General features: G+C 37.9%; 3 protein-coding genes across 6 annotated transcripts; 1 reads left to right on the top strand and 2 right to left on the bottom strand.

The window, feature by feature from the left end:
• Positions 1-4,661: 4,661 nt before the first annotated feature.
• On the bottom strand, positions 4,662-11,291 carry srsf3a (serine and arginine rich splicing factor 3a). Its single transcript, XM_080026096.1, has 7 exons — positions 11,202-11,291; positions 9,449-9,487; positions 9,084-9,294; positions 8,853-8,999; positions 6,711-6,749; positions 6,533-6,619; positions 4,662-5,342 (listed from the first exon to the last, which is right to left on the bottom strand). Exons 2-7 carry the CDS (start codon positions 9,453-9,455, stop codon positions 5,315-5,317), a joined length of 519 nt encoding a protein of 172 aa, XP_079882222.1. The 5' UTR covers positions 9,456-9,487; positions 11,202-11,291; the 3' UTR covers positions 4,662-5,314.
• A 5,024-nt stretch (positions 11,292-16,315) lies between these two features.
• fkbp5 (FKBP prolyl isomerase 5) lies at positions 16,316-34,938 on the top strand. Of its 4 annotated transcripts, none has more exons than XM_080026086.1 (12): positions 16,316-16,477; positions 21,979-22,118; positions 22,809-22,915; positions 23,099-23,243; positions 23,945-24,087; positions 26,409-26,523; positions 26,625-26,781; positions 29,404-29,494; positions 29,724-29,807; positions 29,896-30,081; positions 30,230-30,469; positions 32,382-34,938. In XM_080026086.1, exons 3-12 carry the CDS (start codon positions 22,811-22,813, stop codon positions 32,481-32,483), a joined length of 1,368 nt encoding a protein of 455 aa, XP_079882212.1. In that variant the 5' UTR covers positions 16,316-16,477; positions 21,979-22,118; positions 22,809-22,810; the 3' UTR covers positions 32,484-34,938. The 4 variants fall into 4 exon arrangements, with proteins under 4 accessions (XP_079882212.1, XP_079882211.1, XP_079882213.1 ...); XM_080026085.1 differs by having other exon boundaries at positions 22,783-22,915; XM_080026087.1 differs by lacking the exon at positions 21,979-22,118.
• Positions 34,939-41,045: 6,107 nt separating this feature from the next.
• Positions 41,046-61,074, bottom strand: LOC307249703 (sodium- and chloride-dependent GABA transporter 2-like; the record flags this gene model as incomplete). Its single annotated transcript, XM_080026553.1, has 14 exons — positions 41,046-41,159; positions 41,243-41,413; positions 45,952-46,052; positions 46,138-46,240; positions 46,876-47,013; positions 48,583-48,695; positions 48,802-48,926; positions 49,455-49,558; positions 53,330-53,464; positions 54,700-54,832; positions 54,920-55,010; positions 56,730-56,870; positions 58,212-58,346; positions 60,897-61,074. 14 exons carry the CDS (start codon positions 61,072-61,074, stop codon positions 41,046-41,048), a joined length of 1,782 nt encoding a protein of 593 aa, XP_079882679.1.
• Positions 61,075-64,649: the final 3,575 nt, after the last annotated feature.

The following is a 64,649-nucleotide window of genomic DNA, read 5'->3' as shown; positions in this document are numbered from 1 at the left end:
TTGGTCTTTGTGCTTCTGTATTTTTGTCTTCTATTGTGACACCTCCCACGGTTTGTATTGCATCATGTATGTGATGCGTATTAATTTCTTTGTCACTGGATGAGGCAGCTGTGTTATGGACCTGAAAAACGTCTTGCACAAGGGCATCCAAAGGGACATTGTCACCATAATCATCAGTCTGAGCAGTGTCACATTTTTCCATTCCTTCCAGCATGGTTTCCATTGATTTTTCCTGAAGTGCTGTCGATATTTTCAATATCACTTTTGTGTCTTTAAGGGGTTCATCACCGTAGATATTTCCAACAACATGCCCTGCAGGTCTGTAGTATGATTCAGCAACATCAACCTCCAGCTTGGTAGCAGAATCATGAGCACTTCTTTCAGTAATTTCAGATTGATATACGTCACTTATTTCAGATTGGTCAATTAGGTTTCCATTGTTTTTTTCTGACTTTCCTTTAACATCATGCATTGCATTTTCAAAAAAGGCATCCGTTTGACTCATTTCCTGAATTTTTGCTGGTTTAACCTCCTGATCATGCACTTTGTTTACAACGTCCTCTGAATGATGAGCACCTCTGACTTCTTGACTATGAACAGTATCAAATTTGTCCAGACCTTCCAGCGTGGATATCACTGACTTATCAGACACCTCAGCTTTGAAGTCTGTCGCTCCTACTCCATGATCGTTTTGAAGATTTTCACTTTTAGGAATTAAAGTTTCCAGTTTAGCTTCTGGACAATTTCTTCTGGACAAAGTGGGGTTCTTATCCTCAGATGAATGAGCTGGCATAATGGCTGAATAAAAAGAGCTTTCATGTATCACAGGTATGAGAATATCATGTTCACTCCCCTGACCGAATTCTTCCTGACTCGTTCTCTCTTTTGCAAATGACATTTGTGTTGTATCAAGGGCTTCATGAATTGTGGTATTTTCCCAAACTCCCTCTTTGAGTTCATGGTTTGATTCAGCAAAAGCTTCCATAGCCTTCTGTCTTCCTTTATTTCTTCGGCTTGAACCGATTTTTCTTCTGTTTCTAATGGGGTTAAGGTCTGTGTGAGTTTGCTTTTCATTTGTTAAAGAATTGTCCAGAGGTTCGGAGTCTAAAGGAGGATTCATACCTGATTGCAGGATTTCTAAAAAGGATTGGCTCTGCTCAACTTCACGGAGAGTTCCTTCCTTCTCCTGTTTGTCCATTACCTTGACATACGGATTTGAATATTGCTGCTTTGTAGCCGAATCCCCAGTTCGTTTCGCAACCAACTCAAATTGGTATAAGTCAGTGACTTCAGCTTGGTCTTTCTGGTTTTCAGAAATTAATTTAGAATTTTCTGTGGTATCATGCTTTACACTTTTAGAGGAGTAATCAATGTCTTGCATTTGTGCTGGTTTAAGCTCCTGCTCGTGCAATTTATTTACAGCATCCTCTGAATGCTGAGCATCTTTGACTTCAAATATGTTAGAATACTCCTCTTCTGGTGCTGAAAGAATTGCTTGCTCATCGCTACATTCAGATTCTGTATGCTCTCCGGGCCTGCTCTTTTCTGTGGTTATCTCTGTTGTGATAAAAACATCTTCATCTCCTAATTTGTCATTTGACTCATTCACCACATAGTTGTCCTGTACATTTTCATCCTGTCTTGACAATTTGGTGTCTTCATTTCTTCCCCTGTTTTCTTTTTCTGTTTCAGAATACATATTGGGAAGTTTATGTGGCTTCTCCGTGGACTTTGATTGGTTGATACTCTGTACTGTTAAACTAGAATGCTCAGAAATGCCACCATGTGCACTTGCAACTTGATCACAAACTTCTTCAGTCTGAACAGTGTCAAACTTGTCTTCTACTTGGCCTTTATTCTCATATAACTGACAAAGTGCAGTGTCTACTCTTACCGTGTCACTAACTGATGTTTTCTTTTTATCATGAGCATGATAATCCTCCTTTATGTGGCCTAAAGCTTCAAAGTTGTCTGCTTTAGTAGGATTATCATTGTGTTTGCAATCAGGATATGCATCTTCAAGCTTGGTAGCAGATTCATGAGTTATTCTTTCAATAATTTCAGAACTGACTTCAAATTGGTCTATCGGGTTTCCAGAAGGGTTCTCACACTTTCCTGTAGCATAATTTATTGCACTTTTAAAGGAAGGGTCCGTTTGAGCAATTTCCTGAATTTTTGCTGGTTTATCCTCCTGATCATGCAATTTGTTTACAACCCCCACTGAATGATGTCTACCTGTGACTTCTGGACTCTGAAGAAAATCAGATTTGTCTAGTCCTTCCAGTGTGGCTTCTACTGATTTATCAGAAACCTCTTCTTTGAAGTCTGTCTCTACCACTCCATGATCTTTTTGAAGATTTTCACTTTTAGGGATTAAAATGTCCAGTTCAGCCTCTGGGCAGTTTGTTGTAGTGGGGTTCTGAACCTCAGGTGAATTACCTGGCATAATAGCTGAATAAACAGAGCTTTCATGAGTCACAGGCATGACAATATCATGTTCGCTCCCTTGACTTAACTCTTCCTCACTCGTTCTCTCTATTGCCAACAACATTGGTGTTTTTTCAAGGGCTTCATGAACCTTGGTATTTTCTACAACTTCCTCTTTTTGTTTGTGGTGCGTTTCAGAAAAACAATCCATAACCGGCTGTCCTTTACTTCTTCGGCTTGACCCGATTTTCCTTCTGTTTCCAATGGGGTTAAAGTCGTGGGTTTGCTCTTCTGTTGTCAAATAATTGTCCTGAGGTTTGGAGTGTAAAGGAGGATTCATAACCGATTGCAGGGTTTCTAAATAGGATTTGCGATTCTCACCTTTGTCATCAGAATTTGAATCCTCAGTACTTGTGGCAATCAACTCAAATTGGTATATTTCACTGACTTCAGCTTGGTCCTTCGGGTTTCCAGATATTAATTCAGAATTTTCTATGGAATCATATGTCACATTTTCAGAGTTGTCATGAATATTCTGTTCATGTGTTTTATTTACAACATCCTCTGAGTGCTGGTCATCTCTGACTAGTGATTTGTTGAAATTCCTCTTTTGTTCCTCATTTGCAAACAACTGCCCTTTTGACGATGAAAATGTTGCTTGGCCAACATCATATACGTTATGCTCTTCAGGGCTGCCTTTTTCTGTGATGTTCTCTGGTGTGATAGAAAACTCTTCATCTAATGACTTTACATGTGACTCACTCATCAAAAATTTGACCTGTATATTTTCATCCTGCCTTAACAAGTCTGCGTCCTCATCTCTGGTCTTGCTTTCTTTTATTGTTACAGAATACACACTGGGAAATTCATCTCCTGGGTTATCCTTGGAATTCGATTGGTCAATCAGATGTTGATGTACTGTTGGACTTGAAAGGAAACTGAACTCAGAGATGCCAACAATATGTGCACTTTGTTCACCTCTGGCACTGTTTGCCTCAGATTTCATCAATTTACCAGCATCAGATACAACTTCACTGTCTGTCTTATTTTCATTTTGATCTGCTTTCAAATTTGTACTTTTAGAAATTAGGCTTTGCAGGTCAGCCTCTGAACCACTTGTTAAAGTGAAGTTCTGAACCTCAGAAGAGTAATCAGGTTTAGCTGCTGAATACAAAGAGCTGACATGGGTTGCACACACATGAACATTTTCACAATCATGACCCAATTCTTCCTGCTTCTCATGCTGTATTGCTAGTAACGTTTCTGTTGTTTCATCACACTGGGTCGCCTCAACTTCCTCTCTTGGTTCGTGGCCTAATTCAGTTGCTGAGTAGTTGACACGCTGTCCTCTTTTCCGACTAAACCCCAGCTTTCTTCTGTTCCCTCCGAGTTGATGTAAAGGTGGAATTTGTGTTTCAGATTCTGAATGGTCAGGATTAGCTAATGCATTTACTGATTCAACATTTTCCTCTGGTATGTGGCATTGTGCTAATGATGAGCTTTCCGTTATTTGGAACTCAACCACCTCTTTATTTTGGTTTGCAACCCGGCGACGTGAACCATATTTTTTTTTCTTGGCGCCTTGTGCCGACATGACTTCTAATCTTGGCCCCTAAAACGGGAGACATTTATTCATGTAAAATGTCAGCAAATCAAGGTAAATCCACCACCCATAACATCAGACTCCAATCCAATTATGTACAAAAATGATTTAAACAAATTATGTACAACAGATGTTATAAAGTAATTTCTCCACTAACTACTACAAAACATTTAATTCTCCAACAACAAATACAAAACTTCAGGATGCACACTGTAGTTTGATACAAACTGCCTCTACCATATCGCTAAGTGAAAACTGTTGATCATTCAGTTCATTTAAAAAGGATACTGCATCAAAAACAATGATCAGGAAATTAAATGGGAAATACATTTGTTAAATAATTTAAGGCCTACTAAATACTTTAACTGCGCCAGTTACTTACCACCCAAATCTTGCACCTCAGTCGTCTCGCAAAATGAGCTTCTTGGTAATATCAGCCAATGCGAACGTTTGCACATTAGGGGTGTTGTTCCTTCACTGCAACGATGACTGATCGCTTCCTGTGTGGGTTTGACTTGCAGCCTTACAGTGCTTCCTGAATTTTCCATTTATAAAATCTTATTTAATTATTGTACATGTGTAGTTATACAAATGATTTATGGTTACAAAAGAAAAGTAGGACGAGATTATATCACTTTGGAAAAACATTTATTGAACAAGTTGTTTAACTGTGTTAGCACAAATTGTCAGAGCTCAGAGAATCAAGCAAGGTCGAATGGAGTAAATGCCTTCTTTTGCAAAAGTGACACAGGTAAAATACAGAATTACAGATGATGTTGTGGGCTTCAAAGACAGCCTGCAAATAACAGGACTAGTACAACATTGGTTGCTGTCTGCTTTCTGTCACTGGCATAAATATGCTCCTTCAGTGATTTTGGCATCTGATGCAGTAACCCTCCCCCCAAAAGCAAACAAAAACCAATAAAAACATCACACAAACTTTAATTCAACAGTTAAAAGAAAGGATGATAATATAAAACCAAGCCCAGTATTCCATTTCAAAACATGCAGGGTAAGATAGAATTCATTTTATGCATTATAGAGCACATTCAATGACAAAAACTGTCAGTAAAATGGGTAAATCTTACCATGAGAGCTGACAAAAAGAAGAAAAACACTTTAGTCTGTTGCTTACGCAACAGACTGCTATTACACAATATGTAACCTGGCCACCCTAAAGCTGTCTTGAGCTGGCAAACAATCTAAAAAGAAAAAAATGACTATAAAAATTTGTATTTTCACAACCATAGCAGGATCTGGCAGATCAACTGGTTTTTGAAGTCATCACTTCCTCTCGTTAGACTGGGAACGACTGTAAAATAAACAAAACATAGTAAATAAGCGTAAAAGAGTACTCTAGAGTCTAAGATTAAAGTCCTAGAGTCAGGGCTGTACAGTGCGTCAGTTTTGGTCGCATTTGCTACTGAAATTGATCACGTGCGATGATGAATAAAAGTCCACTCGCATTAGTGCGACAGGTTGCTAATACGCAGATGCTGTCTCTTTGAGACACAGAGGAGAGATGCACAACACTGCTTAGAGGGCTCTACATTAACACTCCAAATGCGGTTAAATGTAGTCTTAGGCGAGGAAGTTATTGAGTCCACACGCCACTTTGGCTGGTGAAAGACGTGTGCTCTGGATCTGTGCTCGTGCGGCGATTCTAGCGTCTTATAAACTTCACCAACTGTAATAACCGGAAGGAGACGGCTCTTAACATTATCACGGTTAAGTTAGCGCGTGTGCAAACAGAACATTTCCTGTGCACCTTCACATTAAAAACTTGTTACTAGCCAAACATGAGTTGACTTTTTTATTTTGAAGCCAGTAACAAGAGGAAGGTAGTGCTTTACAGGACTGTAGTGCTCTAGCTTGAAAAGCAATTCATTCAGCTGCAGAGTAATGTCAACAGTAGTCTATTTAAACAAAGTTTGACATAAGCCACTGAGGAACTACTCCAAACACATTCACAACAACCTATTTAATTTATCCTAAATTGTACCAATATGTATATTTATTTATTTACGTATGTTCAATGTTTGGTTTTAATTAACAAAAGGACATTTTCTAAAAATGTGTATTATTATTAATATAAAAATGATATGTATATACAAAAAATATATAGATATAGATATTATTTTTATGGGGAGAAATAATTCTGAATCAGCAAAATTGCAATTGGCAGGTTAGATTATTTTGTCTAAATTGCAATCAGTGCACCCCTATTAATTCTTCTATAATTATTTATTACTGCACACACTAGGAAATAATATTAATTAAGAATCTCAAATGAGACCAATATGACAGGCTCAAAGGTAACAAGAGCGAAATGCAAGGGTTAAGGTTATGCAAGTTTTCGATCATACTTTGTGTGCTACCAAATTTATTTTTGTGCTACTGATTTTTTTTGCTTGCTAGCACCAGTGCTACCACCTAAAAAAAATAAGCGTACAGCCCTGTCTAGAGTACAGTTTGATAATTATCAATGATACTTAAACTGACCTCCTTGACCTCGAGAAGGATCGTGAGCGATTTTGGACCCTGTCCCTGGATGCAGACCGCTGTCTGCGCCTATCTCTTGAAACAGATCTGGTGAACAAAAAGCAACAAAAACATTACACTGCCATTTATTATCAAACGAAAAATGGTTAAGAAATAAATACTGTTGTCACAAGCTTACCTGCTGCGACTTCGGCTAAGGCTCCTCTTCTTTGGTGATCTATAGTGTAGGCAAAGTTGAAAAACGACAGAAAATTAGAAGAGAGAATTTAACGCTTCTGATCAGTAAGGAACCCCTTGGGTTGATCCTTAAAGAGACATCTGTTACACGTGGAAACGTGGTTACACATTTTTCCCTATCTGATAATAGAAGTATCATCTGCATCCATGAACTGCATCAAGATCAACCTATTAATTGGAAACGTTGTCCACTCTGCACCAATCATGGAGACAGATTCTATAAGATAAGACAAAATCACGACCCGACATTAAGGCTTATCTGGGACAAACACCTGTGTAGTGTGATGCTTCGACATAAAATGGTTTGGAACAAAACTTGAGGTATATAGCTTGGGCATCTACACAATGTCCAAAATGAAAGTAAATTTCTCCATTGAGTGAACCTGATCAGAAACAAAGACTGAATGTCTGTTTTAGTTATAAAAAAAAAACTCTGAAAGGACTTGTGACTGACACATCCAAACCATTAGGAACCCTCATGTTGGCAGAAAAGATTGCAACAAATCAACCTAGATGACATTGAAATTTTAAATTAGATTTTTTTTTTTTAAATCAGGAAACTGGTGCAATATAAATATAAGGATATTTTCATGGAATTGGGGGATAGTATTAAAAACATAAAAAACAAATTCCAAAAAATATCATTCAAGGTGGCTTAATGTCGAGCCATGACAATGCATGTGTACATGTTGTGAATATAAAAAGGGACTGGTGGCAATGTCTCTTGACTACAACTTTTGATCTTTAGATTGTTGCAGCTCTGAACTGAAATACAGAACTATTGAGGGAAAACTGTCAAGCAGCTTCAAATGCTAGAGTAAGCGTAGAAACTAATAAAAGAGCAGGATAAAAGAAACTTACTATTTTGGGGGATTTGGACAAGATAGAAATGACGCAAGGAAGCCAGACTGATGGTGAGGGAGGTCGAATTGTAGACAGGATTTGCCACATGATGCAAATGTTGGGAGATATGAAGTTGCTTGGTGGCTGGTTGCTGCCTTTTGGGGGGGAACGATGGGAAGGGATGTAAGCCAAGGGCTGTTCCCGTTGATACAGTAGTTGTGTGGAGAATAGATAGAGAAAAGACGCCGATTGGTTGATAATGTGAAGGCGACCGCTGTCGATTGGGTTAAGGTTGGAGGAAGAAGAGGAGGCTGGGAACTGCATGCGCAGGGACCAAAAGGTTGGTGGAACCTGACGACTGGCGGTGCGCCTGGGTCATGTGACAACACCAACCAAGCTGATTGGGGCCCGCTGGTCAGCAGTCACATGATGCTGAAAGAGGACTAGTTGACTGACTCAGATGGTGAGAAGCGTGGTGGTGACTCTGCAACGGGGTTCAGTTTTATTAATAGATGGCAACTGAACTCAGAAAAAACAAAATTTACACCTGCAGAAAGTAATTCTAGATAGTACCTATAAAAATGTTTGATGGATGATGAGTGCTAGCTCTGCCTCGTAAGATGACGCTGTGAAGCAAGATCACTTAGGTAGGGCTAGGTGTTTTTGCAGGAAAACCTTTTTAAGAGTTCATAAATAGTTGTGTGCTGACATGAGCTGCTTTTGGACTTAACTGTCAAACAAAGAAGAATTGGCTAATTTAAAATACCCTTGAAACGATGAAATAATAAATAAAGTGTATTGAAAACATATCACTGCAGTTAATGTAGGATAGATAAAATAAATAAGGGAAACTGAGTGATATCACTAACAAATCCTGAAGCTGTCAGAGCCACAGATTATCTATTGATGAACTCGTTGTTTATGTGCTTATAATCATTTTATTTTACTAACATGATGTGCATCATTAAAAGCACTAACAATGCATATAGCCCAAAGCAATGACCAATCAGAAATGTTACCTAATACTGGGGATGGACATAAAGGTCTCTCAGGTAGGTCTGAAAGATTTGCCAGTGTTGGAGGATTTTAGATTTAAAAACATTTTTCAAGGAGTCAAAAAGTAATGCTTACAGTCGAATGTGTGAAATATGTAAGTCTGCTTTGTCATTTGTTTTTATGAAAATATAGACACTGGGAGTGTAAATAAAACAGTAGAATGAATCGAGTAGTAAATGCATACCTGCGTCTGACTGGAGGACTACGTCGCCTTGTATCATCACGAGGGCGTCTACTACTACTACTACTCCAGGATGGAGGAGGGCCACGGCTCCTAGAGCGTTTTTCCCCGGTAGATAACTCGACACGCACTCGAGAGCCACACATGTTTCTAAACAAAAGTAATCACATTAATGGGAATCTGCAAAAAAGTACACTAGGAAAAGAAAAATTACCCAAGTGTAAAAGGAGTTACCTTCCATCCAGTTCTCTCACAGCATCAGAGGCATCTCTGGGATCTTCAAACTCGACAAAAGCAAAGCCTGGAGGGTTCCTGGCAACCCAAACACTTCTTAAAGGACCATAGTATCCAAAAGCTCTTTCTAACTCTGTCTTGTTTCCATTGTTTCCTAGATTCCCAACATAAATCTTGCAGTCAAGGGGACAGTCTCTACTCAGAGCCGGGTCTGCAAGAAAGAGACAAAAAAACAAACATGGAGGATATGATGAATGTTGTAAACATAATTTATTCTGCATTCTCCATTTAAGCATTGTATGCTGAATGCTTAAAGACTTAGAAGACAGAGTATAACGGTATAAGTGAAGTATCAACTAACTCACCTCCCATTTCTCCAGGTTCAAATATTCCTTTGGATGTTCCTGAAAGGAATGACAGAAATAGTTACAATCACGTTGTGGTTTCTGCAGGTTTAATTTAAGACTATTAATACCCCTGTAAGAATTTTTAATACAAGACCAATCTCATGTAAATATTAGCAAATGTGTAAGGATATGCAGTCAAATTGGATCACCAGAATTACTTTGTAAAGTAAATTAATGTATTTAACATTCAACATGATTATATGGTTCTTTGTTGGTGTTGCAGTTTTGTAACAGCTAGTCAATATACATTTTTCCCCCAACCCCATATGAAATGGAGACTTAAGTTAACCCAACTTACAAAAGTAACATGAATTTCATAATTCAAACTATTTTTAAGACCTGTGGAATCCTATACATTTTTAAGATTTCAAGGACTTATTTAGATTATTGGATTTAGAGACCAGCTGAAATCCTGTACATACTTGAGCTGTGTTAAAAAAAATTTTTTTTTAACAATTGCCACAATTTAAAACTTCAATATGTCATCAATCTTCGCATTATAGGAGGGCTGTTTATCTTCACTTTCCTAACTGCTTTAACAGAGATTAGAAATCATAACATTAAACGTTTGCAAGAGTTGGCTTACTATGTAATGGATACACAAATATAGGGTTCCTACAACTAAAGGAATGTTAAGATTTAATAAAATTTTAAAGATCAATTTTGCAACAACGAGGAAACTCATTACCTTGGGCTTAGGGACAATTTTGCATAAAACATGATTTTTATGTTCCACTTAAAAGTAACTAACTCAAATGTTAGAGATATGCCTTTACAATTTCGTGTCATTAATTTATTGCAGGTAATTCAAAATACACATTAACTAAAAGCCAAACATAATGTTACATTTATAAATAATTTATAGACGCTACTTATTATTGAGCTTTTAAATGGCAACTTAATTCTTGCACCCCCTTTGGACGAAAGCCGAAGTGTTTTTTCTATGCCAGCTGTATTTCCAGGGTGAGGGGACCCATGACAAAGGCATTAAGAAAACAATATAAATGTAGCATTCTTTGCACTGGTGGTCTCGTTTGCTGTTACATGTTTGTATGATAAGTAAAGGGAAAACTAGACTGTTTAAGAAATAATTAAAATTTCCTCGTAGCACCTTTAAGGGGAAAAAAGATTAATAAAATCCTACACTCCACGCCTTATAATTTTGAAGACTTTTGATATAGATTTTTTGACATTTAAATACCTTCATTTTGGATCGGATAATTCAACACCTTTAAAGACTTTATAAAGATATACAGGAATCATGTGAAAGGTCACCAACATAGGTTTAATCACTCTAAATTGTAAATACTTATGTTGGCTTCACAACAAAGCTCAGGCAAGGAAGCAGCCCAAACAAGTCACGGCTCGTGAGCTCGTGCGTATCAGCGACCCGGTAACGTTTGACTTAAAACGTTACACTTAAAATTCGCGCTACTCGTTAGTCTACAGACGCACACTACGCCGATTTACTCAATCACTAATACAAAATGTCACTTTTGGGTCGAATGTATCACCATATATTTAGTCTGTCAAACAAACATTAATGCTACGTTAGCTACAATCGACTGTAGCACGTTTAAAATCGATCACGTCGAGACGGTTTAAAATAAAATTAACTTCTGAGCCCACCGGCAATACTGATAAACGTTACACGATGTTAAGTGCGAAAAAGAAACAAAGGAAAACTATGTATTCAAATAATTTAACTCACCTTTTTTCCGTTATCGCAGTTCGACAGAAGTATTAGCAACAGCTACTAGCTTCACAGTCTATGGTTGATGGCTGCGGAAGCAAACCGGAAAAGAGTCACGGTCTTTCTTCTTCGTCTATTGGCGGACCACAACCCAGTGATAAATTAATCTACCGCCACCCACTGGGCTGAGTGGACCACTTAATTTAGGCCTACCTAGACTATTATCCCATCTAACTCTGTTTAAACAGAACATTTAATCAAACATTAATCGGGAAATTGTTTCACTTATTTCTTCTTTCCAAACAAGCTTGATTTCTTCAGTTTGTAAAAACGTTGTCAAGTAAAGCAGACCTAGTAGCCTAGACTTAATCAAAGTAGGCTACATGGAACAACTCCCCACTGCAATTATTTAATATTCTCTCTCCCTCAAAGTGAGCCATGCAGCTCAATTTCCCAGGCAATTTTCTCTCATCTCCATTACCATCTGTATCCATTCTACTCTGTAGGAAGGTGGAGAAGTCAAATAGGCCTACTAGTTTTTAAAATGATGAAGGGGTTAGGAAAGAATAAAAACACAGTTCTGCTATAGCCCAAATATTTGATTTTCTCCTCTGGGGATGAAAAGAGGCTAATCTTATTTGATCTTTTAACTCTTCTCCCTCTGGGTACACAAAACAAAACAATGTGAGGAAGTTAGCCTGTAATATGGAGGATAGCTTTTGGAAGTGCTAATAAGTTGTGTTGTTAGCAATCCACCAAAAATAAATCCTGTTTTATTACAGCTCCACTGTGTTTCTCTTCATCAGCGGCAGCGAGGAATAATTTATTTAGGGTCCTTGGCAGACGCAGCGGTGAAGAACTCATGCTTTAGGGGGCAAAAGTTCAGGGATAAAAAGGATCACTCAGGAGATTACTCCCATGTACGTAACACGGGTGCCTAGAACACAAACAAAGAGCATTATGTTGCTCAGCTTTATTTTAGTCGCTGTGTGCCTGTTGTGTGTGAGGGGGCGCGTGTTTCTCTAACCCAATCCTCACCACTTGTCTTTTACATCAACAAAGAACAGAGTTAAGCTGCAGTTTGTTTTCTTTGAACATTTCCTCCTGCTGCCATAGGATTCTCGTTTTAGCTGTTTAAATTAAACATATTTTTTTCTTCGTGCCTCCACTCAAGGCAGTGTTTTTCAATCAGATTAGTACAGCACATTCTGTTCTGTTTCACTTCCTGATGACTGTGCAGCCTGTATCCCTGAATGAACTCACCCGCGTGCTTCTGGTTACACCAAGACACTCATTCAGACAGATGCTTTCTCACACATGCCCGTCAGATTTTAGTACAATATTTAGTAAACGTTCTTCAATTATCAAGAAGTGACTCTAATGGTTTATTCTAATAAATAATACAATACTTCTTGGTGGGTGCTGACATAAAAACATCTGATTTAGAGTAATAACTGGCTTTAAAGCTTGAAAATATGAGCACTACATCCATATGTTCATTATATATAAATGAAAGAGCTACAAATAGTTTTTTTTAACCTTTATCCCTCCACTTTTCCTGTTTCATATAGGTTGAAACTTTCACCAGAACAGAAACAATATGTTAATTATGTTTCAGGAAGGAAGACAACATCTCAGGCAGTGTGTCAATACAAAAATCTATTCATGCATTTGGGTTCAGCTCAGGTCAGCCTAGTCCATTTTTGACCAACTCTTAAGCATACAAGACTGGGGGAAGTGCCAACAGAGCTACCAGGACACCGCAGTTCAGACAAAGTTTTGGGAAAACAAAAAGACGTCCGCCTGAGCAGGAGTAGATGGTGGTGATGATTTAAAAAAAGATCTATGTCTCTATTGTTATAGCTTCAGGTGGGTGCTGGTGCATGGCGAGGGCTGGTTATGTTATCAGATAACGAGGCTCCAGTTGTTGTTTTATAATGTTCTGCTCTCAATGTGAATGACATGTACTAATTTCGAGAGTGTGTGAAACCTACTTTCTTCCGATAGCTGATTGCACAGAAGATTACTCAGCCCCTTGACGACATCCCTGTGGGTTTGCAGAATCAGGTTCACTTGTGTTATGTCACCTTTATAATTAACAGGATCATCATGTTCCCTTCAATAGCTGCCTGGCTGTCTGCCAGCAGTGTGGTCAGACAGTGTCCACACCACCTCTTGACTGTGGGATTCTCCCAACCAGAAACCTGCAGTACAGTACTATCCGAGCCCCTCAGTCCAATAAGAGGCAATAGCGTTTCAACTCCTCCACATGAACAAATGTCCTTCGCTCGCTCATTGCCAAATAAGTGCTCTCACCAAGATGTGGTGCCATATTTGAAAGTTTTTAAACATTTGCAGAAGACATGCTGAACATAAATATAAGCAGCAGCCATAAAACCCGCAAACATGTATTGCAAACATCCTGTATGGACAGAAGCATAAAGCAAAGCCGTACATTATTATTATTATTATTATTATTATTATTTATACTTAAAGTATAGTACTCAAAATCCTTTCTGAATATGAACCTCATAGAACCCAATGAGTGTGATGCAGTTGGATTGTCTTCATAAACTGTAATGAATCTGTATACAGTATATGCATATTTCCAATCATAACACCGACCAATCATTACCATTACCATACAAATTAGGCAACAACTCCAAACTACTGTTCTGTTTCCACTCTCACACATCCCTTTCCGTCATCATTTTGAATTCGGCATATCTGGCCATGAACATGCCAGAGTAGTTAACAGATAAGTAAGTAGCTTATACTGTATACATGAAAAGTAGCCTAATACAAAAAATTGTGAAGGGATACACAGCAGAGTAGATCATTTCAAACCTGTTGTGTGGATACAAACAATGGAAAAGTACAATATTTTATAATGTCGGGATGGAGTGATCTTGTCATTGTCTATTTAGATTTCACAGAATTATGATTACACCTCCATTATATCACGTATTTACTGTAAGACATAAAACAGCAATTGCCTTTCTATGAGACTAGGTTAAAGAAAAACTTATATGACTGGTCACATGGGAAAAGCAGTTAGAAGGTTTTAAAACATATTTACTCACATGCTGTTTTTTAGTATGGGTTGCATAATTGCTTTTGAGTATTTCTATTACATTACATTGCAGATTGATATTTGGCTTTCTAAATAGGAGCTCATAAAAAAGAAGCATTATACCTCCTAACATAATATGAAGTATCACAACACCTGGACTAGGTTAAGAAGGGCAAACGTTAATTTGAAAAATTATCAGGGGTGACTTTTGTTATAGCTCACAGTGAGAACCTTTATGTATAAAACATACAGCTATTTTTATATTATGTCTAACACTCGCTCTGAGCGTCAACTATTGACATGGTTAGTATAAACATAAATAAACATTCGCCAAGCGTTGGGATCTAACCTAGAATTCTAGGTTATGGAATCTCAGCACTATTTGAACTCTGCACCCTTGCCCTATTGTATTATTGTCCACAAGTTAAAGAAAGATTTTGATATCTACGTATATGAAGGCCTAGACATTGTATGTTCTTCTTTTTTGACTTTTTATAGACCTATACATTCATAAAAGCTATAGCATGTAGGCCTATCCTTTACATTCATGTACATTCACCAAGTTGTAGGTAAATAATAGTTCCCTGTTTATTCTTACCAATCCTTATTTGGCTTTGGTGTCCTTGTTAGCTGTGTGTCTATTTCTATCTTCTATTGTTCTGTGTGTAGTGTACGTTGAAAGCAACTTAAAACCGGAGTCTAATGCCTTGTGTGTGTGTGTGTGTGTATGTGTGTGTGTGTGTGTGTGTGTGTGTGTGTGCACATGCTTGTTTAAATAATTAAAGCTGATTCTGATGTTGATATTTACTCAAGTTACAGTTACGACATAATCTACTCACTGTGCTGCCTATATTTTCTTTATATACACGTTCCCAACAAGAACTCATATGACACATGCATTACATGAAAATAAATTATTACATCACACTCAGACCTTTTCCTAATCCTTTCAATCCTAAAATGTATTTTGCCACATATATGGTTACATTTAAGTTAGCCAATAAAATAAATAAAAAGATCAAACGAAATAACATATAGGCCAATTATTTCATTGTTTTGTTGACAAAGTTACTTAATTTATATTAGCCTATTATTTATTTTTTACATTAACAGATATGAATAATGGTTTCACCACTGAAAACTTTGTCTGCTCAGGAGAAGATGAAAAATTATCTCCATCTACTAAAAGACACAATAAAGAGCTATTCAAAATAACCACCATGTAGAGGCTAGCCTAAAGCTTATCATAATAGGCCTATTTCAAAGTAGACGATACATTTATTCGCATTTGACGAAATTCCTACCTTCAATTAGGTTACAGCAAGAAGGCTATAGCCTAGGCTAGGAAGAAAAAAAAAACTCCTGTAAACAAAAATTCAAAATGTGTTTTTATATAGGCCTATTTTAATAAGCTACGTTCTGTTACACACTTAGTAATTCGTCTCACCGCGCGTCTTATCGGTCAGTGTGCTTTTATTTCGGTGCTTAGATGTCGCGTCCGTGCAGCAGGCTTTAGGATCGGCTATTACACAGTTAACACATCAGTGTTGATTCTATGTGTTGTCAGCTGAGAGAAGGGAACAGTCTGCTGCGGTACAGGCTGTTCCCGGCCTGGCTCGGCACGGAACGGGTTACAGGGTCAGGGTGTCTGTTGGAACACAGTGTTCTCATCAGCAGCGGCACAGCTACAGTACAGCCGGAACATTGTGTTACTTTGTGGCTGCTTTCCAAGACCTGCCCCTTCCACAAACTCACTCCCTCTCTCTCTCTCTCTCTCTCTCTCTCTCTCTCTCTCTCTCTCTCTCTCTCTCTCTCTCTCTCTCTCTCTCTCTCTCTCTCTCTCTGTGTCTCTCTCTCTCTGTGTGTTTCTCTCTCTCTCTCTCTCTCTCTCTCTCTCTCTCTCTCTCTCTCTCTCTGTCTCTCTCTCTCCCTCTTGTGTCATTCTGAGATCCATGTGGCTACTTCGTCGGTACGTTTATCGTCACTAGAGGGGAAAGGGATAAAGAGGCGGGGATGAGGTTGAGCAGGGGGGTGGAGGGGAGGGACAAAAACAGCGCTACATAGTAACCACATGGTCAGAACATTTAGTACCCTGGATATGAGAGGGGCGGGTTTGAATGAGGAGGAATAGACGCGGTTATATCTATCGAGTGAAAAATCCAACGGGCCATCTCCGGCTGTCTTGGTGAAAGAAAGAAAAAAAGGGGAGCGCAAGGAAAACGTGAGTCTTTTTTAATGTATTTATTCTGCAGCTGGAAGATTTTATTACTGAGTTAAATGAGACCAACTGTTTACCGGCTTTTTGCTTATGTCTGGACGAGTTAAAGGGACACTTGTCATAGGCCCTCATCATAAAGATTGACCCGAGATTCTGATAAATTCGTTTTTATAAAACTAAAAAACAAAACTAACGAACAGACAAAAAAGAAGCAAGATGTTTTCTAAATGTATAAGATGTTCAAGGATGGATGTTGAATTTGCCAGACGTGTGGGGCCATTTGAGGTTACAGTGGACTCAGGAAATAAGGACTGATAAGACTCCCCGTGAATGTGTGTTTATAGGTGTGTGTGTGTGTGTGTGTGTACACACACACACACACACACACACACACACACACACACACACACACACACACACTGGATGTGGCCCATGGCTGTGGTTCCGACTGGAGGTGGATGAGGTCAACAGTCTACATCCAGAATCCCTTTAGGCTTAGGTGTATCTTTATGAATTACAGGTTGAATCCTGTTTCTGAAATTAAGTAACAAAGTCGGGTTGATTCTTGGTTGATTCTTGTTTATTTGGGGCCATGTTACATTATGCGACGTAATAGTGGCCTCCGAATAACTTAAAAAGAAATGGGTGTTTCGATGAGGTGAGTTAGAAGCAGAGTTGGCTTTGCTGACATGGACACGGTGTGTGGCAAAGTCCCACACATGAATCAGGCAGCCATAGGGAGATATATGATGGAGACAAAGTACTTCTTGTCTTAACACACTGACATGAACATATATGCAACTAAAGGTTGCTACCAGTTCTTTACCATTGTCTTCAAAGTGTAAAGTAGAAAGGTTTGTTTTGTCATTTCACATTTAAAGCAATTAACACACCAGGTTTTTGCTACTGTAGCAGCATTTCCCAAAAAGTGATGTCCCTAGAGAAACAACAACAAGCTATTTTTTTTAACTCTGTGTGATATACCTATATAGGTGAAGAACAGGCTCTCACGTGTCAGACAATGCTTTGCTTCAGGATGTCAGTCTATCGGTCTGTCATGCATACTATGAATCAGCTGCAGAGTACACGGATGTGAGACAGAATGTACAGATACACCGTGTACGTCTGTGGATGTGGTATTTGCCTTATTGTGCTCTGTTCCTGCATTCCTCCGCAGGGTATCTGGGTTTAGGTACATGTAGCCCACATGCCTTTTAATCTGTGCCCTAACTTTTTGCAGTTGTTGCCCCTGTTCAGCGTGTGACATGGATTAAAAATGATAAATTGTAAAATTGATGGAATGAATCACTTTTAATTTCGTGACGTCACTGATGATGATAGTCATCATGCCACTATTACTCCACTCTCTTTAATTGAAATTATCATTGGGTGTTAATGCAAATGTAAAGGTATGTTCAATTACAAGAAACATAATAATTCCTGCTTTTCTTTTTTACAAAGAATTTAAGATGGGTTGTACGTGAGGGGGTATCAGATTGGTGAACACCATCAGGCTTTGCCAGCAGGGGACTGTGAATAGAGGGAACATTGTGTTCAGACGCACACACAGACACACACACACAGACACACACACACAGACAGACACACAGACACAGACACACACAGACACACACACACACACACACACACACACACACACACACACACACACACACACACACACAAACACACACACACACACACACAAACGCACACAAACATGAACACACGCACGTACACGCTCCTGTGCGTACAGCAAGGTACAACCAAAATGAAATCCATGAAATTTAACAGGTACAGGACAAGATGTCGCTACGGCACAGACATTTTGTCCTGGGCATGGATTGAGGAGTTCAGTAAACGAGCACTTGATCTTTGAGAGTGACCGTTACTGGAAAGTGTGGCGATATCAGGCAGGTATGTCGAGGCACATGGTTGGCATCATCATGTATTGAGCTCCTCACCTTTCCTGAGATATTTGTCACTCTTAAAAAATAGTCGAAATCTATGTTCTGACCAATGTCAAATATGAGGAGCTATTTGCCACGTTAATCCGTCTCACGCCAAGCCCTATTGCTTATTTTCCATGCTTATTACAGGCTCTTTAAGAACTGAGTCACCATGGCAGCAGGGTATATCCAAATATTTGTCCGTGGTCATTAACAGCATCTGGGTTGTCCTGATGGCAAAGACAGGACAAGTGAGGGGGCAAAAATCTTCAAAACTGATGCAGGGAATTAGCATTGCCCTTCAGCACAGTTCATAGTTTTAAACCTCTGTGACCACAAGACTGTGGTCTGATCGAGACCCTGCACAAACTACCCCTCATATGTCTGTATTTTGCAGTCAATATGAATATGACTTCCCCTATTTTGTCAAGTTAAATGTGATTTTAATATTGTTATTAGGTGCAGTTTCTGCTTCAGGAGACCAGGGAAAATCTATCTGCGCTTCCTGAACTTGACTCTGTTACATGACATACATGGCAGGGAGTTGTTTGAATGATGGGCGACAGTAACAGTAAGGTGTGTGACATGCGTGAGACTCTTTGAGTTTTGACTGCGACATCAATGACATTACCTCTTATCTTTATATGAGGTAATGTCATACGTATGTATTTCTTCTTAGGAACTCAATATAAAATGAAGTGGAAATGCCAATCTCTTATAACATTTTGAAAAAAATGTATCCTTGACATATACTGTAAAAGGTACTTACTCATAATTGATTTTCTCTTATTTTTTATTTTAAACTAATTTAACCAAGCTTACAGTTTTTTTTGATTGCTAAACCACAGTGGGCACAACTGGAGCGACAAGTGCAAAACTCTAACAACAGTATGCAGAGCAGCGGTTCATTCGGGCCAAACTGTAGCTCATTTTTCATTGATAAAACATAATTTTCAAAACTCTACACACCTATCTCATGGCTTAACCACAACCTGCACCTGTGGATTTCCAGCACTTTTTTTCAAACGCTAACACACTACTGCCACAACTGTAAACCACACATTCAAAACAGAATGAATGCCTAGTGCATTTCAAACACTGCAGATTGCAATTTCAACTGAAACACTAAGAACGTGTCTTGTTTTAGACTTGTTAGTGAACATATACAGTATAAAGGGAAAACTCAAAAATACATACTTTTTTGTAAATGGACCAATGAAGACAGGTTGTTGGAGGGAGAAGAGTGGCAGTGAGAGTGTGGATGTGTGGAGGAAGACCTAGAAGACATAGAGCTGTAATGTCTGATGAAATACAGTAAGGGCTACACTGATAGACCCTGTTGTGAATCATGGTCTCTCATTGAGAGAGGCAGGGTTGAGAGTGCAACCCAATCTGCAAAAATCTAAAGTTGCCTCTGTAATACGAATTTTCCAGCAAACAAACAGCTTAGAGTTGCGTCCTTACAGTAAATGACAACATTACAGGATAGATTTCTGTATTACAATTATAGAATATTTACACAGATAAATACTACATTTGGAAATGTTTTCAATAAAATATACAAAATTTGTAGCTATTGAAGCAAACTTCTGATTTTCATTTCTTTTAGTTTTTCTAAAAAAAATGGTATGTTATAAAATAAACAATTTCATGTGAAAGAATTTCACCCTTTCATCAAAGAAAATATTACGTAATTTGTGTGAAATAACTCAAATTATTCAAACTGTAAAGATTAAAAGTTTGTAATTTATGTATTGGGGTTTGATGCTAGTGTTTGTACTCTGAGCATATTCTGAGTGACAGTGTGTGTTATCTCAGTGAGGACAATTCATAGTGTTTGCTGCACTGAGCCTATTTTGCAGGTGAAGTGAACTGTTCAGCTCCAGTGACTGTTGGTAGTGCAGACTGTAGTTAGAGTTTTGCACATTGAGCTGCAATAGAAAATGAAAAAAATCTCAAAAGGAAAGCACTATTCACTTTGCAGAGAATATATCAAGAAGAATAGAGCTGTACTGCAGAGTCAGTTATTGCACTTTCCGCTTGTACATTCTGGTGATGGGTTCCGCGCTCGTTATTTGTTACAGTGGACGGTATTAACTTCCATCGTGCTGACACTGTAGACCTTTTTTTCACAATAGACTCTTGCCACGGGATGGCCATGGGGATCGGCAAAATGTGCAAGACTGGAGCAGACCTTTGTGTTCAGTATGAATGAAACTACTTTCCCAGTCCGCACTACAACATATCAGTGGGCATTGCAGAAACTATGTTCACTTCATATTTCATACCCAAACCACGTCCATACGTCAGAAGTAGCCCCTCTTTAGCTACAATCTCCTCGCCCTGTTAACCCTGCTCACGCTGTTCACGTCACATATGTTTGTTAGTGTCATCTTGCCTTCACCCTCTGCATCTGGCTTGTGCAGGGGAATGCAAAGTGTTGTCCAAATGACAAAAAGCATATTGCATATAATTAAACAATATGTTTTTATGTTGTCAGACTATATAAAGTTATATCCCGCCTAATCATAGCCTTGACATACATCTCTGTCCCCTGGTGTCTTAGCAGGAAATAATTAGCAATTTAAGAATAATTACAAATATTTTGATGCAATATTTTAATTTAGAAATTAAAATGTTATTATTATTTTTTTCTTTTTTACTTTGTTACATGGAGAAAAGTATAATGAATCATGCCGAAATTGGCTTAATACTTCTGTATCTGATGAAGAGGCAATCTGGGCTCCAAACGATTTCCCAATGAACATAATAAAGTTACTTTTTGGTCAACCCGACATACATTTTCTCATCAAAGATGTTACATTTTCAATTAATTTGTAGTTGTTAATTCACAACTCTGGATAGAAGTGCTTGCACTGTTAACATCCTGACACAGAACAGCTGTGAGCTGATGCTTTTCGATCAAGTGTAGTGTTAACATCTCAGCTGTTGCAATTGTGATAGTAGGCTATATCGTCAAACATGCTTAACATAACTAGCTTAATTGTCTTCAAACAATGTCAAGATTCCTCTGTCAGGGCAGACTGAAAAAACCTGCAGCCATGTGTATTGAGGTAGTACCAATACTTGTAGTCACTGCTTCTGTGGTGGGATGTCAGACACAACGCTTAAGAGCTGTAACATCAACCTAATATATCTGTGCTGGCATCAAATGTCTGGTGTATACATTTATTTATCTAAGCGCAAGACACTTTGTTGAAGGGAACAGTTGTTGTTTCATTATGGAATTGGTTTGTAGAAAGTGAAAAAAAATAAAAATTCATAAGATGACGGTATACTCTACATAATTTTGAACGAGAATGTGCGCTATCAAGAGAAAAAATATGATGTTATATGATTGCCATGCAGGTTGAGGTCAACTACTATTTAAAAAACACCCCATTACTTAAAGGTAAACAGCCTAAGAGACCCAAAGGAGGCAACATTTGAGCTACATCACGACATTGCCAAACAAAAGCTGATAATATGTAGCCCCATATTGTGATTAGATATACCAGTGCATCACCTCTGTGAAAGAGTTGTCATTCATTTCAGGATTTTTCACCGGCCTCATCACAAACAAAGAAAGAGAACACATGACTGTATCTGCGGTGGCCCGGCTTCATCAGTGCAGAGCATGTGAGCGTATACTCGAGCCCCCACTTTTCCTGTGCAAACGAGGAAGAGGACTACCGGTACTGTTGAAAATACTCTTTGCAAAACGACCAGTGGGAACAAATCCAAATGAGATGCTTACTTGGTGCTGCAGATTCAGAAGCTGGTGTCCATAAGATATGTTGATGTCATTCATAGATTGACAAAGAGCACAAAGAGCCATAAACAAATAGTCTGGAACGTACTGTGCTCTGGTGAGTGCAGCGCTTGATAGAAAATAAAAGAGTGCACAAACTAACCAACACGCCGCTGCCTTTAACATAATTATAGTCATGTAATTACTTAATCGGTGGGGGATCAGACAAGGTGCGGTGCAGTGAAGTGATATCACAACTGCAGTGCAAAATATTGGTCGTCATACAGCTGGGATCAATGTTAGCATGGCTTTTGCAGTGAAAACTGTGCAATATTTCTCAAGTGCAGATGATTTAGAACATATGCCCAAAATGGCTGCACATTACATAATGTAGAGGAAAAAAAGTCATGTTTATTGGGTGGATTATGGACATCTTGTATGGAGGTTTTTAGATTGTGATTTTCTACTCCAGCCCCACCAATTAGACCTATTCCATTTGCCTTTTTAGTTGTTGTGAATTTAATCCCCAAGTGAAAACATGAGGAGGTGTTATGTATGGTGGTCAGATTAATAATACGTAGGCTTGGTGTGTTCCACATTTTTCACAGTGTTACTGTGTGATGCCCACATGCAGAAATGACCACTGATCAGGATCTGCCTATGGATGGCCAGTCGGCCACAGCCTTGTTTGCTGCAAAGGGCATCGATGTAACAACTAATAAAGACCAAGGAGTTATCAAGGTATTTATTGTCATTGCTTTCACGTTGAATGTTTTGTTGTAGTCGTTCAGGCATAAATAGGACACGTTGTACCTCCCACTTGTTCATGATTTCTGTGTGTTCTTTTAGAATATGCAGTTCCTATCTCTCTTACACTGTTATCTGTTTCTCGGTTGAACTGGAAACCTGTCTTTCTGTCTGCAGGTGGTGAAGCGTCAGGGGATAGATGGAGAGCGGCCAATGATTGGGGACAAAGTGACTGTCCACTACACTGGGAGGCTTCTCAACGGGAAGAAGTTTGATTGCAGTCGAGATCGCAAAGAACTTTTTAGCTTCAATGTGGGAAAGGGTAGGTCAATTTGAGTCAAGACAAGATTGCCCGACATACTAAACAATAAGTTAACCTGCTCTTAAAACCACGACTTGTCATTCTTTTACTTAAACCACTGGTTTCCTATTAGACTTTATTAAGTGTACTTAAATTTGCATGTAATGTGAGCAAAAATTATTAACTTTTTTTTCTTTCAATAGTAACACAACACTGCACTAGATATTAACAGAAAAAATAAGTGAAAATTACTTACACAGTGAAATAATTCTAAAACAAAATGTAGAGGAGTGAAACTATCAACTGAGATGAAACATAATATATTTTAAAACATATACAACCAAAACTTTTGAGGACATTTTAGACAATTGTGCTTGGTCGTTTACCTAAATGTGCTACAAAACTTGCAGGGGAGCGAGAAATGTGAGAAATGTTCTGAAGAATTTCACTTACAACTCAAATGAGATTCATAGGTGCTGGCATGAGGATTTATTTTGCTTCAGACAAAGCCAGGCTGGCTGTTCCCCTTTGTTTCCATTCTTTAGGCTAAGCTAAGGTAAATGTCTTTATTCTGCAGCTTCATATTAAACGGAATGATATGACAGTGGTATAGGTTTTCTCATCTGACTCTGTACAAGAAAGTGAATGACAAAATCTATGAAGTCATTTTATCAACCAGCAACATCTCTTCTCATAGTTTCTTGCTTCATCCACTCTCGCAGGACAAGTCCTAAAAGCCTGGGACATTGGTGTGATGTCCATGCAGAGAAGTGAAATGTGCACGTTGCTGTGCAAACCAGAGTACGCTTATGGAACTGCTGGAAACCCAGACAAAATTCCTCCAAATTCTTCAGTAGTATTTGAGGTAGGTGTGCCCCACGTCAGTCCTGTCATTTGTATAGTGCATTAATTCGGCATCACAGCGAGGGCTTGATAATTTAGGAGTATGTGTCAGTCTCTCGCCGTAAAATTAACTGGTTATTCTATTTTAATCCCTCTCAGTCAAACAGCTGGACTAGTTAAATTGCCACTCATATCAGTCGGTAGGGGAGAGTGGACTGAGTTGTGCCAGTGGGGAAGTTGCGCCACCCCTTGTTTCTAGAAAACCGTGGAAGAAATCGGAAATGAGACCATATATTTAAGAAGAGCCATCCATTTGACTCATCCTGTAAAGAAGGGAGACACAAGGAATAAGATATAAGCACATTTAAGCTAAAAAAAAACTGTGCCTTTCAAAGTAAAATTTCCATGATCAAGGTTTTTTCATTATTGTGTCTGAACAATTATAGACAAGTTTGAAAAAATTTGACACATGTTTTAGTGCTTTAGTATGCTACACTTTGAGTCTATACAGTTAACACGTAGCAAGTTAAGCCCTAAACTGCTGCATCATGCTAATTATCTAAAATTCTGGGGTTGGGGTGATTTGTGCCAAAGGGCCTAGGTGAGTTATAAGTAAGTAAGTAAGTAAGTAAAATGTATTTATAAAAGAACATTTATAACAGTTTGCACTGTCCAAAGTGCTGTACAAAGTGCATTCAGTAGGTAAACAATGAAGGTAAATAAATAACAAAAACAAAAGACATAAAGCCCATACATCCACATATAAACAAAGATAGTAGTGCAGAGTTAAGATAGTTAATGGGGAGGAAAAGCCAGGGTGTACATTTAAAGGCAGAAATGGAGGGCGAATCACATTTGTCAGGTGGCAGTTGGTTCCACAAGCACAGAGCAGCTAGTGCAAAGTACATTTCTGAGAGTTGTGCCAGTGGCATGGCTGTATACGCTGGTCACCAAAAAGAAAGTGATCGTCTACAGTAGCTCAGAAGAGACTGACATCTCCTTTCCACTTAACGACACCACTGACAAGAGTTCAGATGGCCAGAAAGAGGAGGTAAAACCACCTAGATCTGCTAGGCCTTGTTCAAGAAAATTGACCTTCAATCTTTGTAAAATATTTACTTTATTTACTTTAAATAAACCTTAAATAAGTAATTGTCTTATGGATTTGTCTTTCATTACAGTTTATGAGATTTATATCAATGGCACAATTTACCCCATGGTATTTTTTCCAATGGCACAACTTACACCACACCGGGGACAAGTTGTGCCACAAGACAACTTTTTTTCCGAAAGCTATATTTCTAAACAGTTTATTCCAGATCCAAAGTTTGTATTGCCAGGGATGCACAACATCCTGAACTATATGTACATATTTGAGTTGGAGACATAACTGTCAAGGCCTCACTTTAAAATCACTTTGAGTAAAATGTGGCACATCTCACCCCACTCTCCCCTATAGAACTCATTGGGGTTACTATTCAAACTTTCTCTGCCCTCTATAATACATTAGAATTATAGTTCAGTTCTTGGAAAAATATGAAGAGATTTATTACCGCCCATGGACGCATCTTAGTCATAGTAATTACTATTTAACTCCCACCCCACCAAACATTTTCTTTTGTCAATGGTCCCCTTGTATCACTGCCAACAATAATCTAACTGTATCAGGCGTTACCAAGAGAAATGTAATCTGCTGATGATTGTATGATAAATTGACGTAACACTTACCACTTAAAGCCCTCTGTTTAGCATTATAAGCATTATATGAACATTTAATAAATGGTTAATGACACACTATATAATGTAGATATAGATCGATTTGATTACTAATCTAGTTACTAATGTCATTGTCACAACTTTATCTCTTCCTGGGGCACCTAGGAATGGAGGATGATGTATAAAACAGATAAAAATGACAATTAAGTAAAACACAACGGTTATGATATAATATATGACTTTGCAGGATAAGTTATTATCATACTGTACCCTAATTACCACTTAACAATGCCTTTATCTCTGTTTATGACTACACTATAGAGTGTAATTTACCATCAACATTGAATTAATTGCTTATTAATGCTACACAGGGGACTTAAAATGTTACTGAATTTTGAAACTAAAGGGTATGCATTTATCTGAGCTGTCTTGTCCATCATATTCATCTCATAATAGAGGTATGAAGTGTATACATCTTTGGTTGATACACAATTAACCTGCTCTGATTTTATTTCCCCACACCCACTCTAGCTCAACTGACCAAGCAGAGCTGTATTTTTGTTCAATTCTGCTTTTTAATACAATGTCTGTAGTGCAGTGATTAAACAAATATTTAAAACAAAACAGATGGAGCTACTCAAGTTGGAGGGAGAGTCGCTTACAGATGACGGCGGAATCTTAAGAAGAATTAAGGCCAAAGGGGACGGTTACACTAATCCTAACGATGGAGCAAGTGTTGACGGTAAACACTCATAATAATGATTGGTATTGTGCCAAGTGTTCCAAAAAAACATTAAATTGGCTACATCAGAGGCTACATTGTGTCATTAATTGTTCTAACAGTGCACTTGGAGGGAAGCTGTGGCGGTAGACTGTTTGACTTCAGGGACGTCAGCTTTATTGTCGGCGAGGCTGAAGATAAAGGCATTGCTCTCGGAGTGGACAGAGCCATGGACAAGATGCAGAAAGGAGAGTGCTGCATACTTTATTTAAAGTCAAAGTAAGTTCCTGAAAACCTAAAATGTCATTATTTCTCTCAGTCTTTGCATGGGATTGCTTTGGTAATTATCTCTAGATTTCCATGCTTTGTCCTGTGGTCTTTCATTAAACCAATTTATGCTGGGTTTACATTACACAACTTTTCACGCGATTTGACAGTCGCAGACAATCTTCCAATGTCGGACTGAAATCACGGGAGTCGTGCTGGAGTTGTGGCGCGCGCACGTAATCTCAGTCGTTTGGTGTATGGTGGTCTTCTGACCCGATTTCAGCCAGTCTTCTTCCCGTCTTGACATTCCGACATTATCAAACAGGTTTGATATTATCGCTAGTCTTAGGAGGTTGGCTCAAGCGAAATGACGTAAACACTGTCACACACTCGCATGCACCAAGCACGACACAGGAGAAGCGGCATTAGTCGCGACCTGTGTCCGCCTGGTGAGGCACTTATTTCGGATACTTTTTCATAGAAGCCTCGGTGGAGAACCAGGCTGACAGCCGCGCAACCTGAACACTCTACTGTCAAATACAGGGTTAGGAGTTAAAGTTATTGGGGGATGAGATCAGCAAATAAAGCTGGTCAAATAACTAAAGGAAGTCCCCCGCTCGGAATATTGAATTAACTCGTTTTAAATTAAATAAACACAATCGCGTTTGCGGAAATCATATTAATCTCAAAAGGAATCTAGTCGTAGTCTTGCAATATGAGACCCCTGTCTTTTCGAAATCTCACTCTGTGACTGAAAACTAATGACTAGTTGTCTTCAGGTGTGAGTTGATTTTCTTTAGATGTAAGAGGGTTTCAGTCTTCAGTCTTTTCAAAGTCCTCTAGTGTAAGCTCAGCATTAGTTACAATTATGTACTCAGGATTTTATTTTTTATTTTTTCCTCAATGTTGGATTTCTGTCAGTTTAAGATTATGTTCATGTTGTTTTTTTAATGTCCGCATTCTGTCAGATGTGGGCTTTTGAATTCACATTCCACAAATTTGACTTCGGTTTCATGTTGCTCTTAGTGTGCTTACACCCAGAACAATCAATGGGAAAATATGAATAGCCATTAACACTTTTTTATGTTTTAACTGCCTGGTTGGTTCTAAATAGAATACAATTAATCAATCCTCAAGACATGCAGGAGTTTAAATAGTGTCATGCAAAAAAAAAAAAAAAAAATGGCTACATACAGTATAAATATTATACAGTATATAGGGGAGAGTGGCCTAAGTTGTGCAACTTTTCACTCAAAGTGACTTTAAAGCGAGGCCTTGACAGTAAAGTCTCCAACTCAAATATGTACATATATTTCAGGGTGTTGTGCATCCCTGGCAATACAAACTTTGGATCTGGAATAAACTGTTGAAGAAATATAGCTTTCGGAAAAAAAGTTGTCTTGATGCACAACTTGTCCCCGGTGTGGTGTAAGTTGTGCGGTTGGAGAGAATACCATGGGGTGAATTGTGCCATTGCTATATATCTCATAAACTGTAATGCAAGACAAATCCATTAGACAATCACTTATTTAAGGTGTATTTAAAGTAAATAGTTGACAAAGATTGAAGGACAATTTTCTTAAACAAGGCCTAGCAGATTTAATGGTTTTACCTGCAAAGCTCACAATGACAAAGTCACCATCATCATCTTTCTGGCCATCTGAACTCTCATCAGTGGTGTCGTTAAGTGGAATTGAGATGTCACTCTCTTCTGAGCTACTGTAGACAATCACTTTCTTTTGGTGACCAGCGTATACAGCCATGCCACTGGCACAACTCTCAGAAATGTACTTTGCACTAGTTGCTCCGTGCTTGTGGAACCAACTGCCACCTGACAAATGTGATTCCCCTACATTTCTGCCTTTAAATCAAGGCTCAAAACCCATATGTACACCCTGGTGTTTCCTCCCCATTAACTATCTTACCTCTGCACTACTATCTGTGTTTATGTGGATGTATGGGCTTTACGTCTTTTATTTTGGTTATTGTTATTTTACCTTCATTGTTTACCTACTGAATGCACTATGTGCAGCACTTTGGACAGTGCAAACTGTCATAAATGTGCTTTAAAATAAGTAAGTAAGTAAAATAAATTTTACTTACTTACTTACTTATAACTCACCCAGGCCCTTTGGCACAAATCACCCCAAACCCAGAAATTTGGATAATAAGCATGATGCAGCAATTTAGGGCTGACATCGTGCTAATTGTATAGACTCAAAATGTAGCATACCAAAGCACTAAAACATGTGTCAAATGTTTTCAAACTTGTCTATAATTGTTCAGACACAATAATCAAAAAACCTTGATCATGGAAATAACATTTTACTTTGAAAGGCAAAACACAGTTTTTTGAGCTTAAATGTGCTTATATCTTATTCCTTATGTCTCCCTTCTTTACAGGATGAGTCAAATGGATGGCTCTTCTTAAATATGTGGTCACATTTCCAATTTCTTCCACGGTTTTCTAGAAACAAGGGGTGGCACAACTTCCAAAATGCACAACTTAGGCCACTCTCCCCTACTGTATATACACACATATACACAAAAACAACCAGGACACATATTTTTTTGTTTTATTATTCAGGTTTCACGTTGTTTTATGTTGTATTTGTATTTATTTTTCCCCCAAAGGTATGGCTTTGGAAGCGAAGGTAAACCAGAGTACAAAATTGGACCAGACAAAGACATTGTTTACGAAGTTACCCTCAAAGACTTTCAGAGGGTGAGCCCTGTTTTTTCAACTTTTGATGTCTAAAGAAATAAAACATAAATCTCACTTTGGCTAGATTTTATTAATAGATTTGGAGTGTCATTTTGATTAGTTTTTACCAAACAAATTCAAGCATACCTTGATAGTCCTAAATTGTTCTGTATATAATTTTAGCTGACTACCTAAAACATACAAACCAATGTTTGCTCACATTCTGCAATGGTAAATATGTTTCCACAAGGCTAAAGAATCCTGGGAAATGGATTTGAAAGAAAAGCTGGATTTAGCTGCTGGAGTTAAACACAAAGGAAATCAGTATTTTAAGGTACAGCACCCACATATATCTTTTATCTTAACAAGTTATTTTGTTGCATGGTCATTTACATGTTCATAAAGTGGTATTATCTTCACAGGCAGGGCGATACTACCAGGCAGTCATCCAGTACCAGCGCATCGTTTCTTGGTTAGAAATGGAGTGTGGGACAGGGAAAGACCAGCAGCAGACGATAAGGGACTTTATTTTGACATCACATCTCAATTTGGCATTGTGTTTCCTGCGGATAAAGGAGTTCTCACAAGTAGTGGAGAACTGCAACAAGGTGAGCCACAAGACCCTGATGATGATCCATATTCAAAAATAATTAATTTTACAGCATTGCCCTTTCTTTAGAAACTGCTGAATGTTAGATATATACTTCACAAATTACCCTGTGTGTGTGTGTACGTGTGTGTGTGTTTCTCTAAAAGGTGATTGAGCTCGATGAGGGCAATGAGAAGGCTTTGTATCGACGCGGGGAAGCCCGTCTCCTTCGTAACGAATTCAGCCTGGCCATGGCAGACTTTCAGCACGTGCTGCATGTCAACCCCTCAAATCGAGCAGCTCGTGCTCAGATTTCCATCTGCCAGGGCAAGATTAAGGAACATCACGAACTGGACAAAAAGACCTATGCCAACATGTTCCAGAAATTTGCCGAGCGGGACGCCAAGGTCTGTAATCTCACTGTTCTTGGCTGAATGTGGACAAACAGTCAGCCGGCCTGAATGTTTTCTTAACTTCTCTTCTCTTTTTTTTAAACTAAGTGAATTTAATGTTCGCAAGAATTTTTAAGAAACACACACACACACACACACACACACACACACACACACACACACACACACACCAAGCAATGTTTCAAGATTCTTTGCAAAACTAAAAAACTAAAATAAAAGAGACTTTACAACTCATATTCCACCATTAAGATTAAGGGGCCACTGCATCAATTTATGTACAGATAAGTAGAATTTAAACACCATAGTTTAAGGACTTGATTCACAATTGTTGGAATTAATTTTATTTCAGCTCTTATTTTATTATGTTTTCATGAATATCAATTTAAATGAATTATCTTGCCTGGATGGGGAATTTGTTCAAACTAGCAGTCAGCCATTTTGGGTAGCATAGTGAGAATTATGGATTATATTGATTGAAACCCATTCCGCCACTACCAGCCAAATGTCATGTAAAATATTTGAATATTCACGACTGGACCCCTCACTCATAATGTAATACATTAATATAACTTATGTATTAGTTCTATAATTATAGTATTATTTCAAATACATTTTGATAGTCGTGCTGTATCATCTTCCTGTGTATCACTGTATTGTGGTTTCTTCAGTATGTCACTGCCCTCTTGTGTTCATTCATAGATCTGTTGATATTGATGTGGATGAGGAAAATAGTTCAGTAAATCTAGCAAAAAAACACAAAATGTATATACAACAATTTAAAATATTGAAAAATCTAAATTTAATTTTGTTTTCGAAATCTTGATTTTAGATCTTATGTTGTTGAACGAGGCAGATTTATTTATTTATTACATTTTTAGGCGTTTCAGAATTATTTTCATCAGTGTTTCATCTTAAAGGGGTAGTTCAGGATTTTAGACATAGGGCCTTATTCCCAAGTTAGCCTTGGTGTTCTTTATCATTGGAGACAGTTTTCAACACATTTAATTCAGTCCTTCTAGTTGCAGAGTGCGCTCGTGCTAAGCTAGCGCACGGCATCGGGGGAATACCTAGCCTGCTACTAAAACAGTCTTACCCACTCCACAGTACACCCGAGGCCAATCAATTATAACGCCAGACTATCGATGTAAATGTCTGTGTTGATAGAATAATTTTAGAAATAAAACCAACCTCGCATCGCATGAATTATCGCATTTTGAGGGACTACTTTCTTAGCAGCAGCGGACTTTTACTTTGCTGTGTAACCGAATCACTACAGCAGAAAGTAAACAGAGCAGCGTTGGACAGAAACTGAAACTGCACTGCCACCAGTCTACCGTCATTCTGTCCCGGTTCTCTGCTGCAGCTCCAGCGGGGGCTGTCTCTACAGACGCTCTTTCTCTTTCTGCCCTTTGAGCATCCCTCTCAATTCTTCATCAGTGTATTCCGGCTCGTACAGGTACGGGCAGCAGCAGGTAAACAAACTATTATAGAGCCTGTAACCTAGGTATTAGTCCGCCGCTGCCGCAGCCTACAAGGAATAAAGTCCCTCAAAATGCAATATGCGAGGTTGGTTTTATTTCTAAAATTATTCTATCAACACAGACATTTACATCGATAGTCTGGCGTTATAATTGATTGGCCTCGGGTGTACTGTGGAGTGGGTAAGACTGTTTTAGTTGCAGGCTAGATATCCCCCCGATGCCGTGCGCTAGCTTAGCACGAGCGCACTCTGCAACTATAAGGACTGAATTAAATGTGTTGAAAACTGTCTCCACTGATAAAGAACACCAAGGCTAACTTGGGAATAAGGCCCTATGTCTAAAATCCTGAACTACCCCTTTAACGTCTTGTTTTATTGACAATGGTTTATTGCTGTAGTCAACTGTGCTTAATCTCTACTCAACAGACTGGGAAGACGAAGAGGAGGCGGGATGATAACATGAGGAGCAGCATTAATGGTGAAATTGGCATTAAACGGCGGCGGAGGAGTCAGGACTGTCCATCGTAGGAGTGAAATTTGAAGGAAGGAGGAGGGGGGGAGGCGCAAGAAAGACATGCTTCTCTTTGCTTTCTGAGTGCTGAGAGCAGAGGCAGGGATATGGTAGAGACAGTCATACAAAGGCCTCCAATCCAACCCTTGCATATCAAGCAGAGCGTAAACAGGGAAGTTTGCAAGCAAAACAGCATTTGTCTTGTCACACAAACTGTGCACCTGCCAGGATGGATGCACCTTCCAGTGAAGTTAGGACTGCCGAATCAGTGAGTGAAGATCGTTTCAAGACCCCCCTCCCCACCCCTTAAAAAAAAATCAATTCCATTTTATTTGTTATAAGGCTACTGTGTAGAGTTGAGATGTGCCTCCAAAGTGTGTTTCTGATTCCAAAAACTGTACTCAAACTTGTATTTGGTATTAAGCCTTTTATTGGGTAGTTGTATGTGTGTGCATGCATCATGAGGTGTTTGGGATTCAGACTTGAAACTTTGATATATTTTTTTAATGTGCAATATGTACTTTGGATAAAGGGTATAAAGTGGTATTTGAAAAAAAAAAACATAATATAGCCTACTTAGAAAAGCAAATTGCCCATAGCTTCGGCTTCAGTAACAATCAGTGTCAGAAAGCCTGCACTCATTTAATGTTTGGTTAAAAACTGAAAATATGGACATATTAAAATACTACAAATTCAGGGTTTACAAATAAATAAATAAAATCTTCCAAAAATTAATTGAATTGTAGAAATTGCTCACACGTTTATAAAATGTTCTATCAGCAGTGAACAGAGGCAAAGTCTTCAATAAAATAAAAGCACAAACTACAGATGCTAAATTATACCAAAACACAAGTCCATCGATTCCGATGTTCTGGCAAATACACAATTGACTGATTGGAACAGCTGTATCAATGTGACATAAAGTGGTCACATCGAGAAGATCCTACTTATAAAAGCCAAATAAGTGCATTTTTTAAAGTCCATGATGGAACCTAAATTGTGGTGTAGAAAGATTATTTCCAGAAAATCCAATTCAGATTTTGCTCAATGTTTAGGCAAATAGTTTGCCAAATAGTTTGCCTAAACATTATTGTTTTGATAAGATGGATAATACTGTAGTCATGCACTAAAATAATTTATTCATGAATTCACGCATAATAGGTCATTATTAATGTTTTGAAATCTTGTATTTTCTCAATGCACATCACACAGCAGAAACCGTTTTTAATTTTTTTTTAACAATAAGCCAGTTGTTGTCAAAGTCAAAGAACTGCTGGTGTCTATGGGAGAGATAACAGATATTAACATAATTTTTATTGACTGATTACAATTCAATCTGGTGGCAGCTGCAAAAGCGTATTTAAAAAAATTTCAATAGTTCAAATATGTATAAAAGTTAATGTTTCTGCGCCTGAGCTTTTGTTGGATTTTAGTGATGGATGACTTTGTTTCTTATTGTCCTGTTGCACTTGTGTGTTTCTCTATCAGCTTATCACAGAAACACTATGGCACAATCTCCAACGCACATCAAATCCTCAGTCGACAGGTGAATACATGCAGAATTCCTTCTTGACAACTGTTAAAATTATTGCTGATAATTATGATTCAAACTTTGCACCAAACGGAGGCAGTGGATCATCAAATCAGCCCATTCCCACCTTTATATCGGACAGGGCGGATACACTTGTGTCGACTCACAATTAAGCTTTGAAACTGTCAGAACCAAAGTTTTCTTTCAGTGTTTCACAAACCTCATTATTTTTCCGACTCTGGTAATGTGATCAACTACATCTGTATAGTTGTGTCTGCTTGAAACCTGAAACAGGTGTCTCTTTATTTCACTGCATCTATGTTTATTTTTTATTTGTATGTGTATGTGTGAATGTTAGTGGATGGTGGACAATGCTGCACTTTGGTGACTGTCAAACCAACACTGTTATCTTTTCATGAAATGTCTGGATACAATCTTGAGATGTTTTTATAAACATTTGTTGGTTCATAATGAAAACCTTAGCTGTCTTAAATATTTTGTTTAAAAAAAGAAGAAAAAAAACATTGTGTGTATGTGTGTTTTAATATATATATATTGTTGTACGTTAACAAGGTTTTTAAATAGCTTATTGCTCAATGTTTTCAAGTACTGCTGGCTATTAACATTCAAACAATTCGTACAGTGGAAATAAGGCACTTTTTAAGTAAAGTAAATAAAGTAGTTTTTTTTCTAGCAGGTATAAATTGTATTTAAGAAAATACAGAATATTTATCCTCCATGGTCAACCACCAAAATATTTCCGGGGCCACTCAGTGCAACGTTTGTCATTGATAACTGAAACATGCAAAACACAGACATAATTCAGGACATTTTGACAGAAACAAGCAGGAGAAGGGACAGCTGAATAACCGTGTCATTCAAAACGTTTACATGTATTCGAAAGATCTTTGCCTTTACAGCAAAATGTGATCAATGTTTTCATCTGGCACTTAAGCAAAATAAATATTTTCACAAATTATTATATTTGGTACCTTTGTTTATGTCTTCTTTGTAAATATTTTTTTATTTTCATTACATTTTTTTGCACTTTAAAAGCATTAAATAAATCCAAGTTGCATTAAAAAGTATGTCATCCTTTAAGTTATACTGTAGGTAAATATTTACAGTATAATACAATCTTCAAAGTTTACTTTTGATGTTGGCACAGCAGTATCATCATACAAATGCTTAAATGGAAAGATTATGGAGAGGTTTTCATTTAATACAAATACTAAAAAGATCAGGATAGTTCCACCCTTCAGCACCATCATTAGCAACTTTTTTATTCTTTCTTTGTGATGCAATAACATTTTTCCAACAACCATCTACCATTGCTTTAACTTAATCTAACATACTGTATCATTACAGGACGTAAATGTTTGAAGAAACACACCGTTTAATTTTCTGAACCCAAATTTATAACAGGTTTGCATATTAGGCTACTCATTCAAAACTGTATTTTAGGAGAAACCTCTTCAGACTTAAGATTTGTTGCACCATTTTTGTTGGCTTTGCAGATCATAAATGTTGATCAAAGCTACTCATTTATACTTATATCATGCAGAACTAAGCTCCATTCTAATGTCAACATAGCTTTAATATACAGTATATCCTCTTAAAAAGGATTTTTCACAGTTGACATAGATTTGTAACGTATCCTTTTCCCTGAACACTTAAAATACTTACCAAACTTTCTGTTTGACTACAACCTAAAGATGAATAGTATTTGTTTGAAATCTTGACTGAACCTCAGATTTTAGGCCAATGTGGACAGGAGGATATCCTCAAAATGCAGGATTTCCTCAAACATTTGAAAACTACAGATCCAAACTCCACCTGATGAGGAAAGATTATGTGATCTGATCCAAAAACACTTAATTACTAAACTCTTTTAAATGTATTTTTATGTCGTGTTGCAGCTTTGTAGCACATTTTTCAATAAAACCTCCCCTTGTTGGTGCATTCAAGGTTACTTTACTTGTCTCCTAGTCTCGCAAAGCCAGACCAAACTACAGCACGTAGTATGGTCTGGAAGCACTCTGTTTAGAGCCGTCTATTCGGGTGGGGAAACCGGGGGAAACTGGGCTAGCCTGTTTGTATTTGTTTAAACCAATCACAATCATCTAGGGCGGGGCTAACCCCGGGAAGCAGCAGCGGTGTCCTGCAAAATATTGCCGGGGGGGGACTTATTTTGATGGAACGTCTTCACGTCCAGAGACTGTCAGAGAAATGGCTAAACCCGCAAACGCCACACAAAAACTATTAAAGACAAAAGGAATATACATAGTGTGTTGCTTTCTAACCAGCATGTCAAGACACCATACACTTTAGCCCGAGGAGCTCACGGGATAACTTAACCGGAGTTAACTAGCCACGTAGTGTTATCTCTGGTAACATTATCATCGGCGGTTGAGAGGACGGCTACGGCGGTCGAGTAGAATTTTTAGCATTCGAGAACTTATGTCACCACCTCCTATCGCTGTAGTCAGAGCCGTAGTCCGTCTGTTTACAGGCAGAACAGGGTTTTGACGTTGTGAGCGCTACACCAACTGCAGCAAGTAGCCGTAAGAGTTGCTAGGTGATAGTGGAAGCCGTTGGAATCTTTCCCCGTCGCTAAAACACCGCTGCTGTGTCAGTCCCTAATTCACCAAAGAAAGGGAACGGCGGATCTTAATCTAGCTGGTTATAAGGTCCGGTGCTCAATTCAAACCCCCACGCTTCATTTTCCAGAGTTTATGAGGGTATTTCTGCCCGGGGGTAGTTGTACAATGAAGTTGGACAGCTAGGCTAGGCTAATCTAGGCTGCGTCCCGGACCGCCGCCGCCAATATTATTATCCCGAAGTATCGCCACACTTTATTTCTGTCTACAGTAATGTGACTTCTCACACCCTGTGTGTGTGTGTGTGTGTGTGTGTGTGTGTGTGTGTGTGAGAGAGAGAGAGAGAGAGCGCTGCACGTAAGCACACGGGTTGACTGTGAGCGAATTGTTTCCGAATTTGAGGGGGATCACAATAGGGGAAAGCCAGCAACCGGAAAAGGAGGGGGCTGCGTCAGGGCTGCGTAGCTTGCCGCCGCAAGCGAATAGACGCTGGCGGAAGTGGTCATGCCAGACTACTTGTCCCCATACACACTTCACAACCCAGAAAATGATCTGCAAATGTGCTTTATTGACATTAACAACGTCCAAAAAAAATGGTCCAAAAATGATAATGAAACACATTTTCTCTCAAACAGTACCAAACTAGTATTTATTTTGATCTACTGATTTTGTCAAGTATTCTTTCTCTGCAGTCTTTGTTAGCAAATAAAGTGATGAAAACTAGGAAATAATTCAGCAATGATTAGCAACCAGTTTACTGAATCCTCACATCATCACATAAATAGGGAAAATCCTTCTGGTGAATCTAAACATTGATGAATAGAATAACCTGAACCTCAGTTGCCCTTACAATCATATAAGTTTATTACAACCAAAATATCGCACTGGAGAAGATTGTGGTACAACTTGTAATCATTTAACATGTCAGTAAAATAATTAAAGTAACAATACATTCCCTTCGATTTAAACAGTCACTTATAATCATATTACCAGGGAGCAGGTAAAACTTGTTTTTGTGTAATGCTCGGTTATTAACCTTTCTCATTAATTAGAATCAGGCGATTCTGGAACATCTACAAGGTCCCAACATATGTTTTCCTCTAGGCACTACAGCCTCTGAACATAAGCATACAAAGTGTGAAATTAAAACAACTTCATGACCAGAATTTAGTCCTGCAAATAACTAGTTGCCACATTTATGGGTGATAGATTTAAATCAGGGAACCAACTGATTATATAACAAGCCTATGATTCATTCAATCACACAAACATTCTTATTATCAAATCACTAGCTTAATAATTTTTCACTGTTAGCAGCAACTTAAATGTGAACAATGTCATACATTTATTGTACGTGTTATACAAAGGCATATCGCCACAAATGTCAAAGATGTGAAATACAAAAAAAAGCCATACAAAAAGATATTAACATTAAGTGGTAAACTTGAGTATTCTGTATAAAAACAACAAGTTTATTGTTGAGACTAAAGTGAAAAATAGAATCTATATAGTAACTGTTAAAAATATATATATTTTTTTTGTGTTTCGACTATTACAGCCAACATGTTTGTACTGTTTACCTCTTGCATTTGGTGTTCTTTGCTGGCATTACCATTGCTGTTTTAATCTAACGCCAAACATTGACTTGTAAATGCTTGGCATGTCCAGCACATAAGTGTGACATTGCTGGTTCGATTCCAGCCGCTTACCTTTGTTGCATGTATAACCCCCATCTCTTTCCCCCATGTATCCTCCAAGGTTTGAAACTGACCCTCAGTGCTGGATCCTTCTCTCATGTCACTACTTTATTAAGTTACAATTTCCATTGACAATTTGAAACTTAAAGGTCACATATTATGCTAAATGCACTTTTTAAATGTGTTCCAACATATCCATGGGTCCACGATGTGCCTAGACACTGCCAAAACATCCAAAAAAATAACAATCTCTCCTTTTCTCACTCTCCCCCTTTCTGAAACCCCCACCCCTCACCCCCAATATACTCCGTTCAGAATTCTCGCGGTTTATGATGTCATAAACTGCACAGCCACATCCCCATATTTTCTTTATATGTCCATGCTTCCCCCCCACATTAGCAGTAGTCTATGATAACCCCACCCCCCCATTTCTTATTGGTCCACGGCCCCGAGATCCTCTGGAAAATTTTCTGAGCAACAGCCATGTTGCTTTCCCCGCTAAGCGACAAGATGCCCACAGTACAGCCTGAATGTTACATACACCAACACAGAATGCTTTTGCTCATACTCCACTAATTTATCTTAACCACAGCAGTCTATTAATGCCTCGTTTTTAATAACACAACGGATAGGAAGCTACCTGTGCTTTTTTTTAAACGGTGAAACTAAAATAATAGTTTTTATTGGTAGTTTTGCCTGACTGGTGTAGCTATTAGCTTTGGGACAAGCAACCAGCTTTTGCTCAAAAACACGCTGTTTATATTCTCACAGCAGTCTGAAAATGACTCGTTTTTAACATGACAAAGGATGGGAAGATATTCCTGTAGAAATCACACTTTGAAGCTACTGTTTTCACTGCTTTAAATCGTCTGAGTCTTATTTTTAGTGTTAGCGCCCATGTAGCTTCGGTTGTAGCACCAAGTTTTGCTCCTAATACACTAACTTAGCTTTCCCCTTGCAGTCTAATAATGCCTCGTTTTTAATAACACAACGGATAGGAAGCTACCTGTGCTTTTTTTTAAACGGTGAATCTAAAATAATAGTTTTTATTGGTAGTTTTGCCTGACTGGTGTATAGCTATTAGCTTTGGGACAAGCAACCAGCTTTTGCTCATAACACGCTGTTTATATTCCCCACAGCAGTCTGAAAATGACTTGTTTTTAACATGACAAAGGATGGGAAGATATTCATGTAGAAATCAAACTTTGAAGCTACTGTTTTCACTGGTTTTAATCATGTCAGGTCATGTCAAATTGTTAAAAGTATGGCTTAGCTCCGGGTAAACACTGTGTTCGCAGTCGCGCAGTGTCTCTCTAGTATCGCGAGAGCACGGCAGAGACGGTGGGAGAGCCCCATGGACATATAAAGAAAGCCCAGCAGAGAGGTGGGAGGGGCCAGTCAGATCGCACAAATATAGGTCATCCTGAGACCAGAGGACAATCAGGGTATAGAGGCTTGCTACAATAAATGATCTGAACGGGTTTTTCAGCAAACATCTAAAAAAATAAGTATTAGGGACTACTTAGACCATATAAAATTGACAGCAAAGTGCATAATATGTGAGCTTTAATGTATGTCATTTACAATGACCTAAAGGTGACTCAAGTGGTTGAGTCAATCTGTATGGCTTATTTAGCAAGAGTTTATCAATATAATGTTACTTGAAATAGCAACTTGATTAAAAAAAATAAAAATAAAGATTATTTTTACATATAGATTATTATCAAATACTAAAACCTCTAATAATCAAATATTAGTTTCTATTAAGAGCATGGATGTTAATTTTCAACTTTTGGATCTTGAAAATAATCTTAAATTTAAAGGTGCTATAAGCGGAATGGTTCTTTTAGCTAACTTCCTGTCAGTTACTGCAGTTAGCAGTCCCCTAGCTCGTCCCATCGTCACCACATTATGCACTGCGGTCTTCAAGCAGCAAGTTATCTAACATCATCTCAGATCCATAAGTGTGATAAAACATGATAAAAACCATCAAAACAGACATTGGGAAGGATTTTTACCTGCTCCGCCATCGTAGGCGCATACACATTCACCCATCTGTTGCTCTGGCGTGTGTTTATTTGCCGATTACATGCAAAGCAGCTGACTGAGAGATCGGCTTTATGAAACGCGCACATTATGTAAGTGATCACTGTATGAATAAAGAGCGACACTTTTTCAAAAACTGATTTCTACTTGGATAAAATAACAATTCAGCAGACACAACTTCAGCCTGTGGAAACTGTGTTGTGCATTTTACACTATTTTCTGATGTCTGTATCATAAAATTGTTATTAGTTCAATTTTTTTCTAAATTCATTGATTAATGATAATCCATATAATCATGAGTTAAAGGCCTACTTGCTAGCTAAATGAAGACCATGAAACTTGTCTGAAAGCTCAGGAACCAAGAAGAAAACAAATGTCCTTTGTAAAGTTACTGGTCCTTTGAGCTTATAAATATTACAGTTGATTCAGCATTCAACCTCTGCAGAGCCTGATAAAGTCAAATCTAAATTTAATCCATTCCATATAGTAAATGCTGGGATTCTTAACCATTGTGTCCAAACTCACATGAAGGCACTTTAAGTAAATATTTTTTTGTGAATTACTGAAATTATTTTAGACATTGCAAGGCTAAAATTTCTATTCAAAAGTCAAATTAGTCAGTGGTTGCAACCAACTGGGATGCAACCAGTTCAGGGGAGGTCACGGGTAGAATTAAATACTAGGAACCAACCAGGTCATTTGTCGTCACTGTGACATAATGCTGTCATGTTGGGAGGTCAAGTCGAGCATTTCAAAAGCTTTCTTCTCCGATTTGTTAAGAGGAAGGTCTTTAGCTGGAGTACATAGGATGGAGATCCTCTAAAAAAGAAGAATATAGGTTTGAAAATAAACCGACTTTCAAGAAAAATAGACATCATGAGCCATGTATACAAACAGCTTACCTGTCTCAGTGTACCGGGAGTGATGCTCACATTGTACACCATAAAGAGAGGAACCAGGAGTGTAGAAGAGAGCGTAAACCACCAGCCAATGGCGTAACCCCACCATGGATACTCAACTGCGTTGTTGAACTTCAGAGGAGTGTATTTGACCAAAGAGAAAACAAATGTTCCCTGAAAATAGTTATGGAGAAATGAATTATTGTTAATTATTAATAATTATGTTTAATTACTTAAAAATACTATACATTGTAGCCTATCCTAAATCCCCTCAAACGGCAAAGGAGTAATAGTGAAATCATTTCCAGTTCCATAAACGTTTTTAAGGGAATGATGATTAATTCAAAATAACAAACACACAATTGATGAGCTTCAATCCTCAATTGACTGTGTCTTTAACAGCAGTTAACTAGTCACTCACAACCAGGGACCTATTATTCAACTTCAACGTCATCCTTTGGATTTTATTCACATGCATTACTATGGTGATGTAGAAAGAGGGATTAGCCAAAAGGAAGTGTTTTTTTTTGGTTGCTTTTTTTGGTTGTTCGAAAAATCAAAAACACAAGATAAATAAAAATGTATTTGCTCTAATGTAAGCTACAATTGTTAGCATGTCTGGCTAACTACATTCTTGACCTACTTACATTATTTCCAAGGCCAAAGAGCACATCATAAACTACAGCAGGCTAGTTTGTAGAGTTAAAGGTTAAAATATAAAAAGCCCAATTCAAAACTACAAGATCCACTGGGTTCTTTTCCTCATCTTTATTAGATTTTGACTTTAGGTTTTCACTTCAGCTACCCAAGTCAAACTTGTTAACCAAGACATCAGTTATTCTTCATCCTTAAAGCCTTCTATCTCTTAATGATAACAGTAAAAGCATGCTCGGTACCACATTCTCTGTTTCGTTTTTAATCATTTTCATTGTTGCTTTTGCTCTCCCTGCCTGATCAAATATTAACTAGTAAGAACCTTTTATACATCTAACAATCCTGTTTCAACTTGTTGGGAGGTTTTACCCAGTTTGAAGTTGGACGAGCAGCTCTCAATGGGATTTGCAAAAGTCAACTCTTTGGCCAACAATAGAAGTGAACTGCTATTCCTCAACATAGCAGACACCTATCTACCACGCTGCTTCCAACTCCTCAGAGCGGACTAGGGCCTACATAACAGAGGAATTAGGAAAAGCTAGAGGAGGCCAAATGTGCTTCTACTGTATATAATAGTGAATTGAGGTTGGGGTGCAGATGTCAGCCTTAATTTGGTGACTATTTTCATGAACTAAACCATTTAATTCAGGAGTTTGCCCAGTTTATTCTGGTCGGTGTTTGCATCCCACCTGAAGCGTATGTTAGACAGTTGTTACCTACCTGGCTGACCACCAGATAATAAACACCCAGACTCTTTGCTTATCAATACTTTAACAGAAAAACCCTCCTACCAGGTAAAACAAAAAAGCTAATACAACACACACTGGACCAAAAGGATGCCTATCGGTCGTTCTCCATTACAGGCAGAAACTAAAATCTGCCCAGCCTTTGGTCTAGACTGTAGCTGGATCCCAATCCAGAGAACGCGTCCGCGGTCTATGAAGGCTATAGCCTGTGAAGGCCGATTCGAAGGCCGAACGAGCGTTGTTAAACGAGACGGTCTCCGCAGGTTTCCGTTTACGAGCATTTCCGGTTTGCGTGACGACTCGCCGCTCCTGTGCTGCCTAGCAACCCTGATTGCTGCCAACGGAGACAGCTTGTCAACGGAGGAAAAAATAAAAAGAAGTTGCCTACCTAGAAAAAAAGAAAGGAAGATAAAAGTTAAGAAGATGGAGCAACACGTTGCTGTTTTGTTATTCTATTTTATGCCATCTCTGAAAAAAACGCAATGAATCTTGGGATATGTTGGGCCGCGAAGGATCCATCTGTTGCAGCCTTCAAAACCGTAAAACGAAGGCTGCATTTCTCTGCCGCATATGAAGGAGCCTTGCAAATGGAACAAGCCTTTGCGCGCCGCTATGAGCAATCGGTCTTCAAATGCAGCCTTCGTAGGCTGTAACCCCTGAATTGAGATTCACTGTGTGATATAACGACTAGCGCTGTAATTACAGTCTGGATTTGACTGCACTGATTGGAGTGCATTTTGAGTGTTGAGAGTGTTTACCATTAAATATAGTCTATTTGCTCTGCCACAGTTTCAAAATTAACCGAACCTTCTCATCATAACATGAGCAACGTTGTGTTGTGCCCTGTTGCTTTGGCAGAGCATCTCTCAATACCAGTATGTTTGTCAGTTTGTTCTTACAAACCATTCAATAGGCTATTTTATGTCCCAACCATGGTCCCAACTTCATGAACTGAGCGTGGACAGTAGCCAATGAGGACAGACTATATCCACCAGGGGACAGGAGAGAGCGAGAGCGAGTGAAGTTGTGATTGGATCGGCACTAAAAAGTTTAGTTCGACGGTGGTCAAGCCGTTCACCGGAGCTATAAGTGAAGTGAAGATGGAATTGTTTTCCAGTAACGTTAACATTTAGCATGTTGTAGCCTAGTTATTTGAGTGGAAAATTCCACTAGTTAGTTAGCTAAAGTGAGTGTGTAGCTAGGTTTAGTCAAAGCCGACCGCCTTCACGATGAAAAGAAAGTGTAAACTTTGTGGAGACCTGTGGATTGCTGATTTTTCCTCTCAAGGAGCACGTTTCTTCCCCTGCTTTTTCCGTGAGTAACCCTATGCCATTTATTCCACGTGGTAAACATCGGGCTCACATTTGGCCTAAATGATCAATACCGGAAAATATGTAGGCCTAATGAATGGGCTAAATCCTACTGTGGGATTTTTGTTAATTGATGTCATTGGCTTTGCTGGTCAAATGATCCATTAAAAGGGTTGAGATTGAGAGAAATAAAAACTGAGCCTATATTTCTTGTATGTGTTCACATACTGTGCCTATAAAACGGTTTGAAAGTAATGAAGTTCTGTAATTTAAAAAAAAATATTATTATATTCTTTTTAAAAGTAGGCTTTAAGTAAAGCTGAACGTGGCAAAAGTATATGGCATATACAGTCATATGAAAAAGTTTGGGAACCCCTCTCAGCCAGCATTATAATTGACTCTGCTTTCACAAAAAAAAGATAAAAGTGGTATGTCTTTAATTTACCAGGAACAGCTAAGTACTGGGATGTTTTCCAAACAAAGATTTTTTGAAAAGCAGTATTTGGTTGTATGAAATAAAATAAAATGTGAAAAACTGGCTGTGCAAAAATATGGGTACCCTTGTGGTTTTGTTGATTTTAATGCCTGTAACAGCATGTAAAACTGATGACTTTAAACACACAGTTGGTTGGATTATGTTGTTAAGCCTTGAACCTCATATAATTGTCTGTTTAATCATGAGAAAATGTATTTTAGGTGCCTAAATGCAAGTTGCACTTCTCTTTGACTCTCTGCTGAAGTGAAACAGAATGGGATCATCAAAACAGCTCCCAAAAGATCTGAAAAACAAAGATTGTTCATTGTCATGGTTTAGGGGAAGGCTACAAGAAGCTTTCCCAAAGGTTTCAATTGTCAATTTCGACTGTAGGGAACGTTGTCAGGAAATGGAAGGACACAGGCATAGTGGCAGTTAAACCCAGGCATGGCAGACCAAGAAAAAAACAGGAGCAGCATAGGTGGAGGATTGTGAGAATGGTTGCACACAACCCACAGATCACCTCCAAAGACCTGCAAGAACATCTGGCTGCAGATTGTGTATCTGTACATCGTTCAACAATTCAGCGCAATTTGCACCAAAACATCTGCTTTTTATAAAGACCAAATAACTTAATTTTTGTCTCATCAGTCCAAAGCATTTTCTTCCAATATGAAGCTGGCTTGTCTAAATGAGCTTTTGCATACTCCATGCAACTGTATCTGTGGCGTGGGCGCAGAAAGGGCTTCCTTCTCATCACCCGGCCATACAGATGTTTTGGTGCAAATTGCACTGAATTGTTGAACCATGTACAGATACACAATCTGCAGCCAGATGTTCTTGCAGGTCTTTGGAGGTGATCTTTGGGTTGTGTGCAACCATTCTCACAATCCGCCGCATATGCCGCTCTTGTACTTTTCTTGGTCTGCTAGCCTTGGGTTTAACTGCAACTGTGCCTGTGTCCTTCCATTCCCTGACAACGTTCCTTACAGTAGAAATTGACAATTGAAACCTTTGGGAAAGCTTCTTGTAGCCTTCCCCTGAACCATGACAATGAATAATCTTTGTTTTTCAGATCTTTTGGGAGCTGTTTTGATGATCCCATTCTGTCTCACTTCAGCAGAGAGTCAAAGAGAAGTGCTACTTGCATTTAGGCACCTAAAATACATTTTCTCATGATTAAACAGACAATTCTATGAGGTTCAAGGCTTAACAACATAATCCAACCAACTTTGCGTTTAAAGTCATCAGTTTTACATGCTGTTACAGGCATTAAAATCAACAAAACCACAAGGGTACCCATATTTTTGCACAGCCAGTTTTTCACATTTTATTTTATTTCATACAACCAAATACTGCTTTTCAAAAAATCTTTGTTTGGAAAACATCCCAGTACTTAGCTGTTCCTGGTAAATTAAAGACATACCACTTTTATCTTTTTTTTTGTGAAAGCAGAGTCAATTATAATGCCGGCTGAGAGGGGTTCCCAAACTTTTTCATATGATTGTACATTGTATTGCAACTCACCATGCACACTACTGGAGTGACATATTTCAAACAGTATTTAATCAGGGGAAAAGGCCTGTATCCAATCATGTCCTCGATGTTGTCATAAAACCGGTCTGCACCTGTAAGTAGATGGAAATGCTGTGATGAGCGGATTCAGCATCCCAAGGAAGAAACCACGGACATCACTATGGTTTAGTAACTCACCATAAACCCATCCAATACATGTCGACTGCAGTATGGCAAAGAGGAGTAGGGTCATCCCACTGCAGGCATAATAGTCAAACAACTGGAAGATGTACAGTCCACCCTGTGTTTTAGAAGGGACCTCTATTAGCTGTTGTGTTACATTGTTCTATCTAGGGCTGGCCCAAATAATTTGAATATTTTCCTATGTCTTCGTTAGTTTAGTATTCAAAGCTCTACTCAGTATTTGGAAGCTTTGTTTTATTTATTTTTTAGTGCAACAAAACTTGTATTTTACATCATTAATTGTTGCAGCTCATCCACCTTGTTTCCACTGAGCAGTGCGGCTGGGGTCTGTCCAGCTCGTATCGAGTCCGCTTGGTTACGCTAGATCTGACGCGGTGTCCACCACCGACAGCACTTTTGGTCGGTGGAGTTTATGCCAAACGGTGATAGCAGCGGCCAGAATATGGGTCAGAGCATCGAGCCGTGGAACGGCAGTTAAATAGACTGGCTGAACATGCGGAGAATATTGACTGTGGGAATATAGTCCCACCATAAGCTACTTCTGTATCAATATTGTTGTTTTTAATGTTTTCTTTTTTACTTTATTTTTTAGAACGTATAATTGAATCCTCTTTCAGAAAAAACAACAAGTTTTCAAGGCCTGTAAAATGGTATTCGGGACAGCCCTAGTTTTACAGTAAGAAAAAAAGGTTATCGTAAAAGGAGTGATTTGACATTTTAATTTGATCTTACATCTGTAACCATCACAAGGCCGATGAAGAAACTTAAAACACTGATACCAAGCAGTAGAAGTTTACGTCGATGGCCAACATGGAAGAAGGAAGGATTCATGTCAGAGATAGCTGTGACTAGAGCTTCCAGACCTACAAACTGAAACACAACAAACACAATTACTCTACACATGCTGCACAAAATACATAAACACTTTGCCGAGGTAATTTTATGATAATTTAGTAAGTACACAGAGAGGGCATACCTCTGCTAAGGGTGCAAAATCCTCTAATCTAATTATTTTTAAATAACGATAATGAACACTATAATCAGCATCCAGATCCGGATCTGCATCAAAATACACAAAAATGTATGGGATAAATGAGACAGATTTTTGTCATATAAGTAATTGTAACAGTTTATTCTAATGAAGAAATTATCTCTCAAAGTTATGAAATAATTTCTTGCATCTGATCAATGGCAAGACTTGATTTCTCATTCTGTGCCCTGTTGAACTTCTGATATCAAAGAAATCTGTTGGCTGGTCTTTGAGGTATCCTGGGGCCCGTTTCAGGAAGCTGGTTCAGTGCAACTCGGGGTGTGTTCACACCAGCTTTATGCGGTTGAAACGAAACAGTCACAGTTGCCATATGATATTAAGGATTTTTTTCCACAAGTTTAAAACACATTTTCCTCACTGAAAGTAATTAAATAGACGGGCCACAATTTAAACCGATCGAGTAGGTCTGCGATGGGGAGAAAAAAGGAGAAAAAAAGCATGGGCTGTAGTTGTAACAAAAAAAATATATCCTAAGTCACCATTTAAAATAAGAAGGGCAGCAGATAATATAAAATGATTGTCATACAATTTAAATAGGCCTACATATAAATAACTCACCAAGCAGATAGTTGTATATCCAACCGCGTAATGCTCACTCCATGTCCGTGAATAATTACCGCGACTAATTCCTCATTAACGGAACGTTACACCGGTCGGTTTTTGAATCTTATCCCCATATTCCCTATTGAAGGCTTCTTAACTGTTGTTGGCTCGGAGCGAATGTGCCTGAAGTAAGCCTTGCTTCTTCTTTTCTTTCCAAGCGGAGAGCACCTTGCATGCTCACCTGGAGTCTACTCATTACTAACTGAGAGTAACAGGTGTCATCTCCCCTTTTTATAAACGTAACTTTATCATCTGCTTTGAAATAATTGGACAGTTATATTCCTGAAAATGTTCTGGAGAAGAAAGGAGAGACCGTGTTCTGCTCCGCGGTGCTGTGGAGAACACAGGCTGCGCTGCTGTGGCACTGCGGTGGCACTGCGGTGGCAGTTATTTGCAGTTTATTGCACTTGCATAGAAATATTTAATTTTGTTAAACTTCATTTTATCCGTTTTGTGCCGTTTTGTACACGTATATAACATTTTAAAATAGGGGCGGCCGCGGCCCGCCGGCCTACAGGCTACAGACACAAAAAAATATATATATATTTTCCTCATCCACCAATCGAGTTCATTTGAAACGAGGAGTAGCCTACTCGAGTACTCGATTACTAACGCCCATCCCTATTAGCTACAGAACATATACTGTGCTGTGTAATAACAGGGTCGAAAAATGGGGAAAAAGTTGCGGCTTATAGTCCGAAAATTACGGTATTACTTATCTTTTGTGCATTTCATAATTTTTATTCCATGATTATTCTTACAGTGCCAGAGAGGGGCCAGCTTACCTCACTGTCGAGCCCCAGGAGAATGATCATAATGAAAAAGAATATAGCCCAGATCTGAGGAAAAGGCATCATGGTGACCGCTCGAGGGTAGGCAATGAACGCTAAGCCAGGCCCTGCAGTGAGAAGGAGATGGTAAACAGAAAAATTGTGCATTGGATTATTTTTCTGCTCTTGAGCTGTTTTATTCATTATCACATTCAGCTTTTTCAATATTCTCACCTGACTCTGCCACTTTTGATATATCTGTGTTCTGCTCATATGCCATGAATCCAAGTACAGAGAAGATGGCAAAGCCAGCTACAAAACTGGTCCCACTGTTCAGAAGGCACAAGTACACACAGTCCCTAAAAACAAACAGACACAAATATATTATATACTCCAATATTTTTTTCAATAAAATGCATAAAATGTTTTTTGTTTCTGTTGTCTTGACTCACATCCTACACCGGTGTAACACATCTAGATCCTTTTTTGAATGATTAGAAATATGCTTGCAGGAAACTATACTTCGAGTTCAACCCGACAGGTTTCCTTTCTTGTTTCAAAGTGTTTCCCCTAGTGTTTCCCCTAGGCTCAGATGTTCTGGTGAACGTATCAGAAGGTCTTGTTTATCTTCAGTTGTAAAGCTAGGAAACACACTTCTGACACAATGCTTTGAGGTGTGTTTAGAAAATTTGTATTGTATTACATTTAATACACATTTAGTTTGTCCGTCTTGTAGACTGTTTTTTAATTACTTTCTTAACGAGTTGTGCTTTTTAATCATTGGCCTACTAAAACTGCTACATGGGCAACATGGTTGAAAGTATTATTTACACCTTTAGTGCCTTAACTAAAAACCCTAATAATATAATATATTACATTAAACTTACTTGTAACAGTTATTGTTGTACTTATTATAACTGCCAAGTGCAGTTAGACACCCAATGCAAATGGCATAGGAATAAAATATTTGTGTGCCAGCATCCATCCATACCTGTAAGACACATAAAGGACATGTTTATATATACACTAAATAACACATCAACTCTGCACTGAAGAATCTAGACCGAACCACCTTACAGACATTTGCCAATGTTTAACACTGTAGTAGACTTCAGTGACATCTGCAAAGCAATCATCTGCAAATTCAGTGACAGTGATAATAAACATGTATGAGTGACCAATTATTTAAGTCTCCCACTTTCCAGTAAAGCAGCTTGGGGTTTTTAGAATACGTTATATATTCAATCTAACGCACATTTGTTTCAGCACTTCAAACTACATTACATAACATTGAATTTAAAAGTATGATAAAATCCAACACATTTATCCACATTTCTGTCATCTTTGGGAAGCCTTTGAAACGCTGATATTCACCAGATGGAAATATGCCCATTTTTGCAAGTTTACTGCTGCTGTGGTGGTGCAAACTCATCATAGGGACACAAACTTACATCGGTGGCTGACGGTGCAGAGATTGAACAGATCCAGTAATTTTATGGACATTTAAAAAGGTGACAACCACTCATTATTATAGCACACTGTCACATGGGCAGATATTTAATCTATTGACCTTTGATAATAAACGATTGAAAAAGAATGCAGAATGATAAGATATAGTGCCAAGGCTTCATCTCCCCATTCTATGAGTATAGAAGGCACGCTTTTACGCACTGGGATTTAGTAATGGGGCTGAGGCTCTCGGGCCCCCCATTTGGGCCTGTCGATACGGACAAGTTAAAATATCAATGCCTATAGGCGGCATTGTTATTTGCCCTGTATACAGCATTTCCAGTCCGGTCTGTGCTCTTGGCATGTTTAGAGAGGAAATATTTTCTTAAATCACGCTTTGGACCGATAGCCAGAAACTTGAGATTTTCGGACTTGATCATATTAGATGGCCATAAGAGCCACACCTATTTTTACATTTCACACATAATGATGAGCACGTATTTACACCGAATAGCTGGGGTAACATGCAGTCTGTTGATACTCTTTATATTGAGTCTCATAGGATGTACTTGGAGAGCAAATGGAGCCGAAATCAAATTCCTTGTTTGTTTACGCAAACCTGGCCAATAAAGCTGATTCTGATTCTGATTCTGATTCTGATGTATTAGATAGACCATGTCATTTTCTTTGCATTCAAAAAGATCTTTTTTCAAATCCCCTCATCCAGATGGGCTCCAATATCTTCACCCCAGGAAGTTTTACTATTGATAGTAGAGATGTTGACAAACATTTGAGCATACATATAACTTTAAACTTTCTTCTTTAAAGAATAAGCGTTAATAGTATCTTTTTAAGCTGATTTGTATTCAAGCCACTCATAAACACTTCCTGGTCAAAAAAGTCGCCACCTGGATTTTACTAGGCAATTAGGCAAGAGCCTTCCATCGGTCAACAACTGCAGTGATTAATATGTTTCAGTTGGCAACAAGTTATTGAACCCTAACTGATGCAGTGAATAACTCCTTATTTCATAAACAACCATGTCAGAAGACATATGCTGTGGTTTTGAAAAAGATGTTACTCTGTTTCAGAGGGGTGAAATGATTGGCCTGCATAAAACAAAGAAAACTGCGCAGGAGAAGATGAAACTACTAAAATCGTGTTAACGCATTATTAAAACCTGACTAGATAGTGGGTGAAACATTATTTTTGAGGAAATATGGTCAGAATCTTTAATGGCCATGATGGGAGATCACTAAAATAAATAAAATAATTTGGTGGATTAATGACAGTAGAACATCCGGCTATGTTTAATTGTGAAAGTAAGATCATTTATGTACTATGCAGATGTGTAGCCTTAAGAAAACCACTTGTGGTCTGATGAGACTAGATTGACCCTGTTCCAGAGTGATGGGTGCATCAGGGTAAGAATAGAGGTGGATGAAGAGGTGCTCCTATCATGCCTAGTGCCTACTGCACAAGCCTGGGTGGCAGTGTTAAAGTTTCGTCCACAATTGTCATGTACAGGGCTGTATGCTTATTTTTTTAGGTGGTAGCACTGGTGCTAGCAATCAAAAAAATTCAGTAGCACAAAAATAAATTTGGTAGCACGAAATGATCGAAAACTGGGATGATCGAAAACTTGCATAACCTTAACCCTTACATTTTGCTCTAATTACCTTTGAGCATGTCATCTTGGTCTCATTTGAGATTCTCAATTAATATTATATCCTAGTGTGTGCAGTAATAATTATAGAAGAATGAATAGGGGTGCACTGATTGCAATTTAGACAAAATAATCTAACCTGCCAATTGCAATTTTTTGCTGATTCAGAATTATTTCTCCCCATAAAAATATAAAAATAATATCTATATATTTTTTGTATATACACATAATTATTATATTAATGATAATCATTTTTTTTTAGAAAATGTCCTTCTGTTAATTAAAACCAAACTTTAAAACATTAAACATAGCCTATTAAATAAATAAGTATACATATTGGTACAATTTAGGATCAATTAAATAGGTTGTTGTGAATATGTTGGGAGTAGTTTTTCAGTGGCTTATTGTGTAACTTACACAAAGTTTGAAATAAGTTATTTTAAACTTTGTTTAAATAGACTACTGTTGACTGCTCTCTGCAGCTGAATGAGTTGCCTTTCAAGCTAGAGTACTTCAGTGCTGTAAAGCGCTAACTTCCTGTTCTTACCGGCTTCAAAATAAAAGTCAACTCATCTTTGCCTAGTAACAGGCTTTTAATGTGAAGGCGCACAGGAAATGTTCTGTTTGCACACGTGCTAACTTAACTGCGGTAAAGAGAGCCGTGTCCTTCCGGTTATTACCGTTAGTGAAGTTTATTAGACGCTAGAATCGCCGCACGAGCACAGATCCCGAGCACACATCTTTCACCAGCCAAAGTGGAGGGTGGACTCAATAACTTACTTTCTTAAGACTCATTTACCCGCAGTGTTAATGTAGAACCCTCTAAGCAGTGTTGTGCAGCGCTCCTCTGTGTTTCAAAGACAGCCTCTCCTCATTAGCACTAGTGCGAGTGGACTTGTATTCATCATCGCACGTGATCAATTTCAGTAGCAAATGCGATCAAAACTGTCGCACTGTACAGCCCTGGTCATGTAGGCTACTGATCCTGGCGCCTCTTTTCTTATCCACCGTTTCCTTCGTAACGTATCACAGATTTAGTTTAGGGTTACACACGTGTTAATATATATTTATACACAAAGTGCATCTCCTCTGCTCTGATCTATCTCAGCGGTGTAATTTTGGGATTCCACCGATTAGCCTTAATAGAGTCGGTGCTGTTTCCCAATTTACAAAAAACCTTTGATATTGAAAATTGCTGAATATTTCATAACACAAACAGCTCATATAGACAGATAACAGTTGTAGCTTGTATGTGTCAAAAGCATGTTTTTTTAAAAGCATGTACGCTGGGGAATAATCTCATGTGTAATACAAGTGAACGGAACGCTGGGAAGCGTATGGGCGTGGCCTAAATAATGCATTAGCCTATTCTTTTTTGGTCAATGATCACCCAGAATTGCACACTTGTCCCAGCCCATGGGACATTCACAATCCTGTGATAATAAGGATTTAGCTGCACATTCACAGGGGCAGATGACTGCACTCAAGCAAGCCATACATGCAAGGTCCGTATTTTGAGGAGAAGGCTTAGGACCAATTGTATGTGATGTAATGTAAAGTAAAGAGCAACGAGTAACAAGTTACTTAATTTAGGTTCAGTATAATCACATATCACTTAAACGGAGAAATAGTGATATCTACTTATACCTGTGGATCTGTGAGGCGGGATGGATCTGGGTAGAGGTAGAACTTGATCCCATCTAAAGCCCCGGGCAACGTGAGTCCACGAACAAGCAAAACCAGCAGCATCACATATGGAAATGTGGCAGTAAAGTAGACTACCTGTGAAAGAGCCACGTAACGTGAGGGTTTATTTAAAGGGTTTATAAAGTTGAGCATATCAACAGTTGCGTTGCTGGAATAGATGTTGTGTGGTCACAGTCCTACTAAGCTCCACAACTGATCCAACTATTGTTATATTTTATTGGCTTTTTTCTTATGGTAGCACAAACAAAACAAAATCATCCTAAAACAAAATGATGTAGATGAGGGAGAGGGAAAGAAAACAAAATTCCCCTACCCTTAAGCCTCAAGGTTTGTGTACCTTAATTTTTAAGAAAACATATTGTAGCTCTTGATTAAGGGAATCTAGTGTCACACTAGCAGCTCTGAGAAACTTCTTTGGCAATAGGCATAGCAGCGTTTTGAGCTAAATGGAAAGACCAGCAAGCTGACAAGCTAAATATGATAATGCTGACAAGCAGCTAATTCTTTCCTTCTTAGCTAGTACCTTAGCATGATACAATTTGCTAATAAGCGCAAACAAAAAGCATAGCTGCAGCAGATGGTTAAATGTTGTCCTAATGATGGTGCCACATGAAAAACTAAGCGATTAAAAGTGATTATACCTGTAATTCATCATGTGAAAGGGACATTAATGACTATACCAGATTACATAATCATAATCCAATGTAATAGTAGTCTATGAGATGAAACTTTGGAGAATGCTTTAAGTCATAAGGATTCATCCTCTGACCACGATCCACATCTGCTCAAATATCATGGTAAAGAATTCAGTAATTGTTTGGGTACTTTAGTTTTGACCAAAATGGTGGACTGGCTGTCAAATGATCATTGTCATCCATAGAGCCATGCCTCTGCTGTTAAAATGACACCTGGCAGCGATTTAAATGACTACTTAATTAACTACCTCAAATGATGTATGTATACATAATATTTCCAAAAGGATTTTTTTCTAAATTACATAGCTACAGTCGTGCATTGAGGCCTACTCTTAATGTTCTTTCATTCATGTTTTTTTAAAATATTGGTGTACTAGAAACAATTATGAACCTTGTCAACCAAGAACTTTGTACAAGCACATCATGTTCTCTACCATTTAGTTTGTTCAGCAGAGGAATTTTATCTCGCAAAGTGATAATAAGTGTTTATGAAGAACAGAAGAAAAGTTTGTCTGCCAAAAGAAGTGTAATCTTGCAGCTAATGCAAATTTATTCAACAGTTCGAAAGTTGCTTTGTACTTTGTATAGTACATAAAAATAAGAGTTTTGTCCTACCTTCCCGGTGGACTTCACGCCTTTCCAGACACAAAAATAACAGATGATCCAGGACAACAGAAGACACAAAGCCAACTCCCATCGTATGCCACCTAATTCATGGACACTTCCTGTGACATTCAAAATTCTTCTCCTGCAAATCACAATTTCATTTGTTATGCATATACTGTATGGCACTTTCAGAGTCATAAACATTTTGGATATTTATTTTCATACTCACTCCCAAAATTCTTTCACTGGCGATGTTGCATTTTCGGATACAGTCCAGTTGACATGATCAACCCGAATTCGATCAAACTCCACACAGCTCTCTGTTGCAAAACAGGATGTTTAAACAGGGTATTTAAGGACATATATGCACATTATCCAATTCCTCTGTTGTCAAAGGCTTCAAACTGTTAGCAACATTTTTTTATGTAATTATAACTTCTCAAGGAGGAACACATCAGGCAACAAGTTATTATTCATAAGTGGTGTTGTAAGAGGTACTTATGCATAGTTAGTGTGTTACCTTATGGAGAAAGCGGTCAGTGCAGTCATTTTAAGTTTCTGGGAGACGTGATTGTAGCAGAAGTCCGCATTGTACAGTTGCAGATGCCACGTACATAAATGCATACCAAATAAATTTCTGCTCAGTTGTACGCTTAAATTAGGATTTATTTACTGCTGATTTGCGGACTGATATGCTGCCCTGCACTGGATAGCAGCCATTTATTTTTGCACTTTTTTCAACCGAGTTTGGCCATGTATTACTATGCCAACTACGCGTCGATGCAGTGCAGGGTATCAGTCCTCAAATCAGCAATGAACAATCCTAGATTAAGAGTACGATTGAACAGACATTTTTATTTTTTAGCTAAACATTTATATAAAATATAAAATTTATATAAAAATATTTTTTTGTAACAATACAAGACTGACTTCTGCTACAAATATTTATTTTCCAAACTCCTTGAAATTACTGCATTGATCCATAAGGTAAGACACTTATTATGTGTACCTCATACAACCACACTTCTAAAATACTGAACTACCTCTTCAAGATGTGTCTGGGGATGTTTATGTGCGAAGTTGAACACCAACCGAGACAGAGCAACTTAAGCACCCAAAATCGTATTACTCTATAAAGCACCCAGTAATGACATCTAACACAATAACATGATGATTTTCCTTAACTTTGTGTGAATGCAATGAGTCATTACAGTAGTAAAGACTCATAATAGTACAGGATAATAGTTCCTTTATGTGTTACTTTCCATGTGTGTACATGTCAGATAGGGGTGGGTAAAAATATCGATTCTCCGACGCATCGCGATTCTCTCTCGAACAATTCCGAATCGATTCATAAAAGTTAATAATCGATTCATAAAAAAATAAATAAAAAAAAAATATTTTTTTTTCTTTCTTTTTTTTTACTAGTATTTAATATTAGTATTTCCTGCGCCACTGCGCATGCACACCACACAAGTGCGAGTTGTTAAAAGTGGCGACAAAAGGGCAGAGAGCAGCAAACCCATATGACCTGCACTGGCTTTGTGTCTGTTTACGTTTTTGTATGAGAGCTGAATTCCAATACAGCACTTTTTTTCACTTTTGTACACCTTATACTGGTATTGTGCTAATGTTTTATTTGTTACCAGAAATGAAGGCACCTGGTTCTTATGTGTTATTATTGTTCAAATAAGTCATGTGAGAAAGAAAGAAATACTGTACATGATTTAAATACATTACATTTAATACAGCACTGTCAATTTAGTATTGTGCTGATGTTATGTTACAATTTCCAAGAGGAGAGAGTTATACCATGGCTGTTTGTTCATAAGGCATGAAGGTAAATAAATAATTATTTAAAAAAATATTATTTTACTCTTTCTTGTGTATTTCTACTTGATACTGAATCGATATCGAAGCATTTCAATCAATATCAAATCGAAATCGATATCGAATCGTGACCTAATGAATCGAAATCGAATCGAATCGTGAGATTCTTGACAATACCCAGCCCTAATGTCAGATATAGTGGGGTCTACCTGTGTTCCAGCTGTTTCTGCAACTCGCCCAGGGAAGTTCAGTGTTGAAAGAAAAAAAGAGATACATGAAAGCCCAGGCCAATATGATGATGTAATAGATGCTGGAGTATAAAACAACCACCTGACTTCCGTAACCCATTCCTGAAACAAACAAACAATAACACTTAAACTCCGAAGCTTCAACACTTGAAAAGTGAACATCTGATTAGTAACTGCGTGTTACTGCGACGGCATGTTTTTGAGCCTTTTTTGTGCCAAAATATTAATGACCTATTTCATCAATCAGCCAATTATAAAGTAATCAAATAATTTACTTTTAAATACAAATAATGTAATTACAATAATATAATAATGTTTTTAATTTTAATAAAATTCATAAAATATAAACCATATAGCGGTAACATTACCTCACATTTAAATACAATATAAAACAAATACAATAATACCAATAGAACATATTAAACAATATAATAAATGTGTCAGTTGCCTGACTGAGCCGGTTAATGGGTTATATTGTTGGCACATGGGGCATGCAGTTCCTTTGAGACTTTATACACATGATTTAACAGTATTTAATAATGCATTTAACAATCTTTGTACTGTTATAGATTTATTAAAGCTTGGCTGCATTCAAACATGAGAATGATAAACATACATTTTTGTAACTCATTCAGCCACATACCTCACAGGATGCAATAATTAACCCCAAATCCCTGTTGATTAAACTTGCTCCACCAAACCTCACAGTTTGTTAGTTTTCAGAAATTATGGTTTATTGAAAGGCGCTGTATAAACCTATGCTATAATAATAATAATAATAATAATAATAATAATAATAATAATAATAATAATTATTATTATTATTATTATTATTTTAAAGGTGAAACTAATCTTCACAATTAGACATGTTAAACTTAAAAATCAAAATAGATTTGGGAAATACACTTTGTTTTCTTGAAATACACTTGAGACAAATGTACATCTGTAATTCCTAAGGACCCATAACATTCAGTTAAGGAAACATTTCTAACAATATTTATAAATCTCTCTGTTGGAGAAATGGTTAAATCACTTTCATCATATATCCCTGCAAGACTTACTGACCTCCTGTAGAAAAATACATGTATTTGATTAGTTTAAAAACTTTGCATCACTGCTTTTTATAATATAATTCCTTTATTTATAATTCCTATACAGATTCACTGTAGCAGCAATATAAAAACATGAGTGCATTTGTTATCTGATCAATTCAATTGGAGACGTTCCAATATAAAACTTTGCACCTCAGATTTACATTTTCTTTATTATTTAAAAGACTAAGAGTCACATGCTCACATGCTTTATGCCTGCTTATGCTTGTTAGTTGTATTAGCTAAAAACAATACTCATATAAGTTAATACCAGGTTTTCTGCTCCAAACTTTAAATAAACACATGTATTTGATGTCACACAGACACTATGATAAGACTGCTCCAGCTTTACCTTCAAAAAGGGGACAAATCTTCCTCCAGCAGGTTATACTTCCTTGTTGGGTGTACTGTCCGAGAGATGTCTCAAGAAGAAACAGGGGGATGCCGCAGGTAAAGAGGAAGAGCACATAAGGGATGAAAAACACCCCTTAGGAAAAAAAGGTTACAGTTTTTCACAATTGCTTAAACACATTTCCTGATAGACTACCTCACTTTTTCAAAACCCTAAACACAAATTTCAAAACTCAAACACAAAATGCAAAATCCTTCACTTCTCTTGCAAAAGCACACTTTACCCTCAAAACAATGTTAACTCTTCACTAAATGGTGTTTTCTTTTCAAATGACAAACACATACATCATATGACTAGACATTTCTAGCACTCATTGAACACTGGTGTGCAGAATGGAAAACACTATTGTATAAATGCAAACCACTATATGAATGCTTTATCAGTAGAATTATGCCTTTGCATGTTCATACACTTTCACCTACAGTAACAACAAATACTTTACGGTTTTTGCCAAATGCTAACACACATGTTGCAGAATAGTTTATTTTGCCATTTCAAACAAACACAATGAATAGGTAGGACTGCAGTTCAAGCAATTCAGTGTGTCAGTATAAACTACTGTACTGTACAGTAAAAAACAATTACAGTAAAATTAGGGAACAATGGTAAAAGCGTTGTAAGGAATTCGGTGGTTGGATTATGAATCCTCTTATGGATTCCGGCTCTTGCTTGCGTCTGGCCACATCGCCTCATCAACATCACACTCAATTTCATCTTTTGAGAAGCAACAGGGAAATGATCACCTGATATCCAGTCTAAATCTCCTAATTATGGAGCGACTCAGGTTGGGCTGCACTCTCTGTCCAGGCTCCCTCATTTATAGGCCATGATCTATAACATGGTCCACTATAGTGTCCCTGTTGTATGTGTCTCTGTCTGTTGCCTTCTTTGTCCTCGTCCTCCTGTCGCTCTCTCTCCTCCTCTTTCCTTGACTCTTACCGTCTCAGAAAGGAGCTGAGCTCACCTGAGGTCTATTTGTAGTGCTAAGGTTTAGACTGATTGGTATTCAATTATTATAATTTTTTTTCAAGAAGTGTGTTGGAGAATCTCAAACACAGTGCAAAGCATACATTGTGTTTGTAGGGTTGGTGCTTTGGTTTAGGGCATAGTTACAAAAGTTAGAGGTTGTGATGCTGTGGTCATAGCAGTCACTTTTAGTGTTTACAGTATTCGGCAAAAACTGTATTTGTACTAAAATGTGCAGTCTACTGTAAATCACAGCAAACAGGAGCTCATCTCTGACCCTTCTATAGCTAACTGCACAAAAGTTTGAGTTTAGAAATTTGATTGGCAGTGTGTTCTGTGTGAATACCATGAGAGAGAATTCAGGAAGAGTGTGCAAGATATAGAGAATTGTGTGTAGTGTTGTGAAAAATGTGTGTTTTGGAATGAAAATATGAATCTAAGGCAGGAAATGTGTTTGGAGTTCAGCAGAATTGGTTAAGCAGTTGGTAAATTAGTTTCAGATTGTGCACATTGTGTCTGATGTTCCAAAAAATGTGTTTAAACAATTGTGAAAAACTGAAAGTTACATCACATAAGTTGTTTGTAGGTTGAACCCCATTAGTAATTTATAAGGATCCAATTGAGATCCGCTGAGATGTTGAGCGATCAGTAACTGGTAAAAGTCAAGATAAGATTTACTTTATTATTGTCATTACACAGTAAAACAAGTACAATCAAACCAATTTGCCAAAACCGGCGAGACCAAAAGCTGCAGCATAAATGCCACTTACATAATTGGCTCATTTTACAACATCAGTTCAGACTTCTGAACACATTTCATTTTCCTTTGGAAACTTCTATGAAGTTCTAGTTTTGAACTTATGTTTACTTATGCTACTGTACAATACCTCACAGTTAAGCATGTTGTTGTAGTTGATGCTAAATAGCCATGTGTGATTTGATCAACTTTAGCCTACCGCACCTGACAATGCAACGTGGCACAATGGTGCACTGTGAATGTAACTCCAAAATAACCAAATAGTAAAGAATTGAAGCCCAATTTCTCTAGTACGCCTTTCAATGTTACATAAAATATCTTTCATAATTAGAAATCTTTAATTTAGTAATTGTGTTGCATATGAAGGTAAATCTGCACATTCTCCGGTTCAGATTGTCTGGATATTGTTGGCAGTTTAAGTGCATAGAAGGCCTAAGTTTCACTAAGTTGTAGCCAATTTATAAGCAAGGTCGGAATTAGTCAAGTGTAAAAAATGCTTAACAAATCCAAGCTAACATAGCACTAATCGTACGATGCGTCATTATATGTTATTAAAGGTGAAAGAAACGATGGCGAGTGTCAGTGTGTCAGCTATTTACAGCTGTGATCTGGACCGTGGAGAGAAAATCACCAAGCTAATAATAACATCAATGAATAATCCAGAGATGCAATCTCAGAATTGTTTTCAGGAATAATGGGCCACAGACTGAGCATTAGGAAATAGAGTATACAGTATTGAGGGAATATTTACACAGCGGTTCTGGTTTTGGCTGACAGTAGAGACACAAATGTGTATTTTAGAACAGAGTCTTGTGCTTGCAGCTTTCAATGTTCAGTATTTCAGTATTTTTTGAACCTTGAGTTGTTTTCACTGTGCATGTGTAAAGATGAATGAATCTCACCTCCTCCATTTTTGTAGCACAGGTAAGGGAACCTCCAAACATTTCCCAGGCCGATGATTTGTCCCGCTACAGCCAATAGGAACTCAATTTTGCTAGACCACTGTCCCCTCGTCGGGATGCTGGGTACAGGATGGGACATGTCCAGCCTGAATTTGACCTCTGGATAAGGCTTATCCATTGCACTGTAACAAGATAAGGTTCAATAATAGTAAACTAAGATATTTTTGGGATGAGAGTAAATTATTTCAGATGCAGACACTACAGTCCTGTGTGTGCAACAACTGGAGCAATAAACTTAATCAAAACATGAATCAAAATATGAGTAAAGGGGCTGGGTGAGACATAACAGGTTGTTTAAAAACAAATCATTGCTCTGACCCAGAATTACAATGGTCACACCAAGGTTAATTACACATTTTAAAGCTATATAGTGTGTGTGTAAATAATTATTATTGACATACATTTGTGGTATGAAGAACACATATTCTAGTCACATCTTAGCACCAACTAAATAGCTTAACCACATAGCAACTAAACAAAGGAAGATTGACATGATTTAATGACTGTATATTAATGTTCAAAATCTGCACAATTTCAGCAGTCTTGCTGTATTAGATCAGCAGAGGCTCAGTGCGGCTTGGCATGAGAGTAATTATTTCATCAATGTTGCTTTTGTTTAGCTGCCTTTGGATTTGATGTGGGAGGGAAGCAAATATGTGTGCATTACTGTGAAAAGCTTCAAATCCTGTTTGGTTTTCTGTCCTGCTACTCCTTGTTACTTTTCGATTTTATATGTCAATATGTACAACAAGGTTACTTCGGACGATAACAGACAAATATTGTCAGGATTTCAGGCCGCCTACTCTTATCAAGGGTGGTGTCCTTACACATGGGACCCTCCTGTGCCTGTTCGCTAGATACATTATTCCCCTTGGTGTGAGCTTTAAACCAGGCAATAGACCCACCTCTCTAGAAATCAAAACACCCACAGCATTTGGCATGATTGTCTGGTTTTATGTCTAACCCATCTACTCAGGTAATGTCTTATAAATGGCGTCATTGTTGTCCTTGAAGGCAACACTCGTTTGAGACAGAACCTCTCAACATCTCAACAAAAACTTATGCTACTGCTTCAGTAAAATTGGCCATGTGACTAACCCTTTCCAGGGCTCAACGCTAAGGTTTTTTTTCACTTGCCCAACCGGGCAAGTGGGTCTGAATTCTACTTGCCCGAAGTCAATTTTTACTGGCCCCTATATAATTTTTTTTTTTATTAGTGGTGATAAATATTTGTTATATTCGCTCTTTATTTATAATGTATAAACACATCATGGACAGTGTTATAGATGAGTGAAGGGTCATACTGAAAGTGGAGGCTATTATTCAAATATTATTTGAGTTGGAACATTTGTAATTTTTTAGTTTCTAAACCGACAATAACTGCAAATGAGACGTGTTTTATGCAAAAAAAACATTGGTCACACAATGTTTTTTTCTTGTACCTTATTCTTTTTACAACAGCAATTCTTTAGAACTTTTTTTCTGTAAGACATTATTTTAGGCCTACAACAATCTGTTTTAAACGTTTTTTATTATTATTATTAAAAATCTCAACTTTTGGCTAAGGACACAGGACAGGCTGTTTTGAACACTTTTCCAGTATAGTTTCAAGCTTCCACTGCCTCCTGGTATGAGAAATGACACCTCAGGTCCATTTATTAAGATGTACATGCAGGCTGTAGAGATGTTCCTCTGCTAACTGTTGCTGATGTTTGTGTTGACCTGCACACATTAAACTGGTAGTAGGCTACTAGCAGCAGAGCTAACGTTAGCATCCTCGCTAAACTACTACTAGTTTCACTTTGGATGCATTTAAAAAACGCGAATATTTTTGCTGCTTTTCAGACGGCTGGGGTCTACTTATTTAGGCTTCTCGTTGGCTTTTGTACTTTCTGTTACATCAACGTAACGCGTGTAGTTCTCTTTCCTATCTCTCTGACTGTTTGTGTGAGAGACGCGCACCAGTTTTTTGCCGAAATCTGTGTGTGTGTGTGTGTGTTTCGGCGCTGGAGCCCCGCCCCCTTCACTAAACGGAGCAGAGGAGAGAGATGCAACGAGCAGACACAACTAGGCCTACTCACACATAAATTAGATAAGTAACATAGGCCTAAGCGTTTATTTAATAATGAGCACCAGCTCTATATGAAAAAAGACCGTGGATAGATGTATTTTATTTGGCGCTATAAAAAATAAAAATATTATTATTATAATTTTTTTTCAATAATTTCGGAAAAACTCCCAGTTGCCCGTTCGGGCAAGTGGGTTGTCATAGTTACTGGCCCGACGTGGCGTTTTACTTGCCCCGGGACGTCGGGCAATCCTTATTGTTGAGCCCTGCTTTCTTATAAATCCAGCAGTAAAATAATTATCATGAGTTATAATAGTGTCAGGCTTTAAGATCAAGTACTTAACCCAAATATGAACAAAACAATGAAAAAACATAATCATGGAATTTGAGACAAATTATTGCATTTGGTTGGAAATTACCATTAAAAGAAGTCTAGATTTTAGTTTTACTGTGATAACCTCTCAAAAATACTCTATCCTTATTGGTGAAGAGGCTACTCAATCAACACAGAAAATACTACTGCAAATAACACATTTCACCAATAAATAAAACACTTCTCAAATGAGTTCGGCACCGCAATCAAACAAGCCTGTACATTCAGCATATTTAAGTCATATTAATGCTTTTTAGGTCAATAATTCCATAAAAAGTTTGTCAGAGTAAATGGCCCAATCAATATTACTCTGTTTTCGACTTATAAACCAATAATAATTAGGAATTTCTGTAAAACGTTCCTCAGAGCTTAGAAAAGTATTTCAGCTTTGAAAAAATGTATCTCCTCAAACCTGCCCATTTTGATTGAAATCACAACCTTTTTATTAGAGGGAACAATTCTGTACAGCATCTCATGGCAGCTTTGTGTACATGTTTTCATATTATTAATTTCAAGTTGTGAGCAGTTCCTCCATTTTCCTTTGTGTGCTGCATTGTGGTAAAATAGTGCATGGTATAAGCCAGTGTGAACACACTACACACTAAAAACCATCATAGAATCAGTATGGATTTGGGACAAGAGCTATCAGCTCTGTGATGCTCTAGTTTGCCAAAGCTATGCTTTAAGCTACAGTGGCTTGCAAAAGTATTCATACCCCTTGAAATGTTCTACATTTTGTCACGTTACAACCACATACGTTCATTTATTTTATTGGGATTTTATGTGATACACCAACACAAAGTAGCGCATCATTGTGAAGTGGAATGAAAATGAAACGGTTTTACGTTTTTTTTATAAATAAAAAACTGAAAAGTGTGGCGTGCTAAAGTATTCAGCCCCCTGACTCAATGCTTTGTAGAATCACATTACAGCTGCAAATCTATTGGAGTATTTCTCTACCAGCTTTGCACATCTACATACTGATATTTATTGCCCATTCTTCTTCGCAAAATAGCTCGAACTACAGATTTAGTATCAGATTGGAGTCTGTCTCTAGCAATTTTAAAATCTTTCTCAAAATTCTCAATTGTTTTTAGGTCTGGACTTTGACTGGGCCATTTTAACACATGCCTATGCTTTGATTTAAACCATTCCATTGTAAATCTATCTGTATGTTTAGGGTAGTTGTCCTTCTGGAAGGTGAACCTACACCCAGTCTCAAGTCTTTTGCAGACTCTAACATGTTTTATGC

This window comes from Ammodytes marinus, assembly GCF_949987685.1.
Source record: "Ammodytes marinus genome assembly, chromosome: 4".
In the NCBI taxonomy this organism is placed as follows: Eukaryota; Metazoa; Chordata; class Actinopteri; order Uranoscopiformes; family Ammodytidae; genus Ammodytes; species Ammodytes marinus.
Note: the sequence above shows the minus strand (reverse complement) of the source record. Positions and strands in the feature narration are given on the sequence as shown.

Bases quoted from the DNA above. Each gene is read 5' to 3' on its own strand.
- srsf3a (XM_080026096.1), bottom strand. The intron at 9,000-9,083 runs GTAACTCCTTTT...ACTTTTGTTTAG, and splicing joins GTGAGAGAACTGGATGGAAG to AAACATGTGTGGCTCTCGAG. The intron at 5,343-6,532 runs GTCAGTTTAAGT...TTTATTTTACAG, and splicing joins TCCTTCTCGAGGTCAAGGAG to TCGTTCCCAGTCTAACGAGA.
- fkbp5 (XM_080026087.1), top strand. From the start codon at position 22,811: ATGACCACTGATCAGGATCTGCCTATGGATGGCCAGTCGGCCACAGCC. The intron at 22,916-23,098 runs GTATTTATTGTC...TTCTGTCTGCAG, and splicing joins AAGACCAAGGAGTTATCAAG to GTGGTGAAGCGTCAGGGGAT. The intron at 30,082-30,229 runs GTGAGCCACAAG...TTTCTCTAAAAG, and splicing joins TAGTGGAGAACTGCAACAAG to GTGATTGAGCTCGATGAGGG.